This window comes from Ranitomeya variabilis, chromosome 4 (genome assembly GCF_051348905.1).
Source record: "Ranitomeya variabilis isolate aRanVar5 chromosome 4, aRanVar5.hap1, whole genome shotgun sequence".
Classification (NCBI taxonomy): Eukaryota; Metazoa; Chordata; class Amphibia; order Anura; family Dendrobatidae; genus Ranitomeya; species Ranitomeya variabilis.
This window is the reverse complement of record NC_135235.1, coordinates 655,679,955-655,752,043: the sequence shown is the minus strand read 5'-3', so window position 1 is coordinate 655,752,043 and position 72,089 is coordinate 655,679,955. Positions and strand designations below refer to the sequence as shown.

At 42.6% G+C, this 72,089-nt stretch overlaps 1 protein-coding gene across 1 annotated transcript; it reads right to left on the bottom strand.

The window, feature by feature from the left end:
• Positions 1-24,197: 24,197 nt before the first annotated feature.
• LOC143767449 (uncharacterized) lies at positions 24,198-54,966 on the bottom strand. Its single transcript, XM_077255789.1, has 11 exons — positions 54,913-54,966; positions 37,760-37,909; positions 37,451-37,630; positions 37,244-37,367; positions 37,066-37,163; positions 33,403-33,552; positions 33,094-33,273; positions 32,887-33,010; positions 32,709-32,806; positions 32,420-32,510; positions 24,198-26,712 (listed from the first exon to the last, which is right to left on the bottom strand). The coding sequence occupies exons 1-11, from the start codon at positions 54,937-54,939 to the stop codon at positions 24,830-24,832; spliced, it is 3,105 nt and encodes a 1,034-aa protein (XP_077111904.1). The 5' UTR covers positions 54,940-54,966; the 3' UTR covers positions 24,198-24,829.
• Between the last annotated feature and the right edge of the window lie 17,123 nt (positions 54,967-72,089).

The window sequence follows — 72,089 nt, the reverse complement described above, 5'->3', positions numbered from 1 at the left end:
ATCTAGGAACTTTCCAGTATTTATGGACACAACTGTTTATCACTTATCACTCTCCCGTAATGACCGTTCTGTGCTGTGTTGTGTATAAATGTGATTCTTCAGAATTTGCTTTACTTTGCCTGATGAAGAGACCTGAGTAGTCTCGAAAGCTTGCAATTTGTTACCATGCTCTCAATTAGCCATTAAAAGGTATCAACCACTGAGGACTCTCAATTCTAAATATTTTCCTGTATTGTAAAAATTTTGTCTTTTACGTATTGCACACAATTTTTGAAGGTTCTTTTTGGAAGAAAGTTATTACAATTGTATAATCATGATCAGTAGGTTTGGTCGGAGACACCAAGGTTTCTTTTATTAGGGTATGTAGAAGAACTGACACTGGACACACATGGTAAAACTGCGGTAGGATGTTTATTGTTTCATAAATTGATAACATTTAGATGGATTAAGACGAACCCTCCTCCAAAACGTGATTAACAAAGTAATTACTACAGGACTGAATGATAAAGTGATTTATTTTAAAAGAAATGCCAGCCAAGAATGAGAGAATCTGCATTCCACAGCTGGATACTCCGGGCTTGGCCGCCAACGTGTAAGAACGAGGTGGGGTCTTTGCCCCTGGAGCTTCTCTACTCGGCATAAGACTCACTGATCTTCACGGGAGAATAGGAACTGCCTAAATACGAGGACCATGTCTGATCTATATGTCATTGTACAGAGAACTATGGAGATAGCGCTATTCTTCTGTATAAAATATGCGATGTTGCTGTAACCGTAATATTTCCGGTACATGAGGCCTTTGTAGAGTTAATCATACCCCAAGGGAAAAGAGGTAACGGGAGATGGATGCATTTTATTGCACTTTAAATAAAAAACTAATAAAAAAAATCTTATTGAATAGAGTCTTCTTGCCACCATGCGCTCTGAAATATCCCCCCAAAAAAATATTTGAGAAAACTTGTTCAGACCTTGATCGGAGAGATAAAGAGCCAAGGCTGAAAATGCTTCATTTCCAAAAGTCTACAAAATAGGGAGGATTGTCAACTGGGAATTTTCATAGCTTCATAACTGGGAGCTTGGAAAATTAGGTATCAGCAGGTTTGGAAGAAATGGACGACTTCTATAGTTTTATGAATTGTCACTTAGAATAGGTTTGAACTTTTCGAAGCAGAAAGACTTGGGATACATCCCATTACATAGTGAAAAATTCCAGTAATAAGAGAATTGTGTCCAGACTATATAATGCTGTAAAGAGGAACAGGATGGGCCGACCTCTGCTCCAGTAAAAAGTAGATTGGGGGAAGAATTATCACCAATAAATTATGAAAAATGGTCTAGAGTTTCTCAAAATCCTGAGTATAGAATTTGGTAATTGTTCATAAGTATTGTCAAAGATGGATAATAAAAGGGATGCCAAAGTGTCAGACTACATTGGAGGAAAGCTGTGATATGGTTATATTTTAGAAGGTCAGGTTTGTGGTTCTCCTAACTCTCTGACCATTCCTTCACTTTATCACTTGCAGGCTCGTTTTCTTCTCCTCTTCGCCTTACTGTTGGGGTTCCTCAGGGGATAACTAGTTCCCCTCCTCATTTTTCTACACCCAACCCTTACTTAGTACCATCATTATCCTGATGACACCCAATTATACACATCTTCTCCTGACAACACCACCACAGAACAACAAAATATTCTCCCTCTATCTAAAACTCAATATCAAAAACTGAGCTCCTTGGCCTCAAATCATCAAAGTGATTACTCCAGAATTCTGGCATAAATTGCTTTGAATCCTTTGCGCAACAAACTGCACAAAAAGTTTGTGACTTTTAGCTTTTTCACGCATTTCATCCAGCTTAGCCAAATAGGAAGGAGATGTGATACCATTGAATTTGTGAAGATTTGTGGCTAGGTGCATGCATTTTAACGAATCAGAAGGGTCTGACTGCAGCACTACCCTTATCAAAGGTGGCATGATAAATGCTGGCTTGCTTGAGTCACCTGCATCTCAAAAATATTTCTAGAATTCACTTATTTTTATCTTGAAGACTATGTTTCCAAAATGACTTTTTAATTAGGCCGGAGTCAGACAAAACGTATAAAAATATGGTCCATTTTTTAAGGCCGTATGGCATCCGTATGGCGAGATTTTCTCGCCAGATTGCAAAATGGACATATAATGGATCCATGGGCTCAAATATTTGTGAAAACATATATACAGTGTGTGTATAAATATATATATATATTTATGTATTTATTTATTTAACCCCTTCATGACCCAGCCTATTTTGGCCTTAATGACCTTGCCGTTTTTTGCAATTCTGACCAGTGTCCCTTTATGAGGTAATAACTCAGGAACGCTTCAATGGATCCTTGCGGTTCTGAGATTGTTTTTTCGTGACATATTGGGCTTCATGTTAGTGGTAAATTTAGGTCGATAATTTCTGAGTTTATTTGTGAAAAAAACGGAAATTTGGCGAAAATTTTGAAAATTTTGCAATTTTCACATTTTGAATTTTTATTCTGTTAAACCAGAGAGTTATGTGACACAAAATAGTTAATAAATAACATTTCCCACATGTCTACTTTACATCAGCACAATTTTGGAAAGAAATTTTTTTTTTGCTAGGAAGTTATAAGGGTTAAAATTTGACCAGTGATTTCTCATTTTTACAACAAAATTTACAAAACCATTTTTTTTAGGGACCACCTCACATTTGAAGTCAGTTTGAGGGTTCTATATGGCTGAAAATACCCAAAAGTGACACCATTCTAAAAACTGCACCCCTCAAGGTGCTCAAAACCACATTCAAGAAGTGTATTAACCCTTCAGGTGTTTCACAGCAGCAGAAGCAACAAGGAGGGGAAAAATTAACATTTAACTTTTTAGTCACAAAAATGATCTTTTCGCAACAATTTTTTTATTTTCCCAAGGGTAAAAGGAGAAACTGGACCACGAATGTTGTTGTCCAATTTGTCCTGAGTACGCTGATGCCTCATATGTGGGGGTAAACCACTGTTTGGGCGCACGGCAGGGCTCGGAAGGGAAGGAGCGCCATTTGACTTTTTGAATGAAAAATTGGCTCCAATCTTTAGCGGACACCATGTCGCGTTTGGAGAGCCCCCGTGTGCCTAAACATTGGAGCTCCCCCACAAGTGACCCCATTTTGGAAACTAGACCCCCCAAGGAACTTATCTAGAAGCATAGTGAGCACTTTAAACCCTCAGGTGCTTCACAAATTAATCCGTAAAAATTAAAAAGTACTTTTTTTTCACACAAATTTTCTTTTAGCCTCAATTTTTTCATTTTCACATGGGCAACAGAATAAAATGGATCCTAAAATTTGTTGGGCAATTTCTCCTGAGTACGACAATACCTCATATGTGGGGGTAAACTACTGTTTGGGCACATGGTAAGGCTCGGAAGGGAAGGAGCGCCATTTGACTTTTTGAATGAAAAATTATCTCCATCGTTAGCGGACACCATGTCAGGTTTGGAGAGCCCCTGTGTGCCTAAACATTGGAGCTCCCCCACAAGTGACCCCATTTTGGAAACTAGACCCCCCAAGGAACTTATCTAGATGCATAGTGAGCACTTTAAACCCTCAGGTGCTTCACAAATTGATCCGTAAAAATGAAAAAGTACTTTTTTTTCACACAAAATTTGTTTTTGCCTCAATTTTTTCATTTTCACATGGGCAACAGGATAAAATGGATCCTAAAATGTGTTGGGCAATTTCTCCTGAGTACGCCGATACCTCATATGTGGGGGTAAACCACTGTTTGGGTGCACGGCAAGGCTTGGAAGGGAAGGCGCGCCATTTGACTTTTTCAATGGAAAATTAGCTCCAAACGTTAGTGGACACCATGTTGCGTTCGGAGAGCCCCTGTGTGCCTAAACATTGGAGCTCCCCTACAAGTGACCCCATTTTGGAAACTAGACCCCCCAAGGAACTTATCTAGATGCATAGTGAGCACTTATAACCCCCAGGTGCTTCACAGAAGTTTATAACGCAGAGCCATGAAAATAAAAAAATATTTTTCTTTCCTCAAAAATGATTTTTAGCCCGGAGTTTTTTATTTTCCCAAGGATAATAGGAAAAATTGGACCCCAAATATTGTTTTCCAGTTTGTCCTGAGTACGATGATACCTCATATGTGGGGGTAAACCACTGTTTGGGCGCACGGCAGGGCTCGGAAGGGAAGGCACGCCATTTGGCTTTTTGAATGGAAAATTAGCTTCAATCATTAGCGGACACCATGTCGCGTTTGGAGAGCCCCTGTGTGCCTAAACATTGGAGCTCCCGCACAAGTGACCCCATTTTGGAAACTAGACCTCCCAAGGAACTAATCTAGATGTGTGGTGAGCACTTTGAACCCTCAAGTGCTTCACAGAAGTTTATAACGCCGAGCCATGAAAATAAAAAATTATTTTTCTTTCCTCAAAAATGATTTTTTAACCCACAATTTTTTATTTTCCCAAGGGTAACAGGAGAAATTGGACCCCAAAAGTTGTTGTGCAGTTTCTCCTGAGTACGCTGATACCCCATATGTGGGGGTAAACCACTGTTTTGGCACACGTCGGGGAGCGGAAGGGAAGTAGTGACGTTTTGAAATGCAGACTTTAATGGAATGCTCTGCGGGTGTCACGTTGTGTTTGCAGAGCCCCTGATGTGCCTAAACAGTAGGAACTCCCCACAATTGACCCCACTTTGAAAACTAGACCCCCAAGGGAACTTATCTAGATGTGTGGTGAGCACTTTGAACCCCCAAGTGCTTCACAGAAGTTTATAACGCAGAGCCGTGAAAATAAAAAATGTGTTTTCTTTCCTCAAAAATATTTTTTTAGCCCAGAATTTTTTAATTTTCCCAAGGGTAACAGGAAAAATTTGACCCCTAAAGTTGTTGTCCAGTTTCTCCTGAGTACGCTGATACCCCATATGTGGGGGTAAACCACTGTTTGGGCACATGGCGGGGCTCGGAAGGGAAGTAGTGACGATTTGGAATGCAGACTTTGATGGAATGGTCTGCGGGAATCATGTTACGTTTGCAGAGCCCCTGATGTGCCTAAACAGTAGAAACCCCCCACAAGTGACCCCATTTTGGAAACTAGACCCCCCAAGGAACTTATCTAGATGTGTGGTGAGCACGTTCAACCCCCAAGTGCTTCACAGAAGTTTACAACGCAGAGCCGTGAAAATAAAAAATAATTTTTCTTTCCTCAAAAAAGATGTTTTAGCAAGCAATTGTTTATTTTCACAAGGGTAACAGGAGAAATTGGACCCCAATATCCATCAACTTCCTTGACCTTAATATAAGTAAGGATCAGAGGGGTAGGCTTACCACCAAGACCTTTAGGAAACCCACGTCCACCAATGGTCTCCTTAGGTGGAATAGTTTCCATCCTGGCCCCCTGCGTAAAGGGATCCCCAAAGGTCAATTTCTGCGCATCAGGAGAAACTGCTCCAATAACCATGATTTTTCTGAGCAGGCCTATGATCTCAGGTGTAGATTTGGCCAGAGGGGTTACCCTGGGGGGGTTTTGGATGGGGCTTTGAGACATGCAGCTGACTGTCCTCGGCAAGATTTGCTTCATCCACCACGTAAAGAGGACTTACCTGAGGTACCGAGAATTATTGGTATGTTTGATAACAGATCAAATGCGGTACAAAACATCTTGAAAAAACATTGGGGGATTCTTAGGGCGGATCCTGATCTTAAGGATTTTGTCCCCTCTACCCCAAGAATTACATACAAGAAGGGTAGGTCAATCAAGGACCGTTTAGTCCATAGCTTCTATGAACGCCCCATAGCATCTGGTACTTGGTTGGATCGTAAACCATGTGGTACGTTTAGATGTGGTAGCTGTAAATTCTGTCCATGGGTAAGAAAGGAGAAAACATTCAAGAGCACCACATCAAATAAGATCTACTACATGAGGGATTTTGCCAATTGTAAATCTGAGGGAGTGGTATACATGGCTACCTGTCCATGTCCACTCAGTTATATTGGGAAAACTAAGAGAGAGTTACGGAGACGTATCGGTGAACATTTGGGGGACATAAAACATCAGCGGGATACACCAATAGCCAAACATGTTAGGTGTGTTCATTTGAATGATAATAGAGCTATCTCCTTCTGTGTGCTTGAAGTTGTGCGACGCAATTCCAGGGGTGGTAATCTTAATAAATTGCTCCTTCAAAAGGAGTGTCAATGGATTTTTAGGCTACGCACTCTTGCACCACATGGCTTGAATGAGCAGCAAAATTATTGCTGCTTCCTATGATGGGTCCGTATATTAATACTAGCTAGTCTGTGTCTGGGTTATTTTTCCCGGTTTATAACATTTATCTGTATTTATCTATTCTAACACATCGTTTTTTGCAGCGTCACCATGTGGTTTCCCATTGTACAGTGGTCTGTTAAACATATTAATTCATTTGTTTCACCGTTTATGTATTTATTTTATTTATTGGTAGTAAAGTTATTTATTTATTTAGGATGTAGCACATTTATCTCATTGTTCTATCATTTATATTAGTTTTGTATATGTAGCTCAGTTTTTCCTTTCCCCCGCGGGGGGTGGGGATACATTACCATACTCTTAATGTTTGGTCTGTATGCGCATATATTAATGTGCTCAGTATATTATGCCTCTCCTGTCCCCAGGCCGGTGTATCTATTATAATAAGTATCTTTGTATTGGTATCACCTTAATGGGCGCTTTATATGCATATACCCTGTGTTTGGGGTACCCCCTGTACCCTAGCATGATGGTGGTTTATTCGCACTTACTTGTGCGTTCCGGCGTATGCGCTATTTCTATCATTTATACAGCGCATCTCTGGACTCCAGCATCATGGCGTATTGAGGGGTTTTGCTCTATCTTTGTATTGAGCTCGGCGCATGCGCTGAATTTAGCGCTGATACCGGACACTATCGGCGTGATGAGGTTGATAGAGGCAGTCCTCACTTTATACTTCCGTGTGGGGCCGCTATGTACTCCACTAAGATGGCGGTTTGTGTTGGTTTACCCACACTTGCTATGCTTATACTCTGTACTTAGAGACGGCCACAGGTTTTTATCAGGGAACAGGAAACACACTGATTTCCTTGTTGGGAGACCATCTATTTAAACAATAAGCCTCTGGTATGTCGCTGCAGCCCTATCTTTGTTTGTATCTACATATATCGTTTACTGCCATGTTGATATCCTAACTCTCCTGATGAACCCATGGTTATGGGGGAAACGCGTCGAGAGGTTTTTTATGGAGCTGGTTTGCCCTGATTCACTATATGAGCCACTATTGCTGGATGGACGCTCGGCTGGGTTGTTTTTTGCAGCAGATGAGTATACTACAATCTTTATTTATATGTATTTCCATCACTTACTGCGTTTTCTACTGAGCTGATTGCATTAATTTGTCCATATCCAGCCTTATGTGGTGGGGGCTCGTTGTGATTATTGCTTTTTATGGCATTAATATACTTCATGGTATTAGTCCTTTATAATGCTGAATATATCGTATATGTTCATTGTTTATTAGATATCATTTTTCTGTTAATGAGTGATATTTAACTTCTACCTCTATCCCTATCTTACAGCACATTGCAGAATGCGGGCCTAATATACTGTGTTAATGGTATCACATATTTTGACAAGTTAATACAGCCCACTGGCCTTCTGTTTCTCACTCTATCCCTTATAGGGAATTGTTAGGAGACCAGGGATAGCCGCCGTACGAGCGGGGGCGCCATTCTCGTATTTTCTTAGGGTGCCAACCCCCGCACCTAGGTAGGGAGATACCATAGGGTTGCATATTAATTATTGCCTTATTGTTAGGAGTAGTGCACATATATCCTGACACCCTTTAGGTATATATTGTACCACCTATGTTATATCACTTGAATAGGACATTTTTATGATGTTTATCTCTGGTATATTTTCAGTATAGGGCGTGTGTTTATATATTGGGGTTTATTGCCCCATTGCACTGATTTATTAGATAAGGGCTATATGTATTTTTTAGTGTAATATTCAATAAAGTATTCCATTTTATGGGGGATATTCTTCTCTTTGTAAGCTATTTTTTGGTTTTCCCTCAATTAATAACTTTTTTGTTAGTAAGTCGTTTATTGTTGTTTTTTTCATGGCTAGCTTTTTATCTGGACCCATTAATACTGGGCAATGGATAGAGGATGCTAATTTAGCTTTCTCTACTGACAGTAGCCGGGTAGGAGCCAGTAGCTCTATTTCCATTAAAAATCTATTTAATGAACTATTTGTGGGGTACAAAAATAACATCAAATCATTTTGGGAAATAAAGGCCCTTGAAAACTATCTTAAAAATAGTATTGTTCCCAGTGGTTTGAGGATTCAACTGCTTCCGTCTCCTAGGTTGATTAATCCTCAATTGTTAGAGGCCTGGCAACGGGAGTCAGTTGAATCCTCTTGTAGGTTTATGAGAATTCTGATTGAGGAGGAGAAGATTAACTTTGAACGCACTAGAAAGATATTAGGAGAACTTATAGAAAAAGCGCTAGTGTTCAGATCCGACCCCGAATTTACGAGGAGGGAATCCTTGTTACAGACCTCTGTGGAAAAATTTCAGGCGAACATTAAGGATAGGAAGCATTTCCAATTCACAAGGGATTATACGGAATTCAAAGAAAATAGGGCATATAACTTTGTGAACCCCCGCCGTGATAACCGGACTCATATTTCGTCATCAGAAACGGATAACTCTGGGAGTGAGAGATCGAATTCGGGCAATAGATGGAGGCAAAGGGGCAGGACACGAGGCAGAGGACAAAGACAAAGACAGAGATGGCAAGGTTATGGCACACACGTACATACCCCTACGGGTCCCACCAACATGGGTATACAGACACAAGGAGGTATACAAACAAACAGCTCCACTATTGGTTTGGGCGAGCCATCCCTCCCCATGCAAGCATCTGGATCTACACTCTCCTTGCCTTCCTCCTCTCCTTTTTTGGAGCAGAGGGCCCCACTTGGCTATCCACTGAGAAACAGAATGGCTTAGCACATGTGGGGTCTAGTCAAATCATTAACCTGAGTAATTATAAGTTATCATTTGATGAATGCAATGTCCTTTACAAGGGTCTTAATTTTGTCCCCACAACTAAGTTTGATGTTTTTGGTTGGGTTAAAGACATTAATTTGTTCGCGCGTAAACTTAAATGGCACAAGTTCCATCTTGATAAGGATAGAGAAAGGTGTGCAAATTTGGGTATTTCGGTCGATGACCTTGAAGCTGTTGACATCTTGACTGACCTATTGAGGGATAATGAACGCAATGATGGTTTGGGTCCCTTTACATCACTTAAACGCAAAAGCACTAGGGTACCCCCGGCTGGGGGTTTGGACTCCATTGACATCTTTCTCAAAGTGGTAGAGGATGATTTATTGAGGATTGATCCCAAGGAGAGGAGGGATACTCTATCGTCTAACCTGACTAGATCGGAAATGTTGGCTCTAACTGAATTAGAGAAAAACAAAGATATAATAATCAAGCCCTCCGACAAGGGGGGCAACATGGTCATAATGAACCATGACCAATATATGTCCATGTGTAAGTTGATACTCGATGATAGAGAGACATATGAAATTCTCAATAAGGATCCAACTCCCCAATATACGGATATGTTAATGTGTCTTCTTACTAGGGGCCTTGATCTTAGGTTGATCACCAAAGATGAATTTGAGTTTCTCTCCCCCTCCTTCCCTCTGGTACCTGCCTTCTACTGTCTCCCTAAGGTTCATAAGGGACTCTCGCCCCTCAAAGGTCGTCCTATAGTGTCGGGGGTTAATTCTGTGGGCCAGAATGTGGGGGTCTACATCGATAAGATCCTCCGCCCTTTTGTTGTGTCTCTGCCCTCATACCTTAGGGATACCCTGGACTTACTTACCAAACTCGAGGATCTGGACGTTGATACCAACATTTTTTTGGCGTCCATAGATGTGGAAGCGTTGTATAGCAACATTCCGCATGAGGCAGGTATCAGGGGGATGGAGTTTTTCCTCAATACACGTGCCACCCAATGTATTCCGCATAACAAATTTATGGTTGAATTAATGACATTCATACTGAACCATAATTGTTTTCTTTTCTCTGGTAAGACCTACCACCAGCTCAGGGGGACGGCGATGGGGAGTTCCTGTGCCCCATCGTACGCCAACCTCTTCCTGGGCTGGTGGGAGGAGACCGTTATCTTTGTGGAAGAAGCTTGGTGGTTCCCCAAGATTTTATTTTGGTCGAGATTTATCGACGATGTGTTCGTACTATGGTCAGGCACTGTTACTGAATTCAACCAGTTTATTTTGTGTATTAATAAGAATAACATCAATATGAGGTTCACATCCGAGATTCAGGAAGAATCCATCAACTTCCTTGACCTTAATATAAGTAAGGATCAGAGGGGTAGGCTTACCACCAAGACCTTTAGGAAACCCACGTCCACCAATGGTCTCCTTAGGTGGGATAGTTTCCATCCTGGCCCCCTGCGTAAAGGGATCCCCAAAGGTCAATTTCTGCGCATCAGGAGAAACTGCTCCAATAACCATGATTTTTCTGAGCAGGCCTATGATCTCAGGTGTAGATTTGGCCAGAGGGGTTACCCTGGGGGGGTTTTGGATGGGGCTTTGAGACATGCAGCTGACTGTCCTCGGCAAGATTTGCTTCATCCACCACGTAAAGAGGACTTACCTGAGGTACCGAGAATTATTGGTATGTTTGATAACAGATCAAATGCGGTACAAAACATCTTGAAAAAACATTGGGGGATTCTTAGGGCGGATCCTGATCTTAAGGATTTTGTCCCCTCTACCCCAAGAATTACATACAAGAAGGGTAGGTCAATCAAGGACCGTTTAGTCCATAGCTTCTATGAACGCCCCATAGCATCTGGTACTTGGTTGGATCGTAAACCATGTGGTACGTTTAGATGTGGTAGCTGTAAATTCTGTCCATGGGTAAGAAAGGAGAAAACATTCAAGAGCACCACATCAAATAAGATCTACTACATGAGGGATTTTGCCAATTGTAAATCTGAGGGAGTGGTATACATGGCTACCTGTCCATGTCCACTCAGTTATATTGGGAAAACTAAGAGAGAGTTACGGAGACGTATCGGTGAACATTTGGGGGACATAAAACATCAGCGGGATACACCAATAGCCAAACATGTTAGGTGTGTTCATTTGAATGATAATAGAGCTATCTCCTTCTGTGTGCTTGAAGTTGTGCGACGCAATTCCAGGGGTGGTAATCTTAATAAATTGCTCCTTCAAAAGGAGTGTCAATGGATTTTTAGGCTACGCACTCTTGCACCACATGGCTTGAATGAGCAGCAAAATTATTGCTGCTTCCTATGATGGGTCCGTATATTAATACTAGCTAGTCTGTGTCTGGGTTATTTTTCCCGGTTTATAACATTTATCTGTATTTATCTATTCTAACACATCGTTTTTTGCAGCGTCACCATGTGGTTTCCCATTGTACAGTGGTCTGTTAAACATATTAATTCATTTGTTTCACCGTTTATGTATTTATTTTATTTATTGGTAGTAAAGTTATTTATTTATTTAGGATGTAGCACATTTATCTCATTGTTCTATCATTTATATTAGTTTTGTATATGTAGCTCAGTTTTTCCTTTCCCCCGCGGGGGGTGGGGATACATTACCATACTCTTAATGTTTGGTCTGTATGCGCATATATTAATGTGCTCAGTATATTATGCCTCTCCTGTCCCCAGGCCGGTGTATCTATTATAATAAGTATCTTTGTATTGGTATCACCTTAATGGGCGCTTTATATGCATATACCCTGTGTTTGGGGTACCCCCTGTACCCTAGCATGATGGTGGTTTATTCGCACTTACTTGTGCGTTCCGGCGTATGCGCTATTTCTATCATTTATACAGCGCATCTCTGGACTCCAGCATCATGGCGTATTGAGGGGTTTTGCTCTATCTTTGTATTGAGCTCGGCGCATGCGCTGAATTTAGCGCTGATACCGGACACTATCGGCGTGATGAGGTTGATAGAGGCAGTCCTCACTTTATACTTCCGTGTGGGGCCGCTATGTACTCCACTAAGATGGCGGTTTGTGTTGGTTTACCCACACTTGCTATGCTTATACTCTGTACTTAGAGACGGCCACAGGTTTTTATCAGGGAACAGGAAACACACTGATTTCCTTGTTGGGAGACCATCTATTTAAACAATAAGCCTCTGGTATGTCGCTGCAGCCCTATCTTTGTTTGTATCTACATATATCGTTTACTGCCATGTTGATATCCTAACTCTCCTGATGAACCCATGGTTATGGGGGAAACGCGTCGAGAGGTTTTTTATGGAGCTGGTTTGCCCTGATTCACTATATGAGCCACTATTGCTGGATGGACGCTCGGCTGGGTTGTTTTTTGCAGCAGATGAGTATACTACAATCTTTATTTATATGTATTTCCATCACTTACTGCGTTTTCTACTGAGCTGATTGCATTAATTTGTCCATATCCAGCCTTATGTGGTGGGGGCTCGTTGTGATTATTGCTTTTTATGGCATTAATATACTTCATGGTATTAGTCCTTTATAATGCTGAATATATCGTATATGTTCATTGTTTATTAGATATCATTTTTCTGTTAATGAGTGATATTTAACTTCTACCTCTATCCCTATCTTACAGCACATTGCAGAATGCGGGCCTAATATACTGTGTTAATGGTATCACATATTTTGACAAGTTAATACAGCCCACTGGCCTTCTGTTTCTCACTCTATCCCTTATAGGGAATTGTTAGGAGACCAGGGATAGCCGCCGTACGAGCGGGGGCGCCATTCTCGTATTTTCTTAGGGTGCCAACCCCCGCACCTAGGTAGGGAGATACCATAGGGTTGCATATTAATTATTGCCTTATTGTTAGGAGTAGTGCACATATATCCTGACACCCTTTAGGTATATATTGTACCACCTATGTTATATCACTTGAATAGGACATTTTTATGATGTTTATCTCTGGTATATTTTCAGTATAGGGCGTGTGTTTATATATTGGGGTTTATTGCCCCATTGCACTGATTTATTAGATAAGGGCTATATGTATTTTTTAGTGTAATATTCAATAAAGTATTCCATTTTATGGGGGATATTCTTCTCTTTGTAACCCAATATTTGTTGCCCAGTTTGTTGTGAGTACGCTGATACCTCATATGTGGGGGTAAACCACTGTTTGGGCGCACGTCAGGGCTCGGAAGGGAAGTAGTGACATTTGAAATGCAGACTTTGATGGAATGGTCTGCGGGCGTCACGTTGCATTTGCAGAGCCCCTGATGTGCCTAAACAGTAGAAAAAACCCACAAGTGACCCCATTTTGGAAACTAGACCCCAAAAGGATCTTATCTAGATGTGTGGTGAGCACTTTCAACCCCCAAGTGTTTCACATAAGTTTATAACGTAGAGCCGTGAAAATAAAAAATAATTGTTCTTTCCTCAAAATTATGTTTTAGCAAGTAATTTTTTATTTTTGCAAGGGTAACAGGAGAAATTGGACCCCAATAGTTGTTGCCCAGTTTGTCCTGAGTACGCTGGTATCCCATATGTGGGGGTAAACCACTGTTTGGGCGCACGTCGGGGCTTGGAAGGGAGGGCACACCATTTGACTTTTTGAACGCAAGATTGGCTGGAATCAATGGTGGCGCCATGTTGCGTTTGGAGACCCCTGATGTGCCTAAACAGTGGAAACCCCTCAATTCTAACTTCAACACTAACCTCAACACACCCCTAACCCTAATCCCAACTGTAGCCATAACCCTAATCACAACCCTAACCCCAACACACCCCTAACCACAACCCTAACCCCAACACACCCGTAACCCTAAATCCAACCCTAATCCTAACCCTAATTCCAACCCTACCCACAACTGTAACCCCAACACAACCCTAACCCTATCCTTAACCCTAACCACAAGCCTAATCTTAACCCTATTTCCAACCCTAGCCCTAATTCCAACCCTAAGGGTACCGTCTCACATAACGATTTACCAACGATCACGACCAGCGATACGACCTGGCTGTGATCGTTGGAAAGTCATTGTGTGGTCGCTGGGGAGCTGTCACACAGACCGCTCTCCAGCGACCAACGATGCCAAGGTCCCGGGTAACCAGGGTAAACATCGGGTTACTAAGCGCAGGGCCGCGCTTAGTAACCCGATGTTTACCGTGGTTACCAGCGTAAAAGTAAAAAAAAAAAAACGTACATACTCACATTTCGGTGTCCTTCAGGTCCCTTGCCGTCTGCTTCCCGCTCTGACTGAGTGCCGCCGTACAGTGAGAGCAGAACGCAGCGGTGACGTCACTGCTGTGCTGTGCTCTCACTTTCCGGCCGGCAGACAGTCAGAGCGGGAAGCAGACGGCAAGGGACCTGAAGGACACCGAAATGTGAGTATGTACGTTTTTTTTTTTTTTTTTTACTTTTACGCTGGTAACCACGGTAAACATCGGGTTACTAAGCGCGGCCCTGCGCTTAGTAACCCGATGTTTACCCTGGTTACAAGTGAACACATCGCTGGATCGCTGTCACACACAACGATCCAGCGATGACAGCGGGAGATCCAGCGACGAAAGAAAGTTCCAAACGATCTGCTACGACGTACGATTCTCAGCAGGGTCCCTGATCGCTGCTGCGTGTCAGACACAGCGATATCATATGGATATCGCTGGAACGTCACGGATCGTACCGTCGTAGCGACAAAAGTGCCACTGTGAGACGGTACCCTAACTCTAATTCCAACCCTAACCCTAAGGCTATGTGCCCACTTTGCGGATTCGTGTGAGATTTTTCCGCACCATTTTTGAAAAATCCGCAGGTAAAAGGCACTGCGTTTTACCTACGGATTTACAGCGGATTTCCAGTGTTTTTTTGTGCGGATTTCACCTGCGGATTCCTATTGAGGAACAGGTGTAAAACGCTGCGGAATCCGCACAAAATTGACATGCTGCGGAAAATACAACACAGCGTTTCCGCACGGTATTTTCCGCACCATGGGCACAGCGGATTTGGTTTTCCATAGGTGTACATGGTACTGTAAACCTGATGGAAAACTGCTACGAATTCGCAGCGGCCAATCCGCTGCGGATCCGCGGCCGATCCGCTGCGGATCCGCGGCCGATCCGCTGCGGATCCGCGGCCGATCCGCTGCGGATCCGCGGCCGATCCGCTGCGGATCCGCGGCAATCCGCTGCGGATTCGCAGCCAAATCTGCACTGTGTGCATATGCCCTAACCCTACCCCTAACCCTACCCCTACCCCTAATTCTAACCCTAATTCTAACCCTAGTTCTAACCCTAACCCTAGCAGAAAAAAAAAAAAATATATTTTATTTATTTTTATTATTCTCCCTATGGGGGTGATAAAGGGGGGGGGGGGTCATTTACTTTTTTTTATTTTGATCACTGCGATAGGCTATATCGCAGTGATCAAAATAGATCTGGAACGAATCTGCCAGCAGGCAGACTCTGCGGGCGCAGTGCGCGTGCGCCCGCCATCTTGGACAATGGCGGCGCCCATGGAGAAGCCGGACGGACACCGGGAGGCCAGGTAAGTATGTAGGGGGGGGTGATCGGATCACGGGGGGGGGACCGGAGCACAGGGAGGGGGCACCGGAGCACGGGGGGAGCGGGCAGGAGGACGGAGGAGCCGGCAGGCGGACGGAGGGGACCGGACCCCGTAACGGAGCACCGGGGGGGCGATCGGTGGGGTGGGGTGGGGGCAGGTTAGGTTTTCCAGCCATGGCCGATGATATTGCAGCATCGGCCATGGCTGGATTGTAATATTTCACCGTTTTTTTGGGTGAAATATTACAAATCGCTCTGATTGGCAGTTTCACTTTCAACAGCCAATCAGAGCGATCGTAGCCACGAGGGGGTGAAGCCACCCCCCCTGGGCTGAAGCACCACTCCCCCTGTCTCTGCAGATCGGGTGAAATTGGAGTTAACCCTTTCACCCGATCTGCAGGAGCGCGATCCCTCCATGACGCATACGCTGCGTCATAGGTCGTTTTGGCACCGACTTTCATGACGCAGCGTATGCGTCAAAGGTCGCTAAGGGGTTAATACAGAGCTAGATAGCATAACAGCCAGTAATTCAATTGCCAGCTTTTGCTATCTCCTTACCAAACCCGACAGGATATGAGACTTTGTTATATAGAGTAAACAATTTCATATCCATTATATTTTTACATATTCCTCACTAATGTTAGTAGTTTGTGTGTGCAAAAGTTTGGAGCTCTAGGTGTTACAATAAAGGGTTAAATCACAGAAAAAACTGGCGTGGGCTCCCGAGCAATTTTCTCCGCCAGAGTGGGAAAGCCAGTGACTGAGGGCAGATATTAATAGCCTAGAGAGGGACCATAGGTATTGGCCCCACCCCGGCTAAAAACATCTGTCCCCAGCCACCCCAGAAAAGGCACATTTGTAAGATGCGCCTATTCTAGCACTTAGCCACTCCCTTCCCACTCCCTGTAGTGGTGGGATATGGGGTAAAAAGGGGTTAATATCACCTTGGTATTGTAAGGTGATATTAAGCCTGGTTAATAATGGAGAGATGTCAATAAGACAACTTTCCATTATTAAGACAATAGTAATAAAGGGTTAAAAAAAACACACATTAGGAAAATGTATTTTAATGAAATAAATGAACACATGGGGTTTTATCTTTATTGTATGCTCAATCCAAATGAAGACCCTCGTTCTCCTGTAAAAAAAAAAGGAAAATAAAAAAGCAACAATATCCCATACCTGTACGCTGTACAGTCATGTCCCACACTATAAATCCATCTGAAGGGGTTAAATACAGTTACAACCAGGAGCCTGCTAATGCAGCCTCTCCCGCCTGTAAAAGACTGGGGAATGAATGAAATGAAGATAACGTAGTTTTGATGACTTGCGGTGCCGTCACCGAAGCTGATCACCCTGGTGGCATAAACTCATATGAACTGTAGCGTGGGAAAATATTCAGAAAAATTCCCACGTTACAGTTCAAATGAGTTTATGCCACCAGGGGGTGGAGCTTCGGTGATAGCACCGCAAGTCATCGAAGCTACGTTACTTTCATTCATTCCCGTCTTTTACAACCGGGAGCAGCTGCATTAGCAGGCTCCTGATTGTAACTATTTAACCCCTTCAGATGGATTTACAGCATGGAACATGACTGTACGGCGGACAGGTATGGGATAGTTGTTTTGTTATTTTCCTTTTTTAACAGGAGAACGAGGGTCTTCAGTTGGATTAAGCGTACAATAAAGATGATAAAACCCCATGTGTTTATTTAATTAAAATACTTTATTCTTAATGCATGTAATTTTAACGCTTTACTAATATTGGGTTAATAATGAATAGGTGTCTTATTGACACCTTTCCATTATTTTATTAACCAGGCTTAATCACCCTACAATAGCAAGGTGACAATAACTCCTTATTACCCCATATCCCACTGCTACAGGGGAGAGGGAAGAGAGTGGCAAAGTGTCAGAATAGGCACATCTTACAGATGCGCCTTTTCTGGGGTGGCTGGGGGCAGATGTTTTTAGCCGGGGGGGGGGGCAATAACCATGGTCCCTCTCTAGGCTATTAATATCTGCCCTCAGTCACTGTCTTTCCTACTCTGGTGGAGAAAATTGCGTGGGAGCCCACGCCAGTTTTTTCCGTGATTTATCCCTTTATTTTAACACCTAGAGCTTCAAACTTTTGCACACACAAACTACTAACATTAGTGAGGAATATGTAAAAAATATAACGGATATGAAATGGTTTACTGCATGTAAACCATGTCTCGTATTCTGTTGGGTTTGATAAGGAGATAGCAAAAGCTGGCAATTGAATTACCGGCTTTTATACTATCTAGCTCTGTATTAAATATATATAAATAAATTAAAAAATATATATATAACCTATTCTATGTGTAGACATTTATTTTATCTATTCTAACCTGTCAGTGTGATTTTACTGTACACCGCACTGAATTACCGGCTTTTCTATAGGACACCGGTGCGTATTTCTCGCAAGGCAGATGTGTTGTCTGTGTAATCCATATTTTTCTCGCCCCATAGACTGGCGGATTTTTGGAGTAATACACTGACAATTGCAGCATGCTGCTATTTTCTCAGCCCATTAAATACGGCAGAGAAATATACGGCAGATAGGAGCTGCCCCATGGAGAATCATTGTTATGAGTGCAAAGCATTGTTGTTGCTCCTCTTCCTAGTCCGTATTTCTCTCTAGTGTGACCCCGGCCTTACAAGAATTTTTGCACCATTTCTGCATCTAATGCAAGTCTATAGGGAAAATCTGCACAGAAGACAGAAAATCCGGCATGCCAGCAAGAGACATTGTCATGTTGCAGATTTGAAAACCAAACTGGTCAGTTTAGGCTGAGTAAAAAATAAACACAGTAGGCATGAGAGTTCTATAAATCCCTTTCACTCTGCTGGAACTTTAAGACGCTGCATTTTTGACCCAGTGAAAATATGCAACATCTAAAACTCTCCAAAACCTCATGGTGCAAATGTAGCCTCACTCTACAAAAACTCTTACTGTTGCTCCGATTCATTCTTATCTGGACTACTGAAAATTTCTACTAAACAGTGTCTCTCTCACTACATCATGGGAAATATGCAAATGCATGTAGAAAAGCCGCGGAGAGACCATCACCATCTCAACGCAAGGATGAATGACCTAGGCAATGCTCCTAATAGCCAGTTTCCTACTTCACACTGATGAGTGGCAAATACCCCAAAACAGCTGTCTGTGGATGGATACCATGTTTTGGCATAGGTAGTTTTCCTTTATTGGATGCTGCCCTTCCCGTGGTTGTTCCTTCCCGGTGAAAGACCTGGCTATTCATTGCTTGCGTTGAGAAACACGTGATGGTGTCTCCGCGGCTTTTCTACATGCATTTGCATATTTCCCATAAGGGATGGGGGCAGTGTTCTGGATCACTGCGTTGAGAAACACGTGATGGTGTCTCCGCGGTGTTGGATCTTTTGATCTCCCCGAGGTCATTCACCCTTATGTTTATAGTCTTTTCACTAGGCACTGCTCCTAATAGCCAAGTTTCCTACTCCACACTTATGAGGGCAAATACCCCGAAACAGCTGTCTGTGGATGGATACCATGTTTTGGCATAGGTGGTTTTCCTTTATTGGATGCTGCCCTTCCCGTGGTTATTCCTTCACGGTGAAAGACCTGGCTATTCATTGCTTGCATTGAGAAACACGTGATGGTGTCTCCGCGGCTTTTCTACATGAACTTATACAAATACTGACTGGTTCACGCAGCGTCCTCACTCCTCTTGGTATGTATTGTATGTTACTCTGTAATTACTTATTTTGCTTGTACAAGTCCCCACTGAATTGTAATGTGCTGTGGAATATGTTAGCGCTATAGAAATAAAAATGATTATTCAGACAATTGAGTAATTGTCTAAAAAAAAAACCTGTCATCGTATTTTTAAATTTCAAACTATTGCCATCTTTGTAAAGGCATTGTAATTCTTATTACATCCTTACTTGTATTTTTAGAAATCTTGGTTTACATTTTATAGAAATGTATTGTTGGATTGTTATGCAAATGAGCTGAAATTGCCATGGGCGGGAACTGCACTTACAGCTCTACTGCCTCTATTCCCCACCCACCTTATCACTTTATCAGCGATATGACAGGACACTCTTTTCAGTCACCTAACTTCAATGCTCCCACCCCACGCCGGTCTAGTGCAAGTGATGTCATTTCCAGAGTAGTGCATGCACACTACGGTCCTGATGACGAACACTGTCAGAGTCTGGCGCGATCTACATAGTTTGCTGATTGTCAGTGTCTTGTGCAGTCTTCTTCACTCCTGCTGCTCATTCCTGTGCTGGTCGTCATAGTGAAGAGCAGCACTGTGGTATCAGGGTCCATTGTGCTGGAATCTGTATAAAAAGGACCGACTACTGAACTATATAATAAATTGAGTACAGTAGTACAAGGCAGGATGTGCAGTAAATTTTTCATAAGGATTTGGGAAAGATATGAAATGTCCTATAAATCTCTGTTCAATTCCTGATCTAAGGATCACGGCTCTTAGAGGAGATGAATCTGTGCTGCACTTTAGGGACATACTCAGTAGTGAAGCTCCTCCTCTACAGATCACAAAAAAAAAATTCTGGAAAGGAATGCCTGGACTCATCTTAGAACTGCTGGAGCGAACGGGAAAATAAAATTAAAACAAGTAAATAGCTTGATTATATAGAATTAGAATTGTTAAGAAATTCCTGATGTTAGTATTTTACTACAGTAAATTTATCACTTAACCATTACTTGCCAAATTAGCAATTTTCATATTTTTTTTAAATGACAGATTTTTAATGATTTGGGTCCCAATGAATCAGAAACATAATTTGCCAAATTTTTACAAGTACGGATTTTTCAGAAAAGGGCTTCTCAATAATTTTGGGACATTGGCAGAAAGTGGTAGCAAAAACTCAGAAAAGATAGAACTTATTCAACTTTATTTTTTTGCATTTTTTGCTTACAAACCATTATGCAAACAATATGTTTATGCACTTTTTTTCAAAATATTATATTACAAAATTCTCCAAATAACTCAGGGGAATGGAATACAGCAAAACACTTAGCATGAAGGGGAACATCACACCGTTTGCAAATTCTGGTTGTTTTTTTCTTACATAAAGCACACCTTCTTTGTGTAGCAATTGGCTCTATCAAATGATTACCAGGATCAAATCTGACGTCATCACTAACTCGGCCACCTAATAGTTTACTCCGTTGAGCTCCACATAGCTTTGGGGTTGATTGTGTTCTTTTGCTTAGATAGGCCAATGCAATCCTCCTCCTTACACTTAGCAGTGGCACACTTTCTTCTGGATTTGCCTTTTGATATGCCCTCCAGGTGTTGACAACGGCAATGTCTATCATTTGAGTGAAAAGGGGCCACCACCACTTTTTGGAACGGATTCTGACACGGTACAGGGAGATTTGTTTGTCCAATAAATCAACTCCTCCCATGTGGGAGTTATATTCCTGAACCATCAGCGGCATTGAGATTTGGACTTTTTTCTGTTTTTCAGAGTACGTACGAGCTGTTGACAAAGGCTCTATTGTGCTGAAGTTCGTGCCAAACGTGACAACCTTATTATCCTTCCATTTTTCCACAAGAATGTTATTTGCTTTATCAAACCGGTAATCACAAAATCCTCTTTCCTTTTGTTTTTCAATCTCCTTGCTTGGCATAAGAGGACACGGTTTTGTGCGATTTTCTCTCATAGTGCCAGTAGCTTGGATGTTTTTGTTTTTCAGCATCACCAGAGCATCAATACTTGTAAAGAAATGGTCAAAAAATAACATAACTAGTGTTGAGCGATACCGTCCGATACTTGAAAGTATCGGTATCGGAAAGTATCGGCCGATACCGGCAAAGTATCGGATCCAATCCGATACCGATACCCGATACCAATACAAGTCAATGGGACTCAAGTATCGGACGGTATTCCTGATGGTTCCCAGGGTCTGAAGGAGAGGAAACTCTCCTTCAGGCCCTGGGATCCATATAAATGTGTAAAAGAAAGAATTAAAATAAAAAATATCGCTATACTCACCTGTCCGACGCAGCCTGGACCTCAGCGAGGGAACCGGCAGCGTTGTTTGTTTAAAATTCGCGCTTTTACTTGATTACGTGAAGTCCCGGCTTGTGATTGGTCAGGGCGGCCATGTTGCCGGGACGCGGACCAATCACAGCAAGCCGTGACGAAATTACGTCACGGCTTGCTGTGATTGGTCCGCGTCCCGGCAACATGGCCGCCATTAACCAATCACAAGCCGTGACGTCACGGGAGGTTGGACACGCGCGCTTTTTAAAATGGGCGCGTGTCCAGCCTCCCGGCTTGTGATTGGTTGACCGCGGCGCAACCAATCACAAGCCGTGACGTCACGGGAGGCTGGACACGCGCCCATTTTAAAATGCGCGCGTGTCCAGCCTCCCGTGACGTCACGGCTTGTGATTGGTTGCGTCTCCCATGTGACTGCGACGCAACCAATCACAAAGCCGGGACGTAATTTTAAAATCCTTAAGGACCTGAAATTACGTCACGGCTTGCTGTGATTGGTTGCGTCTCCCATGTGACTGCGACGCAACCAATCACAACGCCGGAACGTAATTTTAAAATCCTGAAGGACCTGAAATTACGTCACGGCTTGCTGTGATTGGTTGCGTCCCGGTCACATGGGCGGCACGCAACCAATCACAAGCCGGGACTCACGTAAAGGAAAGAAAAGCGCGAATTTTAAACAAAGAACGCTGCCGCTTCCCTCGGTAAGGTGCAGGCTGCGTCGGAGAGGTGAGTATAGCAATATTTTTTATTTTAATTCTCTCTTTTACACATTTTTACATTAATGTTGTTTCGATACCGATACCCGATATCACAAAAATATCGGATCTCGGTATCGGAATTCCGATACAGCAAGTATCGGCCGATACCCGATACTTGCAGTATCGGAATGCTCAACACTAAACATAACTGAATGACTGGGAAAAAGGAATTACATTTGTAAGATGTGAAATTACTCTCAAGCCTAACGGTCCTTCATCTTTGTCAGACTTACCACAGTATGACACAAATTTGTAAAGGTAGCCGTTGGAACTGCACAGACACCAAATTTTGTAGCCGAATTTTATTGGCTTACCTCGCATGTACATTTTTGTTGGGTGTTTGCCATAGTAGCAGACCATCATTTCATCTAAGGAAAGTTCCTGGTGGAATACACCAAATTTCAGGAATTCTTTCCCCAGTACTTCAAAGAATAAACTAACTTTGTACATCTTGTCAGACTTGTCAATTTTAGAATTGTCATTTAGGTGTATATATTTTTTAATTTCCCTAAAACGGTTCTTTGACATTGCTTTGTACACCAATGGAACTCCCACATCTTGAGCTTGTTCCCAGTACATGTCCTCTTAGGGGAGAGAATGATATCCAGACAGTAATAATATGCCTAAGAAAACTTGTAATTCTTCCTCGCTGATGGAAAAGGAGGGTTTATTTTTTTGGTTTGCATATAGCATGCTTTGGGTCAAAATAATATCCATAACATCATGGGAAAAAAACTCTTCAAAAACTTCAACTTCATTTTTATTTTCTAAAAAGTCACAAATAAATGTTGCTTATTTCGGACGTATCCTGGTCCGCACTGCTTTCATATGTTGGTTGACATTTTTTCCATTTTGGAGTTGCTGCACATTGTAATATTTCTGTTGCATTTTTTTTTTCTTGCTCACAACTGGTTTTGAAGTTTGATTCCTTGGTTGTTTTCTGCTACTGGTACTTGAAGTTCTTGCCGAGGTGGATGGTAAATTCTCAGTTGATGCCACCTCAGGAGCCTCTTCAATTTCTGTTGAAGTGTGCAATACCTCCAAAGTTTCTGCTACATTCAATTCAAGAGCAAGAAGCTCATTTTCCTGAAAATCTTCCTCATCAGTTGCCTCATCAGGCTCAGGGGGCACAATCACTACTTCAACATCTAAAACTTCCTCTTCTTGGTCATCTAATTCCTCAAGATAACCTAGTATATATAAATATATTTCACATTTCACTATCCATTCATAAAACAAGCTAAATAAACAATTGTGATGAATAAAAACATAAAATACCAACCTTATATACTGTGATGTGATCGTAAACAATGTCTGACAAGCCAGCAAGTTACAGGGTCTGTTCTCCTGAGTGTCTCCAGTACAGCTGAGATATCAGGTTTCACAAAGCATATATAGTCAGAAAGGTACTGGGGAAGGGGGGTGGAGGGGTGAGGGATTTCCAGACTATCTGATAAGAAGGAAGAAATTAAACTAAAAGACCTCTGCCTGCCATATCAGTTGTAAATGATTTAGGGTTATGTATAAAAACTAGTGAATCAAACAAAAATTTCTATGTAAAAAAACCATTGAAAATAGATTTTGTCCCAAAAATGGGACAGCAATTTCACTTGAATCATCAGTATTAAAACAATAAAAGACCTGACAAATTTCAGTTGGTGGATAATGAATCTATAATATATGAAAGTTTAATTGTAATCATTACATTATGGTAAATAATGAAATTTAACACTATATGCTAATTTTTTGAGAAGGACCTGTAGATGGCGCTAGTTTGGGTTACAAAAACTTGATGGCAGTTTCTTTTTAAAATCAAAGTCTCCTCAGATCCAATAATATGTGTATCGAGGTAAAAAGAAGGGAAGCAGTTCTCAATGATGGTGAAAAAACGACTATACTTAGTTACTCTACTATACTTACAAGGATAACATCAGATGTTACTACAAAGAAGGAATGGATCTTAGATGTAAAAAGTAACTTTTAACTTTTTAAGTAATAAGAACAAGAGACGTTAAAGACATTTATTCAGACATGGAGATTGTATGCTGAAAGTAACTAATGAATGGCAGATCACTAAGATTGGAAGATAAGAAGAATCGCGAGGAGGAAATATTGGATATTTTTTGGGGTGTGATAGGGGCAATGGTTGCAGTACACATGTTTATATTCACTATATAGACAAGAATTCATATGGAATATTGCTTTTTACTTTTTAGATAATGGATGTCTATTATTATTTTAATTCTAATGTAAGATCTAAATTGCTTTCTTCTTTTACTAATTTGTCCTTACTTGACTGTCTCTATTATGTGTTTCTCTGTGTAGACCTGTTTTTTTTTTCATCATATCAGTTTTTCTTAACTATCAACAAAATATGATTGTCAAGTAAAACATTTCCTGCTTTCAGAATATGAAAAGGTCTTCTTCCTTATGTGAATTCTCTGGTGTTTAATGAAAGATGATTTATCTGCAAAACCCTTCCCACATTCTGAACATAAATATGGCTTCTCCCCTGTGTGAATTCTCTGGTGTCTAAAGAGAGATGATTTATCTGCAAAACATTTCCCACATTCTAAACATGAATATGGCTTATCCCCTGTGTGATTTCTCTGGTGTGAAACAAAATGTGATTTATCTGCAAAACATTTCCCACATTCTGAACAGGAGAAAGGTTTCTGCCCTGTGTGAATTCTATGGTGTTTAACAAGATTTGATTTCTTTGCAAACCATTTCCCACATTCTGAACATGAATATTGAGTCTTCCCTGTGTGAATTTTTTGGTGTCTAATAAGATATAATTTATCTGCAAAACCCTCCCCACATTCTAAACATGAATAAGGCTTCTCCTCAGTGTGAATTCTCTGGTGGTTAAGAAGAGATGATTTATCTGTAAAACAATTTCCACATTCTGAACATGAATATGGCTTCTCACCTGTGTGAATTCTCTGGTGTCTAGCAAGAGATGATTTATCTACAAAACAATTTCCACATTCTGAACATGAATATGGCTTTTCCCCTGTGTGAATTCTCTGGTGTTTAATGAAAGATGATTTATCTACAAAACAATTCCCACATTCTGTACATGAATATAGCTTCTCCCCTGTATGTAGTCTCTGGTGTCTAACGAGAGATGATTTATCTACAAAACATTTCCCACAATCTGCACACGAATATGGCTTCTCTCCTGTATGGGTTCTCTGGTGTGTGACTAAATGTGATTTATCTGCAAAACATTTCCCACATTCTGAACAGGAAAAAGGTTTCTCCCCTGTATGAATTCTATGGTGTTTAACAAGATTCGATTTCTTTACAAAACATTTCCCACATTCTGAACATGAAAAGTGTTTCTCCCCTGTATGAGTTCTCTGATGTACAACAAGCTGATATTTATCTGCATAGCATTTCCCACATTCTGAACATGAATATGGCTTCTCCCCTGTGTGAGTTCTTTGATGTGTAACAAGCTGTGGTTTATCTGCATAACATTTCCCACATTCTGAACAAGAGTATGGCATTTCCCCAGTGTGAGTTCTGTGATGTCTAAAAAAATGTGATTTATTTGAAAAACATTTACCACATTCTGAACATGAAAATGGCTTCTCCCCTGTGTGAATTCTCTGATGTATAGCAAGACATGATTTAGCTGTATAATATTTCCCACATTCTAAACATGAAAAAGGTTTCTCCCCTGTGTGAGTTCTCTGATGTGTAACAAGGCATGATTTAGCTGTATAATATTTCCCGCATTCTGAACATGAAAATGGCCTCTCCCCTGTGTGAGTTCTCTGATGTATCACAAGATGTGTTCTATCTGAAAAATACTTCCCACATTCTGAACATGAATATGGCTTCTCCTCTACATGAGCTCTCTCATGTCTAACAAGCCCCGATTTCTGGTTAAAATACTTGTCACACTCTGAAGATGAACCTCTTTTTTCCTCTATGTGAATGTTTTGATGAGTAAGAAAAGACATATTGAGGGAAAAACTTTTTCCATATTCTGTTCTTGAAAACGTCTTGTTTGCTGTCAGAGCAGTTTCATTATTAATGTCTCTTTCGTGACTTTTATTTTTCTTAAAAGTCTGAGACGAATCAGATGATAGGACCTGTTTAAAAGGATCAAATGATAGATCTCTGCTGTGAAGGAATGATGTGATTTCTGGAGTAATGACACACACTTCACTTGTATCTTGTGTGATATCAAGGTAATCTGATTTAAAAATTGAAGGTGTCAGTTGTCCCTCTGGTCTCCAAGTACAATCATCTGCCAAGAAAAAAGATTATTTTTTAAAAAAATATTCTTACAAATTATATTTTTATAACATTTCTAAAATATCCACAGAAATTGCAAGTTATATATATCAAAATTCAATTATTTATGGAGACAAACATAGTTCACAATGAAACATCAGACCTTACAACAGGAACCACTAGAGCAGAGGTCACCAACCTTTCTGACCTTGAGAGTCACAATCAGCTCTGAGACAGAGTTGCGAGCCATATTCATCTACAGTGCCAAAAAGTAGTATTCAACCCCCTGCAGATTTAGCAGGTTTAATAAGATGCAAATAAGTTAGAGCCTTCAAACTTCAAACAAGAGCAGGATTTATTAACAGATGCATAAATCTTACAAACCAAAAAGTTTTGTTGCTCAGTTAAATTTTTATAAATTTTAAACATAAAAGTGTGGGTCAATTATTATTCAACCCCTAGGTTTAATATTTTGTGGAATAACCTTTGTTTGCAATTACAGCTAATAATCGTCTTTTATAAGACCTGATCAGGCCGGCACAGGTCTCTGGAGTTATCTTGGCCCACTCCTCCATGCAGATCTTCTCCAAGTTATCTAGGTTCTTTGGGTGTCTCATGTGGACTTTAATCTTGACCTCCTTCCACAAGTTTTCAATTGCGTTAAGGTCAGGAGACTTGACTAGGCCACTGCAACACCTTGATTTTTTGCCTCTTGAACCAGGCCTTGGTTTTCCTGGCTGTGTGCTTTGGGTCGTTGTCTTGTTGGAAGATGAAATGACGACCCATCTTAAGATCCTTGATGGAGGAGCGGAGGTTCTTGGCCAAAATCTCCAGGTAGGCCGTGCTAGCCATCTTCCCATGGATGCGGACCAGATGGCCAGGCCCCTTGGCTGAGAAACAGCCCCACAGCATGATGCTGCAACCACCATGCTTGACTGTAGGGATGGTATTCTTGGGGTCGTATGCAGTGCCATCCAGTCTCCAAACGTCACGTGTGTGGTTGGCACCAAAGATCTAGATCTTGGTCTCATCAGACCAGAGAACCTTGAACCAGTCAGTCTCAGAGTCCTCCAAGTGATCATGAGCAAACTGTAGACGAGCCTTGACATGACGCTTTGAAAGTAAAGGTACCTTACGGGCTCGTCTGGAACGGAGACCATTGCGGTGGAGTACGTTACTTATGGTATTGACTGAAACCAATGTCCCCACTGCCATGAGATCTTCCCGGAGCTCCTTCCTTGTTGTCCTTGGGTTAGCCTTGACTCTTCGGACAAGCCTGGCCTCGGCACGGGAGGAAACTTTCAAAGGCTGTCCAGGCCGTGGAAGGCTAACAGTAGTTCCATAAGCCTTCCACTTCCGGATGATGCTCCCAACAGTGGAGACAGGTAGGCCCAACTCCTTGGAAAGGGTTTTGTACCCCTTGCCAGCCTTGTGACCCTCCACGATCTTGTCTCTGATGGCCTTGGAATGCTCCTTTGTCTTTCCCATGTTGACCATGTTTGAGTGCTGTTCACAAGTTTGGGGAGGGTCTTAAATAGTCAGAAAAGGCTGGAAAAACAGATAATTAATCCAAACATGTGAAGCTCATTGTTCTTTGTGCCTGAACTACTTCTTAATACTTTAGGGGAACCAAACAGAATTCTGGGGGGTTGAGGGGTTGAATAATAAATGACCCTCTGAAAAAACTTTTCACAATTTAAAAAAAAAAAATAAAGAAATAACATTCTTTTTTGCTGCAGTGCATTTCACACTTCCAGGCTGATCTACAGTCCAAATTTCACAATGCCAAGTTAATTCCAAATGTGTAAACCTGCTAAATCTGCAGGGGGTTGAATACTACTTGTAGGCACTGTATAAGAGAAGGTCGTGAGTCACATCCAGCTCCTGCCCACCTCACAGTAGTTCCAGTCACAGCCCACATTATAGGTAAAATGATAGCCTAAGCTTTTCCACAGAAATCACCCAGAAGCAGTATACCAAGATCCAAGGGTTCCCACAATACACCCATTCAGTATTCTTCCAACACACTGACACACTGTAGCATCCAGCTTCACGCACCTCCTCTAACAGGTAGAACCATCCTGTCTCCAGCATACCACGCTTAAATTATCTCTAAACCCCTATGACCAGTATATGTGCATCCAGATTTGCTCTCCTGCACAGGGCTACTCACAAAATTCACCATTTTGAGATGTGCCCTTCGTACCTGTTTGCTAGACCTGGATTCAATGCACCAAGGTGGCAGACAGCAATGAGCCACAATTCATGGGTCCGGGAGGCACATGTGGCTCCCAGGCTACAGGTTGGGGACCCCAGCACCATAGCATTATGTTCGACCCTATTAGCTTGTTCTACCTCTCAAATATTGGAATAATAAGCCACTAAACAAGTTATGTAGGACAAAATGATACAAATAAAAACTTATACTGCATCCCCAAACAACAAGACTCCACTTGCGTCCGTCATTTGTCAATATAGGGTTTCCACATTACTAGTAGCTAAAAGACTCTTGAAAAGCAACATGGCTTCATAAACCAATCTAGCAAAATCCTTGCTCCCAAACCTTAATATCCCCAGCAGATTCTTCAAACACGGTTAGCATCCACATGTTTAGCATTGCTGCAGTGGAAAAAAATCCACTTAAAAATTTACGGTGTGCGTGTCTCCAGAAGCACAAGTTGGTCACTATGTGTTGGGTTCTAAAATGTCATATTTGCAGTTTTCACTCTACAACATCCACTGTGTGCCAATTTCCAGAAAGTGTCTGTGGAGTCAAAATAGTCACTACTCCTATAGATCAATTCACTGAAGGAAATTGAGTCAATTTGTCGTGTTTTCTACTGTCTAGCTTTTCTGCCATTCTAGCACCTTAGGTGGTCTGCAAATGGTGCAGGCAAAGTATTTTAGCCAATTCGGTAGTCTAATAGCCAAATGCATTCCTCCCCTTCCCTTCTGAGCCCTGCCATCTGTCCTATCAGAACGATATTATCAGATTCAGGATAGGTGGCAAAAAAAATCTGGGGTATATTTTTCTCAAGCACCTGGACCACCGACACATCGCCAAAGGTGCACACTTCTTGCCCATCATGCAGCATCTCTGCTATAATTGGAAAAGAATTTTCACATCGTCTGCACCTTGTATTTATTGACTTTGTTACACTGTGCTCAGAGTTGTAACAGTCCTTGTTATTTAGTCCAGTAAATTGTGGATGCACATTTATGCTTAATGATATTAAATAAAAGAAGTATTGCTTCTATTTATTAAGTATAGCAGTGCTGGGAAGAAGCTGCATAGCGATATCCGAAACACAATAGGTGTGAAGTTCAATTATTAAAGTCTAATATGTTTTCTTGGTAATTATTGTATGTTAGGGCTTGGCGGAACGCACCAAATATATATATTTATAGCGTAATCGGTGCGTTCGCAACCCGGGGTCCACCGTGCAGAAGTAAAACCCGCTACTAGTAACTGACGGCACTATACGGCGGTAAAAGTGAACTCTGTTACTTCACAGAGTCACTAAAGACAAGAGAACGCTGTGCCCTGTTAACCTCACTGAGGAACACAGCTACCAAATAGAGCGAACAGTGGTCATGCAGTCAGAATAGCACACGCAAAACTCCTCACCAGAGGTGACGGTATTCTAGGGGCTTATTTCAGCTGGGCCCTGAATCCACTCACACAAAACTCCTCACCGGAGGTGCCAGTATTCTAGGGGCTTATTTCAGCCGAACCCTGAAACCACATACACATGACCACTCTGGCATAGAACACATAAGTTAGTTGATACTAGGGCATGGCCATGCAAACCTTTTATAGCTGCAACTTCCTAGAGGACGAATGGGAGCAGCTGCAGTACCTGAGCAACTTCAGGACCTTACTAGAGGACCAATGGGAGCTGCTGCAGTACCTGAGCATGCGACCCCCGATCTCCAATGTGAGGTCTTACCCTGGGCATGCTCAGAAGGGGAAAAGCAGGACTTCATCCCAGAGACGTCTGTCTCTGACCAGTACTGGTTACAATGGCTGAACCTGGAAAGGCAGCAGTAATTATCCGCACCGTATCAGGCTGAGACAGACGCTGGGACCGATGTCTCCGCTGAGCAGGCTCCACTGCGGCTGGAGATGAATGGGAGACCGCAGCGGAGATGGCTCGAGATTCCCCCTGTGCAGAGGCGGGAACTCGACCCTAACAATTGTGATACACAATATTCGGGGTTAATGCAGTCTTTGATAATATGAGGAGTGCAATTTTCTAAAATAAAGGCCTTTCCAAGTCCCTTCTAAAGTTAATTTGCCTCCAAAAAAATTAGGTTTTGAAAATTTCCTTGAACATATGATTACCGGTAGATAAATTTTACACCTTCTATCATCCTAAAAAGAAAATAAAAGGATGTTTGACAAATGAGGCCAATGTGAAACATGATGAATGTTAATTATTAACTTTTGCGTGTGGTATCACTTTCTGTTTTAAGGGCATACAGATTCTGTGTTTGAAATTCTAATTCTATCACGTTTGGAAAATTTCAGATTTTTTCATAAATAAACACAAATCAACCTCATTTTATCAGTAACATAAAGTACAAACTGTCATAAAAAAATAAACGTCAACTGTCTCAGAAACACTGGGGTCAGGTTAACATTCCAAACCAGAGTTACACTCATTTATGGTAGACCATTGGCGCTCCTATGAGTTCTGACCAGAAAAGTATAGAAAATATTAGTTCTCCATATTTCAAGATAGAGATTGTGCAGTTATCTGAATTCCTTAGGATCAGAAACATGAAATTCATGACATACAGCGATGACATGTCAACACATATTCCGCAAATATCAATGAATTATATTAGAGTCATCAACCACGCACAGGTAAGAGGTATATCATGGCACAAGTGTAATGTTTTTGGTGTGGTTTATCATAATTCTGTTTTCAGTTAGTGAGCTCTTTTACCAAAGAAACTGAAAAGGCAGGATAAAGGATGGGAGACCCCTGATGAAATTCACACTTGGCCAAGGTTAAAAACTATTATCTTCATTTACTCTTATAATAAAAGGTTTTTTTTATTTTCTGGCCTCTCAGATTCACCAAAGGATGGCCTACGGCACAAGTTTTTCTTTAATGGACATTTGTAGAAATCTAAAGTAAAAATATCAGACTATTATGTATTAATTACTATCCTCCGTTTTTTCACCTGCAAAGGTGAACTATTGTTGAGCACTGGATAACTTCTAGAAATATCCTTTTCTGAGGGAGTGGTGGTCAGGGAAGGGTTTAAATAAAATAAAATAAAAAAAAGAGATTGAAAAGAATAGAAAATGAATTCACATTTGGTTTTCACTGCACATGGAATGGCCCATGATACAAATTATATTTTTCTTCACATGATTTTCTATGTTTTCAGCACATTCTATGTATGCTGTCATTTGTCTTTGCAGTTTAGACATCTGGGAAGATAAGGGTCAAAATCTTCTAATTCCATCCGGTAGGATGGATCCTTGAGACTGTAAGCTGTGGTCAGAACAGGTCTGGCTCTGAAAGAGGGATTTTCAGAGTCCAAAGTAATGGGGACAGTTTTGGGTGGGGAAGCATGTAGTGCCTTAGCAGCTGAATGGTGACCACATAATTGTGATATAGCCATATTACACTACTGATAAAGCAGCCACAGGCAGTGATTGAGAGGAATCTGCGACTTTTCTGCATTTAGTGATTACTACTCACCTGGGTAGTCATCTGTAGGAATCTCCACTTTACACCACTCATCACCCCTCACATATGTCTGTGTAGTATTAATATCGGTCAGATCTTCACCCTGAAACAAATATTGTAAAAGTCACAGACAGATGGAGAAGTCACATCTATGATCAGCTCTAATCCTGCCATCTCCACCGTTCTCATTACACAAGTATATAACAAATAATACCGGTGGATAAAACAAGACTGAGCACAAGATCTTTACAGCCATCTACACATCATAGGGGAGATCTCATGACACCTTCTCTCCATCTACCTGATGATTCTGAGGAACATCGGGATATTCTTGTTTACAGTTCTGTGGAAGGAAAGGACGGGGACATCTCTCTGGTGTTGTCCTCTTACTGGATAGAACTGGAGGAAACGCATACAGGGTCTGAATTCATTCTTTACAAGCAGATAATTATAGGTGTGTATTTAGTCCTGTCTGTTACCAGGTGATGTGAGGAGCTGGTGAACCTCCATCATGACGTCCTTGTACAGATCCTTGTGTCCTTCTATATACTCCCACTCCTCCATGGAGAAATAGACTGAGACATCCTGACACCTTATAGGAACCTGACACATACAATGATACCGTCATCCCCACGATCCCTTCATAGAGTTACTGTATTATGTCCCAGAATTCCCAACAGGGTCACCTCTCCAGTCAGCAGCTCAACCATCTTGTAGGCGAATTCTAGGACCATCTGGTCATTGATGTCCTCAAGTATTAGGGAGCGAGGTGGAGCCTCCGTGATTGGGCTCAGGGGTCTTCCCCATCCCTCAGACAGAAGGTCCTGACAGCGCTCAGTAGAGGTCTTCTTCACTACTGTGTAACCCTGGTTATGGAGAGACACATTAATAAATCTCACTACAGACATTCCCAGAGTCCTCACCTCTCCAGTTCAGTCCATCTGTTATTCCAATAGATAAGAATGATGTAATATGACGTCATCATAATCTCTCACCTCTCCAGTAAGCCGGAAGAGGATCTCTAGAGTGAGGTGTAATATCCCCTCAGCCATCTTGTCCCTGTCCCTATCCATTCTTGATGGGTCAATCAGGAAAATTCTCTTATGTAGAAGATCTCCACTGAGAGAATCCAATATTGTATGGACCTGAGTGGGAAGAAGATGAACAGGTATGAACTGGCGCTCAGGCAGTTTGTACACCTTGATGCATTGTTACATGACATTGATTGAAGGAATTCAGAAGCTGGATTTTTTAAGTCCTTTAATACATGACGATAATGAAGATAAATGTGCCACAAAAAAAAATAAATAAATCAGGAATTAGCATGTCTAAAAGTAAATGTGGGAAAATGGATGGAAACCTAAAATGTATATTAACAAATATAATAAAAATGGAAGAGTATAAAGTCTTGGTCCTAGAGGAACACACTGATGTAGTTGCTGTTGCTGAGACATGGTTGGACTCTTCTAATGATTGGGTTGTAAATCTTGGTTTCAAATAGGGAAGGAGAAATTGTATGTCTGTATGTTAGTAGTTTGAAAGTGAGTGCGACAGAGACAATTGGGGAGGAAGATTGTGAGGAAATGGAAACCTTGTTGGTTAAATTAAAAAGGGAATTAGATACTGACAAGGTTGTTTTTGGAGTAATCTATAGATTCCCCAACATTACTGAGGTGTTGAAAGGTCAGCACACAATCAGATGGCGGGGGCTGCACTGGCTGTTAGAGTAGTAATTATGGGAGATTTTAATTACCTGGGTATTGACGGGGGTCATAGTTCTGCTTCAAATGCATGTGGGAGAAAATTCCTCATCTTGTCGCAGAATAATTGTAGGTCAGTTTATAGAATATCAAGAGTTGATGATCTACTCAATTTGGTCATTTCAAGCAGTGCACAGCTAGATGCAAATTTTAATGACAAAAACCTTGGTACCAGTGGCGACAATAGAAATTATTTTTGGTATGAAGGCTATGCTTCAGATCATTGACTGGGAGCAGCTACTGTCAGATAGTGATAGAGATATTATTGCTAAATTTGAGATTTAAGTCTATATTGGTTAATCAGACTGTAAAATACATTCCTATAGACAACAAAGTTTACACCCTACATGGCTTACTCCTATGGTTAGGATAGCCTTAAATGACAAAAAGGGCATTCAAGAATATATCAATTGGTGGGTTCGGCTCTAGCATTTAAAAACTTTAAAGAACTTAATATAATTTCTAAAAAAAAAGTAATGAAATCAGTTAACCCCTTTGCCCCAAAGGTGGTTTGCACGTTAATGACCAAGCCAATTTTTACAATTCTGACCACTTTGACTTTATGAGGTAATAACTCTGGAATGCTTCAACGAATCCTGGTGATTCTGAGACTGTTTTTTCGTGACATATTGTACTTCATGATAGTAGTAAAACGTCTTCTGTATGACTTGTATTTCTTTGCGAAAACAACGGAAATTTGGCAAAAATTCGCAATTTTCCAAATTTTAATTTTCATGCCCTTAAATCACAGAGATACAGTACAGACCAAAAGTTTGGACACACTTTCTCATTTAAAGATTTTTCTGTATTTAAGTCACTATGAAAATTGTAAATTCACACTGAAGGCATCAAAACTATGAATTAACACATGTGGAATTATATACTTAACAAAAAAGTGAGAAACAACTGAAAATATGTCTTATATTCTAGGCTCTTCAAAGTAGCCACCTTTTGCTTTGATGACTGCTATGCACACTCTTCGCATTCTCTTGATGAGCTTCAAGAGTTAGTCACCGGAAATGGTCTTCCAACAATCTTGAAGGAGTTCCCAGAGATGCTTAGCACTTGTTGGCCCTTTTGCCTTCACTCTGCGGTCCAGCTCACCCCAAACCATCTCGGATGGTGACTGTGGAGGCCAGGTCATCTAGCGTAGCACTCCATCACTCTGCTTCTTGGTCAAATAGCCCTTACACAGCCTGGAGGTGTGTTTGGAGTCATTGTCCTGTTGAAAAATAAATGATGGTCCAACTAAACGCAAACAGGATGGAATAGCATGCCGTTGCAAGATGCTGTGGTAGCCATGCTGGTTCAGTATGCCTTCAATTTTGAATAAATCCCCAACAGTGACACCAGCAAAGCACCCCCACACAATCACACCTCCTCCTCCATGCTTCACGGTGGGAACCAGCCATGTAGAGTCCATCCGTTCACCTTTTCTGCATCGCACAAAGACACGGTGGTTGGAACCAAAGATCTCAAATTTGGACTCATCAGACCAAAGCACAGATTTCCACTGGTCTAATGTCCATTCCTTGTGTTCTTTAGCCCAAACAGCAGCTATTTTACCACGAAGGCCTGCTGCACAAAGTCTCCTCTTAACAGTTGTTGCAGAGATGTGTCTGCTGCTAGAACTCTGTGTAGCATTGACCTGGTCTCTAATCTGAGCTGCTTTTAACCTGCGATTTCGGAGGCTGGTGACTCTGATAAACTTATCCTCAGAAGCAGAGGTGACTCTTGGTCTTCCTTTCCTGGGGCGGTCCTCATGTGAGCCAGTTTCTTTGTAGCGCTTGATGGTTTTTGCAACTGCAATTGGGGACACTTTCAAAGTTTTCCCAATTTTTCGGACTGACCATTTCTTAAAGTAATGATGGCCACTCGTTTTTCTTTACTTAGAATTTGCATTATGGCAAGAAAAAAGCAGCTAACAGTCTATTCAGTAGGACTATCAGCTATGTATCCACCAGACTTCTGCTCAACACAACTGATGGTCCCAACCCCATTTATAAGGCAAGAAATCCCACTTATTAAACCTGACAGGGCACACCTGTGAAGTGAAAACCATTTCCAGTGACTACCTCTTGAAGCTCATCAAGAAAATGCCAAGAGCGACTTATAAAGGATCACATACAAGAGTACGTGTTCTATTGTTTTTTTCTAAGTTATGATTAGTGTGGTGTTGCTAAAGACAGAAGTTGTCAAACCATCCTGATTAACTGTTATGAAGAGGTGAGTAGAAACATGGATAGAGGGGGGAGGTGTGGATATGGTGTTTTTTGGACTTTTGCAAAGGCATTTGACACTGTCCCACATAGATTTCTAATGGATAAATTAGGTTTTACAGGATTAGAAAGTAGTGCTGGGTCCGCTATTATTCAACTTATTTATGATATAGAAGAAGGGATTTATTGTGTTGTTTCTGAATTTGCAGATGACACCAAGTTATGTAGTATAGTGCATACTGTTTAAGATGTTCTTAAGTTACAGGCTGACCTGGACATACTGTGTTTGCAGATGAGGTTCAATGTATAGAAATAGATCGTACACCACTAATAGAAAAATAGAATAGTTTAGTAGACTGCACTACTGCATACAACAGTATTTTGTAAAAGACACATACAGATATTTACTTTTCTTTACAATGGATGACATAAGCCACCAAATGACATCTAAAGGAGAAAACTATTTTCATATGCATCCACATGTATACACATATACATGTACACTCCTCGTAGACAGATGGAGACATCACATCTACAATCAGCTCTAATCCTGCCATCTCCAACATTCTAAAACAAATATAAAATATATAATACTGGGGGATTAAACAAGACTGAGCACAAGACTTTCACATTTGTCAACACATCAAAGATTTGATCTCATGACATTTTCTCCATCTACCTGATGATCCTGATCAACATTGGGATTTTCTTGTTTACAGTTCCGTGGAAGAATAGGATGGGGACATCTCTCTGGAGTTGTCCTCGTACTGGATAGATCTGGATGAAAACATATACAGGGACTGAATTAATTCTTTACATACAGACTATTATAGGCCGTGTGTATTTAGTCCTATTACCTGGTGATGTGAAGGGCTGGGGAACCTCCATCATGACGTCCTTGTACAGATCTTTATGTCCTTCTAAAAACTCCCACTCCTCCATGGTGAAATATAGGGTGACGTCCTGACACCTTATAGGAACCTAAAACATACAATGTTACCGTTATCCCCCCAATCCCTTGATAGCGTTACTGCATAATGTCCCAGCATTCACAGCAGTGTTACCTCTCCAGTCAGCAGCTCAATCATCTTGTAGGCGAGTTCTAGGATCTTCTGGTCATTGATGTCCTCATGTATCAGGGAGTGAGGTTGAGGCCCAGTGATTGGTCTTAGGGGTCCTCGCCATCCCTCAGAAACATGGGCCTGACAAAGCTTACTAGAGGACTTCTTCACTACTGTGTAATCCTGGTTATGGAGAGACACATTAATAAATCTCACTACAGACATTTCCAGAGTCCTCACCTCTCCTGTTCTGTCCATCTGTTATTCCCGTAGATAAGAATGATGTAATGTGAAGTCATCAGCATCGCTCACCTCTCCTGTAAGCCAGAAGAGGATATCTAGGGTGAGGTGTAATATCTTCTCTGACAAGTTGTCCATGTTCTTAATCATTCTTGATGGGTAAATCAGGGAAATTCTCTTACATAGAAGATCTCCACTGAAAGGATCTGATATTGTAGGGACCTGTATGGGAAGAACGTGAGCCAATGTAAAACCATAAAAAATCCCATGTAATATAACAATCACTGGAGATAATAGAGGAAACATATGAGGAGATATAATGTGTAGATGTTGTATTCTCAGCTTATATACACAAGTATGAAAGTAACCCCACACTTGCTGCACTCCTCACTCAGATGGAACTGCAAAGGGGGACTACACTTTTGACACTCACTCATCCACTCATCTATCACAATATGTTGATAATAAATTGTGGAACAAGAAAATTGGTGCCTGATATTTAACCTGCTTTTAGGTCAGTTTTTGTCACTAATTCTAAACCTGCCCTTGTTTTTCTTCCATAAGCGCTAGTTAATGAGATGTGATAAACTCTATGTATAAGACCGATCAAACACTAGGACTGGTTTCTACTGGACATTATTATTTTTGCCTACTTGGTTATTAAAACAAATCCATATATGTAGATTTGTTTTATTTTTTTAAGAATCGACATCACAGAATAAGTACTAAACATGCATAAAAATGTGTCATTCATACACTGTTCATTTACTGAAGTGAAGCTTTATAGATTTCTTGTGGTGAGTTGCGCCAGGGCAATCACTTTGAATAGACCTGCAGTAATCTGCAATTACATGGGTATCCCAGCGTCCTCTGTATCTTTCTTCTATAGTTCTTAATTCTTGGTGAAATCGTTCACCCTGCTCTTCAGTTAGATCACCAAGGTTTTCTGGGAAACGATCCAAGTGGCTGTGGAGATACTCATTGTACCGCCAAGGTGATGTAAAGAATATAGCGTTCTTTCTACTAGTTCAGTGTAGTTATCTGCTTTACAGTTGAAGAGAATTCTGTACAACCATACCGAAAGAAGAACATGCATCTGCCTCAGCATTGTTCAATGAATCTTTGAAGTGTGGATCTTTCACGAGTACTCTGATTTGAGGACCTTCAAAAATACCAACCTTTGGCTTTTCCATGGGCAGTGATGTAAATTTTCTGCAGATGTAGTTGAAGCATTTTCCCTCTTTGTTTAGAGCCTTTACAAACTGCTTCATGAAACTTAATTTCCTAATTTGATTCACAAGGGTAGTAAAATAATCTTATGCCTGTCAACCAAATGGTTCTGCAATTCCATTATTTTCTCCTACTACAATTTGTTCTCTCAGAGACCGGTTTTCTCACCCAGTGCTCATTTTCTGATCAGATAAATCAGGAATACTTAGTCTATCCACCCTGCTGTCCCAGGAAAATATTCACCATCTTTAGATCCACACAGATTGGCCACTGGTGATTGTGGCGTATTTTCTGTAGGACTAGAGCAATTGTCATCTTGTTGAGTGACCTACTGGGATTAATCCATATTTGTTTCCATTGTGTAAAAGCACACATTTTAGGTTCCGTTTAGAACTGTGTATGAAAAGCCACCATTTGCATTGGTCGATATTGAAATATGTCCATTTTCATGAACATTGTTTTAATAAACAAAATCACTTTGCTCTGAGAAGAATGGCAGTAAATCCTTTTCTCTGTTGCGATAGTATGTGATTTTGATTTCCATATGTACTACATCCCTCTCCACTAGTCTAGACGCCAACAATTTTGCTTATGTCTGAGGGAGATTTAGCTCTCTAATGAAAACACTGAGCTCCAGCTGATTAAAAACTTGTGGCACTGATGAGGTCCCTTCAAAATCACTACCATCTTGACTACTGTTTATAGGTGAAGAACAAGATTCATCTTCAGTGAGCTCTTCTAGCTTATAGAACCATGGGACTGGCACTTCATCTAAGTGTAAAACAGGTCGTTTTGTTGTGTCTAGGCCAGGATAGATCCATTTACTCTTATGTCCATTAATACCCTTTATGTTAACCACACAGAAGTAACGATCATCACTGTGATTCCCCAGTACTGTCCAGACGATAGGAATTCCAGACATTTCCTCAAACTATTTGTCTACTGCTGTAGGTGCTCAATATATGCTTTACAGACATTGCTGTTAAGGGCACATGTCAGTTAATAAAATCAGCTGACATGTGCCGGAAAAGGAGCCCGCAGCAAAGAGGGGGAGGCAACCTTAGACGTAAGGGTACCGTCACACAGTGCAATTTTGATCGCTACGACGGCACGATTCGTGACGTTGCAGCGTCGTATAATTATCGCTCCAGCGTCGTATACTGCGGTCACACGTTGCAATACACTGCGCTGGAGCGATAATTTCATGACGTATTTGCGATGTAGAAGCCGTTGGTTACTGTACGCACATCGTATACAACCTGTGTCACACGATGCAATCATGCCGCCACAGCGGGACACTAGACGACGAAAGAAAGTTTCAAACGATCTGCTACGACGTACGATTCTCAGCGGGGATCCAGATCGCAGTAGCGTGTCAGACACAACGATATCGTAACGATATCGCTAGAACGTCACGAATCGTGCCGTTGTAGCGATCAAAATTGCACTGTGTGACGGTACCCTAACTATACATTTAAGGTTGGAAAGGGGTTAATCATAGCATAATGTGCTATGATAAAGAGCGTCTGGGACGTCAAACATGTCAGATTTTTATCTTTGTATATCGGGTTTTACAGTTTAAAGAAATAAAATAGTGCTTCTATTTCACCTGTGGAAGTTCTGCTCTTTCATTTTTCCCACTGTTGCTGATCCACACCAGCTGGAGCTATGGCACCCACTGGTTTTCCTCCTATGGACTTTCAAACTATAAAGCGATGTAAACTCTGATACTTTTTTCCTACTACACTTCACGTTGCCTCTTTCGGATCTGACAATGAATTGATTTTGAGAGATAGTATAAAGGGTCTCATCTACCCACCTTAGCCCTCCTCCTGGTCAGATGAGAGGAGGATGGCTAATTGTAGGCATAGAAAGAAGGTGCAAGGACATGATTCCAATCAATGTCATATTTTCCCACTGGAATCTCATAGTGGAATAATATAACTGCTATATTTCTGAGCGTACTTTCACCACACTAGACACACCAAACAACTATGATATACCCATAATTCGAGATAATGTTGCTTTTCTGTGGTTTCTCAAAGCCAAAAATCCTGGCGCTTGAACCCACTGGTCACAGATATATCCATGGATGGTGTCAATATCTTATTATTAAAAGTATGGCATGGAAATATTGCATTTACATGGTGCCTAGTGATGGTAAAAACATCCTGTCAGCCTAAAGGTCAATTATCTACACCCTTGATGTAACATCTATTTGCTAACTCGTAAGTACAGAGTAAATGTACAATAAAAGTTAGGTCTTCCAGAAAATGTCAACTATTTGATAATTTATTTACACAGAGACGTTTTTGTGATTTTGAATTTTGATTTATCTGATCTGTAATTCAATCCTTAAAATGGAACATAAGTTGAATTGCTGTTTAACCCCTTAACAACCGCCGATACGCCTTTTAACGGCGGCCGCTAAGGGTACTTAAACCACAGCGCCGTTAATTAACGGCGCTGTGGAAAAAGTGAATAGCGCCCCCCAGAGTCGGATTTTCTCTGGGGTCTCGGTTGCCGTGGGTAGCCGAGACCCCAGAGAACATGATTCGGGTTTTTTTTACCAACCCCCGAGTTGCGATCGCCGGTAATTAACCGTTTACCGGCGGTCGCAACAAAAAAAAACAAACCGCGATTTGCCATTTAATTTCTCTGTCCTCCGATGTGATCGCACATCGGAGGACAGAGAAATAGGGTCCCCGATCGCCCCCAATAGCCCCCCAATACTCACCTATCTCCCCCGGTGCTCCTCGTGGCTCCCGATGGGCGCCGCCATCTTTTTTCCGGGGAAAAAATGGCGGGCGCATGCGCATTGCGCCCGCCGCCCGGCACCCGGAAGATCTTTGGGGTCTCGGCTGCCGGGGGTAGCCGAGACCCCAAAGAACATGATCGGGGTCGGTTTTTACCGACCCCTGTTTTGCGATCGCCGGTAATTAACTGTTTACCGGCGACCGCAAAAAAAAAAAAAAAGCGATCTGTAATTCTCTGTCCTCTGATGTGATCGCACATCAGAGGACAGAGAAATAGGGGGATTCGGGGACCCTATCATACTTACCCGGTGTCCGTGGGTCCTCCTGCGTCTCCTCCTGCCGGCCGGCTTCCCCCTCGGGAAAGAAAATGGCGGGCGCATGCGCAGTGCGCCCGCCATCTGCCGGCCGGAAGGAGAGACGAGTTGGGGCTAAAATTAGGGTTAGGGCTAGGGTTGGGACTAAATTTAGGGTTAGGGCTAGGGTTAGGCTACTTTCACACTAGCGTTTTTTGGCTTCCGTCGCAATGCGTCGTTGGAGAAAAAAACGCATCCTGCAAAAGTGGTTGCAGGATGCGTTTTTTCTCCATTGACTTGCATTAGCGACGCATTGCGACGGATTGCCACACGTAGCATCCGTCGTGCGATGGATGCGTCGTGCTTTGGCGGACCGTCGGCACAAAAAAACGCTACATGTAACTTTTTTTGTGCGACGTGTCCGCCATTTCCGACCGCGCATGCGCGGCCGGAACTCCGCCCCCTCCTCCTCGCACCTCACAATGGGGCAGCGGACGCGTTGAAAAAACAGCATCCACTGCACCCGTTGTGCGGCGCTTACAATGCTAGCGTCGGTACGTCGGCCCGACACACTGCGATGGGCCGAGTACGACGCTAGTGTGAAAGTAGCCTTAGGCTTCTTTCACACTTGCGTCGGTACGGGGCGGTCGCAATGCGTCGGCCCGACGTACCGACGCACGGTGTGAAAATTGTGCACAACGTGGGCAGCGGATGCAGTTTTTCAACGTATCCGCTGCCCAGTCTATGTCCTGAGGAGGAGGGGGCAGAGTTACGGCCACGCATGCGTGGAAATGGCAGACGCGACGTACAAAAAAAAGGTTACATTGAACTTTTTTTGTGACGACGGTCCGCCAAAACACAACTGATCCAGTGCACGATGGACGCGACGTGTGGCCATCCGTCGGTAATACAAGTCTATGGGCAAAAAAGGCATCCTGTGGGCACATTTGCAGGATCCGTTTTTTGTCCAAAACAACGGATTGCGACGGATGCCACACGACGCAAGTGTGAAAGTAGCCTTAGGGCTAGGGTTAGGGTTGGGGCTAAAGTTAGGGCTAGGATTAGGGTTAAATTTAGGGTTAGGGTTGGGGCTAAATTTAGGGTTAGGGCTAAAGTTAGGGTTAGGGCTAGGGTTGGGGCTAAAATTAGGGTTAGGGTTGGGGCTAAAGTTAGGGTTGGGGCTAAAGTTAGGGTTAGAGTTGGGATTAGGGTTAGGATTAGGGTTGGGATTAGGGTTAAGGTTAGGGTTGGGATTAGGGATAGGGGTGTATTGGGATTAGGGTTAGGTTTGACGTTAGGGTTGAGATTAGGATTAGGGGTGTGTTCAATTTAGGGTTTTGATTAGGGTTATGGTTAGGGTTGAGATTAGGGCTGTTTTGGGGTTAGGGTTGTGATTATCGTTAGGGTTGTGATTAGGATTATGGATCGGGTTGAGATTAGGGTTAGGGGTGTGTTGGAGTTAGGGTTGGAGTTAGAATTGGGGGGTTTCCACTGTTTAGGTACATCAGGGGGTCTCCAAACACGACAGCCAATTTTGCGCTAAAAAAGTCAAATGGTACTCCCTCCCTTCTGAGCTCTGCCGTGCGCCCAAACAGTGGTTTACCCCCACATATGGGGCATCAGCGTACTCGGGATAAATTGGACAACAACTTTTGGGGTCCAATTTCTCCTGTTACCCTTGTGAAAATAAAAACTTGGGGGCTAAAAATCTTTTTTGTGGGAAAAAAAAATATTTTTTAATTTTCACTACTCTGCATTATAAACTTTTGTGAAGCACTTGAGCATTCAAAGTTCTCACCACATATCTAGATAAGTTCCTTAGGGGGTCTAGTTTCCAAAATTTGGTCACTTGTGGGGGGTTTCTACTGTTTAGGTACATCAGGGCTCTGCAAACGCAACATAACACCCACAGACAATTCTATCCATGTCTGAATTCCAAAATGGCGCTCCTTCTCTTCCGAGCTCTGCCGTGTGCCCAAACAGTGGTTTACCCCCACATATGGGGTACCAGCATACTCAGGACAAATTGGAGAAAAAATATTGGAGTCCAATTTCTCGTTACCCTTGTGAAAATAAAAACTTGGGGGCTAAAAAATCTTTTTTGTGGAAAAAAATATATTTTCTATTTTCACTACTCTGCATTATAAACTTCTGTGATGCACTTGGGCACTCAAAGTTCTCACTACACATCTAGATAAGTTCCATGGGGGGTCTAGTTTCCAAAATGGGATCACTTTTGGGGGGTTTCTACTGTTTAGGCACATCAGGGGCTCTACAAACGCGACATGGCGTCCGATCTCAATTCCAGTCAATTTTGCATTGAAAAGTCAAATGGCGCTCCTTTGCTTCCGAGCTCAGCCATGCGCCCAAACAGTGGTTTACCCCCATATATGGGGTGTCGGTGTACTCAGGACAAATTGTACAACAACTTCTGGGGTCCATTTTCTCCTGTTACCCTTGGTAAAATAAAAATTTGGAGGCAAAAAGATCATTTTTGTAGAAAAAATGTGATTTTTTTATTTTCACGGCTCTACGTTATAAACTTCTGTGAAGCACTTGGGGTTCAAAGTGCTCACCACACATCTAGATAAGTTCCTTAAGGGGTCTAGTTTCCAAAATGGTGTCACTTGTGGGGGGTTTCCACTGTTTAGGCACATTAGGGGCTCTCCAAACGCGACATGGCGTCCGATCTCAATTCCAGCCAATTCTGCATTGAAACAGTCAAACGGTGCTCCTTCACTTCCAAGCTCTGCGGTGCGCCCAAACAGTGGTTTACCTCCACATATGGGGTATCGGCGTACTCAGGAGAAATTGCACAACAAAATTTGTGGTTAAATTTCTGTTTTTACACTTGTGAAAATTAAAAAAAATGGTTCTGAAGTAAAATGTTTGCAAAAAAAAGTTAAATGTTCATTTTTTTCTTCCACATTGTTTCAGTTCCTGTGAAGCACGTAAAGGGTTAATAAACTTCTTGAGTGTGGTTTTGAGCAGATTGAGGGGTGCAGTTTTTAGAATGGTGTCACACTTGGTTATTTTCTATCATATAGACCCTTCAAAATGACTTCAAAGGTGATGTGGTCCCTAAAAAAAACATGGTGTTGTAAAAATGAGAAATTGCTGGTCAACTTTTAACCCATATAACTCCCTAACAAAAAAAAATTTAGTTTCCAAAATTGTGCTGATGTAAAGTAGACATGTGGGAAATGTTATTTATTAGCTATTTTTTCGTGACATACCTCTCTGATTTAAGGGCATAAAAATACAAAGTTTGAAAATTGCAAAATTTTAAAAATTTTCGCCATATTTCCGTTTTTTTCATAAATAATCGCAAGTAATATCGAAGAAATGTTACCACTAACTTGAAGTACAATATGTCACGAAAAAACAATCTCAGAATCAGCGGGATCCGATAAAGCGTTCCAGAGTTATAACCTCATAAAGTGACAGTGGTCAGAATTGTAAAAATTGGCTCGGTCATTAAGTACCAAATTGGCTCTGTCACTAAGGGGTTAAAAGGTATCCTCCATGCCACTGATTGTATATGGGGGTCATATGTTTGTTGGAACTTGCTAAGAAATTGACAGACTGTCGAGGACTCAAGCAGTGGTGGTACAGGAGTAATGGGGGGGATTGTTAATTTGAGTTTGTTTTTATTATTTTGCACTTCAGTTTTCTTCTTTACATCTACTAATAAATCCTATATATTTTAGGTCACACACTACAAGCAGTTTCTTCTTTGGAGTCGGCAGCTGAATATGTTCCTCATAGACTCATCTTCCATAACGCTAATTCTCGCCCCATTTACCGACCCTGGAATCGGCATTAGCAATACTGCAGGAGATATTCATTACACGTGATATGAGAAATAACTACTTCATGATGAGGACGACATCTTCATCTTCTACTACGGCTCTAGAAACATATCTGGACAGATCCCGTCACCGACTACATCACCCCCGGCCGCCTGTATGAAGGTTTCACGTCTACCCCGAGCCGTAATCTTCTATCGTGTCAGATCTCATGTCTGATTCACACACACTGAAGCTTGAGGCATTTTTCCAGGGTTTTGTTGTGTGCACAAAAACCGCAGACAGGATTTATTGATACCACAATCTACACGTAGTGTTTTGTTATGTTTTTTTCTGCATATTCACTATATTACATGAAAAACACCAGAAAATAAAAGCAAGTATTAAAATAATACAAAATAAAAAATGGCACCAACAGCTCTTGCATATAACCGTAAAGAGAACATTAGATTCTACTTTTTAACAAATGTTAACCCCTTCTCGACCTCCGCCGTACTATTACTGCGGAGGTCAGATCCCCTGCTTTGATGTGGGCTCCGGCGGTGAGCCCGCATCAAAGCTGGGACATGTCAGCTGTTTTGAACAGCTGACATGTGCCCGCAATAGCGGTGGGTGAAATCGCGATTCACCCGCGGCTATTAACTAGTTAAATGCCGCTGTCAAATGCTGACAGCGGCATTTAACCGGCGCTTCCAGCCGGAACTGCAGCATCGCCGACCCCGTCACATGATCGGGGGTCAGCGATGCGTCGGCATAGTAACCAGAGGTCTCCTTGAGACCTCTATGGTTACTGATGCCGCCTTGCTGTGAACGCCACCCTGTGGTCGGCGCTCATAGCAAGCCTGCAATTCAGCTACATAGGAGCGATCTGATGATCGCTGCTATGTAGCAGAGCCGATCAGGCTATGCCAGCTTCTAGCCTCCCATGGAGGCTATTGAAGCATGGCAAAAGTAAAAAAAAAAAATTAAAAAAAAATATGAAAAAAAAAAAAATGTAAAAGTTTAAATCACCCCCCTTTCGCCCCATTCAAAATAAAACAATAAAAAAAAAAAATCAAACCTGCATATGTTTGGTATCGCCGAGTTCAGAATCGCCCAATGTATCAATAAAAAAAAAAGCATTAACCTGATCGCTAAACAGCGTAACGAGAAAAAAATTTGAAACGCCAGAATTACGTTTTTTTGGTCTCCGTGACATTGCATTAAAATGCAATAACGGGCGACCAAAAGAACGTATCTGCACCAAAATGGTATCATTAAAAATGTCATCTCAGTGAGCAAAAAAAATAAGCCCTCACCCAACCCGAGATCACGAAATATGAAGACGCTACGGTTATTGAAAAATTGCGCAATTATTATTTTTTTTTTAGCAAAGTTTGGAATTTTTTTTTACCACTTAGATAAAACGTAACCTAGATATGTTTGGTGTCTATGAACTTGTAATGACCTGGAGAATCATAATATCTGGGCAGTTTTAGCATTTAGCAAACCTAGCAAAAAAGCCAAACAAAAAACAAGTGTGGGATTGCACTTTTTTGCAATTTCACTGCACTTGGTATTTTTTACCGGTTTTCTAATACACGACATGGTAAAACCAATGATGTCGCTCAACAGTGCAACTTATCCCGCAAAAAACAAGCCCTCACATGGCCATATTGACAGAAAAATAAAAAAGTTATGGCTCTGGGAAAGAGGGGAGCGAAAAACGAGAACGCAAAAACGGAAAAGGGCAAGGTCTTGAAGGGGTTAAACATTTGTGTATATATACACACAACTTACGGTATATATTAACTTTTGCCCACTACAACTTACATGTATGTCACAAGGAAGGCTTGGGAATGGCTGCAGCATTACTACTGACAGTTCAATTACTTGCATCAAAGGCATTCGTAATATCTAAAAAGGTTGACAGGACTCCATCATACAGCTCTAACCCCCACCCAACTACTCGATGGTGAGGTGCTGTTGGATTACTATGATACCCGGATGCCTAATCATGGTCTCTGGGTCTGCAATGTATAAAGAAAATCTATTAGGCCTTATACAGATTAGCTTAAAGTCAGATGAAACTACTGATTTTGGGGGGATTGTTTGACTTCAACCCCTTTCTGACATCGGACGTACTATCCCATCGAGGTGGGGTGGGCCCGTATGACTACCGACAGGACAGTACGTCCAGCGCGATTGGCCGCGCTCACGGTGGGAGTGCGGCCGGGTGTCAGCTGACTATCGCAGCTGACATCCGGCACTATGTGCCAGGAGTGGTCACGGACCGCCCCCGGCACATTAACCCCCGGCACACTGCGATCAAACATGATCGCAGTGTTCTGGCGGTATAGAGAAGCATCGCGCAGGGAGGGGGCTCCCTGCGTGCTTCCCTGAGCCCCCCGGAGCAACGCGATGTGATCGCATTGCTCCGAGGGTCTCTTACCTCCTCCTCCCTGCAGCAGGCCCGAATCCAAGATGGCCGCGGCATCCGGGTCCTGCAGGGAGGTGGCTTCACTGCACCTGCTCAGAGCACTGCAAAGTGTCAGATCGGCGATCTTACACTATAACATGATGCCCCCCCTGGCATATTCCAAAAAATATATATATATATATATAGTTCCTATAAATACATTTCTTTATCTAAATAAAAAACCAAAACAATAAAAGTACACATATTTAGTATCGCCGGATATAAATAACCATGGTACCGCTGAAAACGTCATGTTGTCCAGCAAAAAACGAGCCGCCATACAGCACCATCAAAGAAAACATAAAAAAGTTATAGTCCTCAGAATAAAAGCGATGGAAAATAATTATTTTTTCTATAAAATAGTTTTTATCGTATAAAAGTGCCAAAACATAAAAAAATGACATAAATGAGGTATCGCTGTAATCGTACTGACCCGAAGAATAAAACTGCTTTATCCATTTTACCAAATGCGGAACGGTATAAACGCCTCCCCCAAAAGAAATTCATGAATAGCTGGTTTTTGGTCATTCTGCCTCACAAAAATCGGAATAAAAAGCGATCAAAAAATGTCACGTGCCCGAAAATGTTACCAATAAAAACGTCAACTCGTCCCGCAAAAAACAAGACCTCACATGACTCTGTGGACCAAAATATGGAAAAATTATCTCTCTCAGAATGTGGTAACGCAAAAAATATTTTTTGCAATAAAAAGCGTCTTTCAGTGTGTGACGGCTGCCAATCATAAAAATCCGCTAAAAAACCCACTATAAAAGTAAATCAAACCCCCCTTCATCACCCCCTTAGTTAGTGAAAAATTAAAAAAATGTATTTATTTCTATTTTCCCATTAGGGTTAGGGCTAGGGTTAGGGCGAGGGTTAGGGTTAGGGTTGGGGCTAGGGTTAAGGCTACAGTTAGGGTTGGGGCTAAAGTTAGGGTTGAGGCTAAAGTTAGGGTTAGGATTACATTTACGGTTGGGAATAGGGTTGGGATTAGGGTTAGGGGTGTGTCAGGGTTAGGGGTGTGGTTAGGGTTACCGTTGGGATTAGGGTTAGGGATGTGTTTGGATTAGGGATTCAGTTATAATTGGGGGGTTTCCACTGTTTAGGCACATCAGGGGATCTCCAAACGCGACATGACGTCCGATCTCAATTCCAGCCAATTCTGCGTTTAAAAAGTAAAACAGTGTTCCTTCCATTCCGAGCTCTCCCGTGCGCCCAAACAGGGGTTTACCCCAACATATGGGGTATCAACATACTCAGGACACATTGGACAACAACTTTTGGGGTCCAATTTCTTCTGTTACCCTTGGGAAAATACAAAACTGGGGGCTAAAAAATAATTTTTGTGGAGAAAAAAAAGATTTTTTATTTTCACGGCTCTGTGTTATAAACTGTAGTGAAACACTTGGGGGTTCAAAGTTCTCACAACACATCTAGAGAAGTTCCTTGGGGGGTCTAGTTTCCAATATGGGGTCACTTGTGGGGGGTTTCTACTGTTTAGGTACATTAGGGGCTCTGCAAACGCAATGTGACGCCTGCAGACCAATCCATCTAAGTCTGCATTCCAAATGACGCTCCTTCCCTTCCGAGCTCTGCCAAGCGCTCAAACGGTGGTTCCCCCCCACATATGGGGTATCAGCGTACTCAGGACAAATTGGACAACAACTTTTGGGGTCCAATTTCTTCTCTTACCCTTGGGAAAATATAAAATTGGGGGCAAAAAGATCATTTTTGTGAAAAAATATTATTTTTTTATTTTTGCGGCTCTGCATTATAAACTTCTGTGAATCACTTAATGGGTCAAAGTGCTCACCACACATCTAGATAAGTTCCTTAGGGGGTCTACTTTCCAAAATGGTGTCACTTGTGGGGGGGTTCAATGTTTAGGCACATCAGTGGCTCTCCAAACGCAACATGGCGTCCCATCTCAATTCTTGTCAATTTTGCATTGAAAATCAAACGGCGCTCCTTCCCTTCCGAGCTCTCCCATGGGCCCAAACAGTGGTTTACCCCCACATATGGGGTATCAGCGTACTCAGGACAAATTGTACAACAAGTTTTGGGGTCTATTTTCTCCTGTTACCCTTGGTAAAATAAAACAAATTGGAGCTGACGTAAATTTTTTGTGAAAAAAAGTTAAATGTTCATTTTTATTTAAACATTCCAAAAATTCCTGTGAAACACCTGAAGGGTTAATAAACTTCTTGAATGTGGTTTTGAGAACCTTGAGGGGTGCAGTTTTTAGAATGGTGTCACACTTGGTTATTTTCTATCATATAGACCCCTCAAAATGACTTCAAATGAGAGGTGGTCCCTAAAAAAAAATGGTGTTGGAAAAATGAGAAATTGCTAGTCAACTTTTAAGCCTTATAACTCCCTAAGGCTAGGTTCAGATTGCGTTAGTGCAATCCGTTTAGCGCGAGCGCTAGCAGATTGCGCTAACGCAATGTCTTTTTTGGGGCCGCGTTCAGGGGTCGCGTTAACGTCCCCGCTCTCGCAGATCCCCGATCTGCGAGAGCGGGGAACGGACCTCTGGCGCGCCGCGGACGCTGCAAGCAGCTTCCGAGGCGCGCTACAAAAGACCGGCACATCGCTAGCGCGTGCCGAAAATGACACGCGCTAGCAATGCGCTCTAACATTGCCGGCAATGAGAGCGCTAACGGACGCGGTGCACGGCGTTAATTTCGCCGTGCAACGCTGTCCGTTAGCGCTATCCCATTAACGCAATGGGAACCTAGCCTAACAAAAAAAAATTTTGGTTCCAAAATTGAGCTGATGTAAAGTAGACATGTCGGAAATGTTACTTATTAAGTATTTAAGACGGATTTAAGATGAAACAGCGCGCAGGGGGCTGGGGACCACATCCCCAGAAGAGAAGAGTGACGGCCGTTGGGAGATTCACTGAGGAAGCTTCGGACCGCCTCCAGGTCTAAGGACAGGTTATTTTGTACAAATTTTAAAACGCTTTATTGAGGGAATAACTGAATCAAAAACTAAAAGAGCCACCTTGTTAGACTGCAGCATTACTGCTGCACAAGGTGGCTCTTTTAGTTTATAACGGCTGGAGGGGGGTGACAGTGGCCCTTTAACGTGCAAACCACCCTTGGGGGTAAAGGGGTTAAAATGTACTAGTAGAAATACCAAGCTTTGCATTAGTCTATTTGGTGGTGAATAACTTTTTTTGCTACTGCAATGAAGACAACAAATTGATCCTATAAATATGAAACACAGTTTAAGTGTCTAATATTCCTAAGTGGTAAATCTGGGACAGATTGATCCATTTCTTGGGCTGTAAATAAATATTTGCCTTGGCATTAGGATTTTGGGCGGTAGGTTTGAGAAGCTGAAATCCAGACTAAGGGTACGTGTTCACGTTCAGGATGGCTGGCGCTTTGGACGGAACGGAAGACCCGCTCCACCCAAAGCTCCACCCCCTTCTGTAGACGCGATGATGCCGGATGTGTTCATTGCACACATCCGGAATCATCGCACCCCACACATAGGGCCCTGTGTTTTACCTTGCGGCGGCGCAGCAAGGTAAACGGGTATGCTGCGTTCTAAAAAGACGCACCGCATGTCTGGAATCGCAGGGCCGCCGGATGCGTGTTACCACGCATAGTGGAAACCGGATTTCATAAAATCCCCTCCACTATGCTGTAACATCTGGACGCTGCGTGTTTGACGCTGCGGCTCTACGCAGCGTCAAACAAGCAGGCGTTTCCTGAACGTGGAAACATACCCTAAAACCTTTGTAAGCGTCTGATATACCTAGAAGACAAATTTGGTGCAGACTCGTCCCATAATGCACCATTGTTTTAGAAAAACACATGGTCCGAGCATCCAAAAGTTATATATTGATCTATTGCAGCTAAGTCAAAATTGACAAAACTGAGCAACATATCTGTCATGATTCTCAATGGCGAGAGAACATAGCCCAGCATATATGAGAACTAGCTCTTGGAAGATGGAAACTATACTGACCATGAACTAAACCTGCCGCACAACTAGAAGTGGCCGGGTAGCATGCCTACGTTTTTTAACCCTAGATGCCCAGCGCCAGCCGGAGAACTACCTAATCCTAGCAGAGGAAAAGACAGTCCTGGCTCACCTCTAGAGAAATTTTCCCAAAAGGCAGACAGAGGCCCCCACATATATTGGCGGTGATTTTAGATGAAATGACAAACGTAGTATGAAAATAGGTTTAGCAAAATCGAGGTCCGCTTTCTAGATAGCAGGAAGACAGAAAGGACACTTTCATGGTCAGCAGAAAACCCTATCAAAACACCATCCAGAAATTCCTTTAAGACTCTAGCATTAACTCATAACACCAGAGTGGCAATTTCCGATCACAAGAGCTTTCCAGACACAGTAACGAAACAGCAGCTGTGAACAGGAACAAAATGCAAAAACACACAAGGACAAAAGTCCAACTTAGCTGGGAGTTGTCTAGTAGCAGGAACAAGCACAGAAGGCTTCTGATTACATTGTTGACCGGCAAGAAACTGACAGAGGAGCAAGGTTATATAGCGACTCCCACATCCTGATAGGAGCAGGTGAACAGAGGGGATGATGCACACAAGTTCAATTCCACAAGTGGCCACCGGGGGAGCCCAGAATCCAATTTCACAACACATATCGATCAGACTTTATGAAGCCCACTGCCTCATCATGACAAAAGTCTTAGTGTATCCCTGATGGTGAAGGTGCTTCGCCATATGCCAACCACCGAATAGTTTGCAGTGGTGCCCTGCCACTGAGATGCTGTAACCTGGAATTGTGGGGGCTTTGCCTGGCAGTATGGGGTCACTCTCCTAGCTGAGGTGGGATCACTTGGATGTTGCCGTTGCTTGGCAGTGGGCTTCACATTGTCTGATCAGAATGTTAATCAAGAACCACTTGTAAATTTGTGTTTAGCTGCAATACATTAATGAGTCATTTTTTTAATTTGCGGTCAATGATTGCTTTCTACAGTTGTTGCATTTTGGTCACTGTCTCCTCTCCTTTGTTCTTTTACTTGGTACCAAAACTCCTACCGTACCCCATTCCTCTTCAGAAGATTTTTAAATTAACAAGAGAGTTGTACCGCCTATTTTTCCCTAAGCTTTAGGTCTGAGCTCATGCAGAAGGATTGTTTTTATCCCCTTTCTATTGGAGTCAGTGCTGTGTTGCCACCTTTGTTGCGTTTGTTCCATAGCTTTGGGTTGGCCTGACCCAGAACCATGGGGGCTTTGCTTGGCTGCATGGGTGTTTTGGAGCATCTAGATCAGTGTTCCTCAACGCCGGTCCTCAAGAGCCACCAACAGGTCATGTTTTCAGGATTTCCTTAGTATTGAAGAGGTGATAATTGCATCACCTGTGCAATACTAAGGAAATCCTGAAAACATGACCTGTTGGTGGCTCTTGAAGACCGGAGTTGGGGAACACTGATCTAGATCATTCCCACTGGTCATGAGGAATCACTTCGGTGCTGGTCGCTGCACCATTTTTTAATCAGGAAAAAGATGAGGAATCCAGCTCATCATTTTCCTGATTCCTCCATGCCTTGACACAGCGGTTCCGTCCTCCGAGTCCTCAAGGATGTCAACTATGGTGAGCTGGACTTTGTTCTATTTTGACCAAAGATTCACCGAGCTGAAGGCTCCTGTGTATGGAAGAGGTGGCCATCAACTGAATGATCGTTTGAGACGCGCCAAAAGAATGACATAAAATGGAGGCTCTGAGACACAAAGAGAGAGAAGGTTCTATTCCCTACCGACACATTCCGAGATGTCTCCACGACACACAGGGTCTAATAATCCTAGAACAAAGTCATTAAACTGTTAAAGTGAAATAAAAACAAAGCTAAAATACAGCCTATTCTAATAAGATACACAGTTCTACTGCTGGGATAATCCGTCCCCAGAATGTCTCCATTAGGCTACTTTCACACTAGGGTCGTACTCGGCCCGTCGCTGTGCGTCGGGCCGACGTACTGACGCTAGCGTTGTATACGCCGCACAACGGGGGCAGCGGATGCATTTTTCCAGCGCATCCGCCGCCCCATTGTGAGGTGCGGGGAGGTGGGGGCGGAGTTCTGGCCGCGCATGCGCGGTCGGAAATGGCGGTCCGTCGGCAGCAAAAAACGTTACATGGTTGCGACGTGTGGCAATGTGTCGCAATGCGTCGCTAATGTTAGTCAATGGTGAAAAAACGCATCCTGCAAGCACTTTTGCAGGATGCGTTTTTCGCCAAAACGACGCATTGCGACGTATTGCAAAAAACGCTAGTGTGAAAGTAGCCTTACATGTACAGCTCACAGCGCAGATAACAGCCCCTCATACAGCTATAGCACCGGCCCCATCTCCAGCCCTGGGAAACTGATCCAGGAGGTCGGTGCTGTGTCCCGGGGTCATCTGTACCTGCACCAGGAGTGGGGGAGGGAGGAGTTATGTATTAGGAGGTGGGTGGTGCCATATTGTACTATCATAATGTGTGTGTGGGGGGGGATGGGTGCATTGTATTGCATGGGGGGGACAATAGTATGTAAGCAATACATATTCCATGCTTCCTGTCTTTCATTGTTGGGTCGCATGTATCTATCAGAGGAAAGGGAACAATAACATGTAACACAAATACAACACAATATTCTCAGCGCTGAAGGGGTTACTGCCCCCAGTAATGGGGAATCTCCAGCACCTACCTCCACCTGCAGAGCCGCACACCACATATATGGCTGTTCTGTGCGCACAGGACCTGGGATGAGGTCACAGGAGGGGAGGAGTCAGGGGTCACATGATCAGGGGCCTCAGTGTATGCAGGACTCTGCTGTGCTGGTTGTCATGGTGCTGGATGAGGGGAAGTTTCTGTGTGGGGTCAGGAGGGGTTTATAGTGTGGATGTAGCGGAGCCGTGTGTGTACGAGGTGTACGGAGCAGAGCCGTAAGAGGTGTACGGAGCGGAGCCGTGTGTGTACGAGGTGTACGGAGCAGAGCCGTAAGAGGTGTACGGAGCAGAGCCGTGTGTGTACGAGGTGTATGGAGCAGAGCCATGAGGACTTGTGTAGATGGAGCGGAGCAGCGCGTGTATGAGGTGTACGGAGCGGAGCCGTGTGTGTACGGAGCGGAGCCGTGTGTGTACGGAGCAGAGCCGTGAGTAGGACGTGTGTAGATGGAGCGGAGCAGTGTTTATACAACGTGTACGGAGCGGAGCAGAGCTCTATGTGTGCATGATGTGCATAAAGTGGCCCTATATACAGCGGCTTGCTGAAGTATTCACTCCTTTGGCTTTTTACCTATTTTGTTACATTACAACCTGTATGTAAATATTTTTGTAATCCGATTTGTGTGTGATGCATCAGCACTAAATAGTCTCAGTTGGTGAAGTGAGAAAAATATAGGCATTAATTCAATATATGGGACCAAATAACTAAAAATTGGAATGACCATATGTATTCACCCCTTTTGTGATGAAGCCACTAAAAGTTTATGATGCAATTACCTTCACAAGTCCCATGCTTAGTGACAGGACGTCCACCTGTGAGCAATCTAAGTGTCACATTGTCAGTATATACACTTTATCTTTTCTGAAAGGCCACAGAGGCTGCAACACCATTAAGCAAGAGGCACCACTAACCAAACACAATGAAGACGAAGGAGATCTCCAAACAAGTCAGGGACAATAGCAGCAATACAACTGAAACCGCGCTCGAGGGAATAATGGTCAAACAAACGTGCATGCAAAAGGAAATATTATTAAAAAGGATCAGAAGGAATTAACCTGCTGTGATCTGTCAAGCAGATCCCTGTGTTATGCACTGCTGCAAGGAGATGGGTAGTAGAATAATGCACTCATGATGAACAGTTAATGATGGACGTGCCTAAAAGGTCTTGCAAACAGTGTAAATAGTTACTCTTGAAGTACGCCCAAGCACCTATAGAATATGGGATAAACCATGCTAAACATATATGGAAATAAGAGCTGATGCACCAGGTAGGACTCACCAAGGTCCGGATGTAGCGATGTGCGAAACAGCAGTGTCCGTCCGCTCCTGCGGTGGGGCGCCCGGTCATATGTTTGGTGGATGAGGAAGCAGGCAGGCAGGCTGAAAACGACCGCAGAAAGCTGCGCAGAGCCAGGGAATGCCCCGGCCGGTGGCGTCCCTGGATACGAGCGAGAAAGATGGCCGGCAGAGGTGCCAACCGTGTGACGTCACGAACTACGGAGCGGCACTGAGACCAAAAAGAATACCGACGCGTTTCAAAGGAGCTGCGTCCTTCTTCATCAGGGTTACCAGTCTCTTGGTGCTCCCAGCTATATACATTAGTGGCCTATCAATCAAACATCAAACGGCCTGCCCGCCTACCTCTTTACTCAAATCACGTGTATGTACTGATCATGGGCTCTGTAAAGGCCCTAGACAAGTGCACCCAAACCAATGAAAGGGCAATGGATGGAAATGTTGAGCATGCCACACAAAATGTAAAATCGGGAAAAGATGTGTTAAATGCAAGGACATGGCAAATGACACCGGATTTGAGAGGGAACATGATGTGACGTTCTGTATATATACTGCTTGTTGAGATATGAATGCTAGACAAGATTGGTAAACATTCGTTTTAAAACGACTTTTAATAATAAATTAATTTAAAGGTATCCAACATAAATATGCGAATACAGAATATATAATGGCTAAAAAATTTAAAAACAAGAAAATAAAGAACTAAAACACTATGTTGGTAAAACCTACATCATTAAGATTAAACATGCATGCATGCAGGGATAATTGAATGGCAGAGCCTACGTGGAAGGTCTGTGTATACCACAGAAAGGGGGGAAAAAAAACTTGCAGGGTAAAATTGGATACAACCAAATGGCAGAAGTGGTAGTAGAATTATAGATGAATCATGCTAAAAATAGAAAGAAAAATAGAAGCAGGCCATCACCAATAGCCATAAGTGGTACAAGGAAGGGTGAAAGTGGACTCAAAGAACAAAGAGGAACGAGAACGAAGGGTAAAGAGATGGTCACGGGTACTGGAAGTAGCATATAGCTGTATGCCTAACTAGAAGGCATATAGTTCTAACCCGTGATTCATATGTTGTTTTCGACATATGCTGAATCTAATTCTACTCAAAACACACCGGTATCCATCCGGAATAAGATCATCTCCAGGCCATCAGACACTCTTAGGGTACTGTCACACAGTGGCACTTTGATCGCTCCGACGGCACGATCCGTGACGTTGCAGCGTCGCTTAATTATCGCTCCAGCGTCGTAGACTGCGGCCACACTTTGCAATGCACTGCGCTGGAGCGATAATTTCATGACGTAGTTGCTATGTAGAAGTCATACGGGACATTGGGAATATCGTGCACACCTTTGTTACACGCTGCGATCATGCCGCCACAGCGGGACACTTGATGACGAAATAAAGTTTCAAACGATCTGCTACGACGTACGATTCTCAGCGGGGTCCCTGATCGCAGTAGCGTGTCAGACACAGCGATATCGTAACTATATCGCTGGAACATCACGGATCGTGCCGTCGTAGCGACCAAAGTGCCACTGTGTGACAGTACCCTTAATCACAACCATGATAACACCTTGGAGATCTCAATATATCCTAGCACGCCCCTTCATGTGGACCAAAGTGTGCACGGGGACAATAACTCATGCCCTAGTGCCCCGTCCAAACCTCTAACAGATTCTCCCAGTTATCCTCATTTGGAGAGGTTGTAGAATCCATCAATGTACAAGTGGATTCAGACCAGCATACCACTCAACAGAACACATCCACACAAAAAAGGTCCATGAATAAAAACTTAGGGGTAACACAAGGATCACAAAGTGGTAAGACTACCAACACTCTATCTTTTGGATCCAGTAAAAACATCTTACTCAGAAACAGATATAAAACCAACGTACCAAACAAAAGTAAGGGGGCAAGTGCTACATCTAAGAATATAATAGGATCCAAATCCCGTTTACCAGCTAATCAGGATTTTTTTCGGGTAAGATCCACAAAACAAAGAGAGGCGGGAGGGGGAGGAAACTCTCCAAAACGAAAATGAACTCATTACCTAGTAACCCACAAAAAATATTCAATTTAAGCTCACATGAATTCACTAGTAATGAAATCTCACTCCTCCAAAAAGGGCTCAAATATGCACCCACCTCTATGGGTAGACCATTTGACCTTTATATAAGTATGAAGAAATACCCGAGGAATCTAGCTCTAAAGAAGTATTTCCTCAAAAAGGATAAACTTGCCACAGGAGCCACCAATCATGACTGACAAATACATTCACACCTCGTTGGCTAATCCCTCTACTTTTAACCCCATCCAGGAGCAGTCAGAGGCATTCATTACCTTTGATAGGCTGGTCACTAATGAGATTAGAAGAAGGGGCGTGGCCTGGATCTGCCTCATGTAGGACACAGATCCTGTGAGCTCCTGGGGAATTTCCTCTAATCCAACTCAAATCTTTGCCATCTCATCTAATTTGCACTGGATTTTGCATAAATCCTGTAGGGCACCTCATTGGGCACCTATTGAGCTCATCATTTTGTTGTTTTTTTTTCCAATTTTGGAACTTTATGCCCACAAAAGAACTCCGATTCCATTGAGGCCTTCCATGTGGCTTCCACGGGCCTATACAGGAACTGTGGCCTTGGCTGGACATCTACATCAGCCCTAAGAGGAATTAATACACCGAATCTGCGATTGGGACTCGTGTGTAGGATACAGCTATACAAGGTGGGCAGTAAAACCCCTGTTTTTGGATGCCCTGCGGTTCCCCCGATGCTCCGGTGGAACTAATAGAGACTGCCATCATATGGGCCCAGGGACTATTTAACCCACATTGGCGCTGTTTATTATGGAGCCTTAACCCTGCCTGCGGACTTCCCTGAAGAAGAATCAAGCTCCCCTCATCAACCGGATCCAAAGGACACCAGCCGTTGCCCACCGGACCTTCCAAGGTATACTACACCACCTGAAGCCCACCGGAACAAGCTCCTCATATACAGGCGGTAAGCGCGATACATCCGCCGAAGATCCTCGCTACCCCCCGCTACCCCCGGCACTTAAAAAGCTAAACTCTGCTCTTACCGGGCCTGGGTGGGAGTCAGGAGGCCCTCACCATCACATCCACAGCGGTACCGCTCACCGGGAGTATACCGGGGGTAAGCGCAATACATCCGCCGAAGATCCCAGCTACTCCCCGCTACCCCCGGCAATTAAAAAACTAAACTCTGCTCTTACCGGGCCCCGGTGAGAGTCAGGAGGTTCTCACCATCACATCCACAGCGGCACCGCTCACCGGGAGTCACCCTGTGCAGCGAACTCACCGGAGATACTGAGCGGCAGCTACTGCTTACAAGCGGCGCGGAAGATCACTACGCGCTGGATCTCCTTCGCACACAGCTGTGGCTGCAGCTTGACAAACAGTTCTCTCTCCCTCAGCAGGAGCTTACAAGAGTTCACAGGTTCGCGCCTAGGACGCCCATCAGAGTGATGGGACACAAATGTTATATTAAAAAAGAATACTGAGTACTGCACATTTTGTTACCTACTATTGGAGGCAGAATTAATAATAAATATCTGCACATAGGATGGTTGTGGGGGAATTTTGAGCTGCATTCCCACATATTTTCCCTGACCCACCAATTATACTAAGTGGGATATTTCAACTCTGAAAAATTACTGGATTGATAAGCAGAATCCCGGGGTATACAAAATACTTAGCAGTATATTTTGATTCATTCTACAGGGCACCTTATTGAGCACACATCGAGCCCATCACCTTGCATTTTTATGGTTTTTTTATCTCCCATTATAGAGTATTCAGCTTGCCTCTACAGGCAAGTTCCATACAAAATGCTTGTTTAGTAACCCATCCCTGCAAGTTGGAGGAGGAAACAGCAGCTTATTTTACTCTTATTAACATATCACACAATGGTGAGATCCAACACTAAAACATCTAAGCAGATCAAAGCAAGCGGTTTAAACACCCAATCTGACCTAGACAAATACTTGAAGAAGCGCCTCATTACCCCAGGTGCTGCCAAAACAAACTATACACCCAGCCCAGCACAGGAGGGAGAAACAGACACAGAAATGGAGAGTGACTCGGACATTGGATCTGTTGGTAAAGACCAAGCGGTGACATGCTCCTTTATCAAACGCATTCTTTCTGAAGCCCTGGGTCCCATAAGTAAAGAACTATCAGACATTAAACAAGAAATAACCCAGCAAGGACATAGATTAGAGACCCTGGAAAATACGCAGACCAACTATACCGAACACTCCAACGCTATTCTAGCTTGCATCAAAGCTCAAGAAGACCAAATGCATATCATACACTCCACCCTTGAGGACCATGAAAACAGGGAACGCAGGAACAACATTAGAATAAAAGGACTACCCGAATCAGTTGCCTTTGAAGCTTTAAATAAGGCTGCTACTGAAATGTTCCGCTCCCTCCTCCTAGACCAAGACCCTCAAGACATCGAAATTGTTAGAATACATAGGACATTACGCCCTAAACCCAAACAAGGTGACCCGCCTCGCGACGTTTTGTGTTGATTCCTCAATTTCCGCACTAAGGACTTGATATTAAAACGCGCAAGAGAGGCGCAAGAGATTACCTTCGAAGGCTCGCACCTGAAATTATTTCAAGATTTATCACCTATCACTCTGAGGAAACGTCAACTCCTTAAACCACTCACTGAGGCTCTCCTTCAGAAAAAACTTCAATACCGATGGCTCTTTCCATTCGGTATACAAGTCATCACCGAGGGGAAAAGACTCCAGGCTAGGACCTCAGCTGAGATACGATCATTATGCAAAGACCTAAACATATCCCTGAGCCAGTTCCCAGATATTGAGTCTTTTCACGCAGCCTCTACTGTACAACCTCTCCCTCCCCCCCCCCTGTGGCAACAAGTTGCCACTCCAAGGTCTCAAAAGACAAAACGTAGAAGTTCAAAATTGACCCCTTCTAAAGATCCAGACTCATAAAGAAGTCTCTGGCTACTCAATGTGCTATTCTACATGGATCTATCTGATCATACTCCCTCCGATAGACGTGAATAATACTTACAGAGAGCCTATGTTTATACTAGAAACGTCTCTAATAACTATATTGTTGGATGATCACTTGTGTGCTCAATGTTTAAGTGTTTAAATGTTTAAATATTTTTCTTTTTTTTTCTCTTTTTTGACAAGAGTAATGTAATAACTAATGAGAATTAACCTGCCTCCTCCACTGCAGGTAATGCCTGACCTTTTCCAGGTATTCGATTCAATACAAATGTATTCAGTTAAAAGAATGCTATGGTTTTTTATCTACTTGTTAATCCATCTTCCTAACATTTCTATACCCCCTCCTTCTACCCTTGCCGCCCTTGCTTCCTCTCCCTTCTTTCTCCCCCTCCAGGCACCTTGGTGGGACTGTCGCAAATGGACCAAACCTCCAGATGACTAATACACAAAAGGTATTTAAATTACTCACTTACAACACAAATGGGTTTAATTCCCCGATCCCCAGAGGCCAAACCCTTTCAAGATTTAAAAAAAATAAATATGATCTATTACTCCTTCAGGAAACCCACTTCACTAAAGATAAACTACCCTCCTTCGACAAAGCTCATTATAACAGATGGTACCACGCTACGTCACCCCAAGTTAAATCAAGGGGAGTGTCTATAGCAATAGCTGTAGACATCCCTTTCCTTCTACACGACCAATTGATAGACGAGAATGGTCGTTATATCCTAATTAAGGGTGTTCTGGCAGGAGAAGTAGTTACCATTTGTAACATTTATGCGCCAAATAAAAAACATCTAAAGTGGCTCCGATCTATATTTAAAAAAATAAGAGATTTCAGAGAGGGTATACTTATAATGGGAGGGGATTTTAATCTGGCTCTTGAACCTTCAATAGACACGACCAAAGGGACAAGTGCAATCTCCAAGAGAGATTTGATAAGAATAAAATCCGCCCTACACTCTCTCAACCTCATAGATCTTTGGCGCTATTTTAACCCGTCCAAACGTGATTACACTTTCTTCTCACACCCACACAACTCATATCACCGAATTGATTACTTTCTCGCCCCTAGATCACTATTATCAAATGTGCAACAAGTAGACATAATTCCCTCAATATTCTCGGACCACTCGTATGTATCAATTGAATTAACCCTCTCTAAACAGTTTGCACCATGCAGATCGTGGCAACTAAATGATACACTTTTGGACAACCCTGCCTCAAAAACTCGCATTAACAAGGCCATCCAAACATATTTCGACATCAACAATAACTCGGAAACCTCACCTTTAATATTATGGGAAGCCCATAAATCAGTGTTAAGAGGTGAACTCATCTCATTAGCCTCCTACCTTAATAAAACAAAAAATAAAGAAATTGAACTCCTTCATGAGAAAATAATTAACCTAGAAAAACTACATAAATTAACATTACTCCCACAAACACTTATAGATCTCACGGCTGAAAGACAGAAATTAAAAGACTTACTCAGAGAGCAATCAACCAAATTATACATGTCTTGGAGGAATCGTGTATTTGTCCATGGCGACAAAGCCTCAAAATTAACGATGTCATTATTAAAGAAAAGACAGGCCCGTACTTTTATACATACTATTAAGACTAGGGAAGGTACTAGAACCCAAAACTACTCTCAGATAGAAAAAGAATTTTTGCATTACTATAAATCTTTATATCAATTGCGCCCGACAGAGAAGGAAAGTGAGGTAGACAAAAGGAGACAAGATATTCAAATCTTCTTGAGAGACTTAAATCTCCCATCCCTAAATGATACCCAACAGCGCCTACTATCCAAACCGTTCACACTCTCGGAGCTCCGGTCCGCCCTGTCGAGTTGCCCCAAAGGTAAAGCACCAGGTCCAGATGGTTTTTCAACGTACTACTATAAGTCTAACTCTGAAGTATTGCTTCCCCATCTCCTTAACATGTGCAATTCTCTTCAGAAAGGTGGAGATGTCCCCCGCCAATTTCTAGAAGCCAGAATTTCTTTGATTCATAAAGAGGGAAAGGACCCAGAACAATGTGGGAGTTACCGCCCCATATCTCTGTTAAACACGGATCTTAAATTGTATGCAAGAATGCTGGCTGATAGAGTGGCTGGGGTACTACCATCCTTAATCTCACCAAACCAAACTGGTTTTGTAAAAGGACGAGAGGGGAAGGATAATACTTATAAAATACTACATCTCATGCAATACGCGAAAATGAGAGGTATACCACTGGCACTAATGAGTATGGATGCAGAGAAGGCATTCGACAGGGTGGACTGGCTCTTTCTACGAGAAACTTTGGTAAAATTTGGCTTCCCTCCCCTAGCAATTACTGCAATATTGAGCATGTATACCTCCCCCACAGCTCGAATTAGACTAAACGGCTCGCTCACAGAATCATTCCAAATACTTAATGGAACGAGGCAGGGCTGTCCCCTCTCCCCATTACTTTTCGTCATGACTATTGAACCTTTAATACAGGCCATACAACAAAACCCAGAAATTACGGGCATACAAATTCGAGATACCCATTACAAGACTGCTGCATTTGCAGATGACCTTTTGTTAGTGATCTCTAAACCCTTAAGAAGTATCCCTGCAATAATGGAAACCCTAGAGAGATACAGTAAATTAACTAACTTCAAAATAAACGAAACTAAATCAGAAATGTTAAATCTAGGCATACCAAACGATATAATGAGGAAACTCAAATCCACATTCCCCTTTCCGTGGCAACCCAAAAGCTTAACATACCTAGGAATCCAAATAAGTGCGTCTCACAGTGATTTATTTGAGCTCAATTTTAATAAACTATACCAAACTACAGCCACCAATCTCAGATCCTGGAGAGACCCCTTTCTTTCATGGATTGGAAGAAAAAATATACTAAAAAGCCTTATTCTCCCCAAATTTATATACGTTTTCAATATGCTCCCAATACATATACCCATCTCCTTTCTAACTAAAGTTCACTCATTATTCTTTAAATACATATGGCAAAAATGTAAACCCCGCATTAATTTCCAAACCCTTACCCTACCAAAAGACAAAGGGGGCATGGGTGCCCCGGACATTGTCAAATATTATCAAGCTGCTCACCTAGCTAGAACGGTCCACTGGATCAGAAATGAAGGAAAACAACAATGGCTTCAAGTAGAGGAAGCAATGTCCCCCGTGCCACTGCGCTCTATCTTATTGAACCACAATAACATACCAAATCTTAAGGACCATAAAAACAATTTTACGATAGCTACCTTAAAAATCTGGAAGAAATGGAGCGAAACCCTGGCTCCATCCTTTTCCCCATTGACCAGAGTCTCTGATTTGATAGATACTCTCCCCCCATCCGCTGCTCGTATATCAATCGAGCAATTGCTTGAAGATGGGTCACTTCTCCCACTACATAACCTACGTAAAATCCCAGGCTTATCTGGCCTCACCTTTCTTCAACATAGGAAATTGGCCCATCTTTTCTCTACACCAAACCGGCCAATGGACTTGAACAGAGTACTAACTCCCTTCGAGGTCCTCTGTGCCAGATTGAAACCTCCTCGGAAAATTCTCTCAACGATCTATCAAACCTTACTAACCATAGATACACCTTTGAAACGAGCTTACTTAGCCCATTGGGAAAAAGACATAGGGATCCCTCTAACTGAGCAACACATCAAATATATCTATAAAAACTCTCATGGTCCCTCAAATTGCGTCCGTATACAAGAGAACTCTTATAAAATTATTACTAGGTGGTATGTCACACCCAAACAAATACATAAATGGCACAGAGCCTCATCTGATAATTGCTGGAGATGTGGGACTAATGAAGGAAGCTATATTCATATCTGGTGGTCATGCCCACAGATTTGTCCTTTCTGGAAGGAAGTATCCCAAGTCATATATACACTTTTAGGTAAACGTGTAACACTGAAGCCAGAGAATCTTTTTTTGAATCTTCCGATTTGGCCTCAAGACAGCAAAGCTTCTAAACTAGCTCAATATGTTCTAGCAGCCGGGAAAACTCTAATCCCATCTAAATGGAACTCAACCGTTACGCCCACCACCCAACAACTCTATCTTAAAATAGATCAGCTATACTATGTGGAAGTATTAGTGGCAAGAGTCAATAATACGTATCCTAGGTTACTCGACGTTTGGACTCCATGGACTCGATTCAGATCTCAGTTAACCTTCTTAAATCGACTATTTGAGCCTCAACCTTGGTGCTCTCCCTCCTATCCCCTTCCTTACACTACTCCCAGATCTTCAACCCACTCCTCCCCCCCACCTAAGTTCCCCCGTTCTTAACCTCCTTTCTCTTCCCGAACCCTTAATCTATATCATCTTCCTATCACTTACTAGTTAAAGTTCTTCTTTTACTGTTTGACGTTCTTAAGTGGTTCGTGAATGGATGTAACAATAGCCCTTAGTATGTCATTATTTCTTTATGTCCGCTCAAAAGTTTCTTTGTAATATTGCAAAACATTTAATAAAAAGATCATTGAAATGACTAATGAGATTAGAAGATCACAAAGGAGAAAATCAAGGTTTATACCTTCCAATTTAAACCACCAAGAAAAGAAAGCCATCAAAGATATACAGGAAAACAGCAATATCATCATTCGCCCCGCAGATAAAGGAGGAGGCATTGTTGTTCTAGACCGCACCATGTATCATAAGGAGTCTATTCGACTCCTTAATGATGAAGTTACGTATAAGAAATTAAAAAGCGACCCAACTTCACATTACATAAAAAAAATTGAAAATTCCGTGTCTCAAGGGTCAATCTCTTGGTGTTCTAAGCAAAAAGGAATTCCAATTTGTATTCAATAAGGATCCTAGTCTAGCCATCTTTTATCATATCCCCCAAATCCATAAGAGCACGACATGCCCTCCAGGGAGGCCTATCATTTCAGGAATAAATTGTCTCACAGCTAGTCTGTCACGTTACGTGGACGTGCATCTGCAAAAATGCATGCAACTTATACCGGCCTATTTAAAAGATACAGGCCATATCCTACAAGTTCTTGAGAAGTTCAAATGGGAGCCCAATTACATCTTAGGCACCCTGGATATAAAATCATTATATACGGTAATTGACCAAAAAATGGGTTGCCTCATTGCAGGCCAGTTCCTTCAAACCTTGGGGATATATCCAGATACTCAGGTGCTATTCATTAAAGAGTGCATCGATTTCATCCTACAACACAATTATTTTTTGTATGAAGATTTTTTTGCAAATCTGGGGCACTGCCATGGGCACGTGCTTTGCCCCCAGTTACGCCAATTTGTTTGTTGCTAAGTGGGAGGAGTTTTACATTTATAATTCCGTGAATCTACGCACAGGGCTAGTCCTATGGCATCGATTTATTGATGACGTGTTGTTCATCTGGGATGGTCCAAGAAATGATTTGGATTTATTCATTTCCAGCTTAAATACAAACAATTTCGAATTAGAATTTACACCAACAATCAGCACCACAAGTACAAATTTTTTGGACCGCAACATATATATAGAAGCTTGCAGGCTGCTCACTAAATGTTATCGAAAAGAAGTGGATTCCAATAGCTTCATTAATATAACCAGCTGCCACTTACCTGTATGGCTCACCAATATCCCAAAAGGCCAGTACACAAGAATTAGACGCAACTGTACAACTTTGGACAACTATAACAGGGAATCTGAAGTTTTGACCCAACAATTCCTTGATAAAGATTATTCCATTTCATTGCTGGAACAAGCAAAACAGGAAGTGAGGGCGGTACCCAGGAACTCCTTAATACAGACAGAGTGAAACCCAGTAATCCAACCACCACGAGTATTCATGATCAAATCCACCAGTTGCCATTTATCACACAATTTCATGCAGGGTATACCAAGTTTAGATCCATCATCTATAAACATTTGTCTACTCTGCAAAGGGACAAAATCATAGGGGAATATTTGCCGGCTGCCCCTAGATTTGTATTCAGGAAAGCCAAATCTTTGGGTAGCCTAATAGCCCCAACCATTAAATCGGCTTCCAATCAGAAGCACCAAGTCGGTACCTCCAGAGACACTAGGTCAGGGTTCATACCTTGTGGCAACTGTTTTGGTTGCTGAAACATATCTTTTAAAAAAACATGTCAGTTTGTATTCACTGACTCTGATGCCATGAACGAATTCAGTATTAAGGATAACATCATACGTTCCACTTCAAAAGTCATTTATTTAATTGAATGTCCATGTAAAAAATTGTATGTAGGCCGTACTAAGAGGCCCCTCATGGTACGAATTAAGGAATACTTCATGAATATCCAGAAAGGCTTTGCTGGTCATCCCCTCTCACAACACTTTAGTGAGAAACACAATAAATCAACTAAGGATGCACGCTTTCTCGGCATCCAAAGAATTAAACAAAACTTAAGAGATGGCAATTTAACACAGGTCATGTCCAGGGCTGAATCCAAATGGATATTTTCCCTTGACAGCCTTGCACCCAAAGGCCTGAATCATGGGTTAGAACTATATGCCTTCTAGTTAGGCATACAGCTATATGCTACTTCCAGTACCCGTGACCATCTCTTTACCCTTCGTTCTCGTTCCTCTTTGTTCTTTGAGTCCACTTTCACCCTCACCCTCCCTTGTACCACTTATGGCTATTGTTGATGGCCTGCTTCTATTTTTTTTTCTATTTTTAGCATGATTCATCTCTAATTCTACTACCACTTCTGCCATTTGGTTGTATCCAATTTTACCCTGCAAGTTTTTCCCCCCCTTTCTGTGGTATACACAGACCTTCCACGTAGGCCCTGCCATTCAATTATCCCTGCATGCATGCATATTTAATCTTAATGATGTAGGTTTTACCAACATAGTCTTTTAGTTCTTTATTTTCTTGTTTTTACATTTTTTAGCCATTATATATTCTCTATTTGCATATTTATGTCGGATACCTGTCATGATTCTCAATGGCGAGAGAACATAGCCCAGCATATATGAGAACTAGCTCTTGGAAGATGGAAACTATACTGACCATGAACTAAACCTGCCGCACAACTAGAAGTGGCCGGGTAGCATGCCTACGTTTTTTAACCCTAGATGCCCAGCGCCAGCCGGAGAACTACCTAATCCTAGCAGAGGAAAAGACGGTCCTGGCTCACCTCTAGAGAAATGTTCCCAAAAGGCAGACAGAGGCCCCCACATATATTGGCGGTGATTTTAGATGAAATGACAAACGTAGTATGAAAATAGGTTTAGCAAAATCGAGGTCCGCTTTCTAGATAGCAGGAAGACAGAAAGGACACTTTCATGGTCAGCAGAAAACCCTATCAAAACACCATCCAGAAATTCCTTTAAGACTCTAGCATTAACTCATAACACCAGAGTGGCAATTTCCGATCACAAGAGCTTTCCAGACACAGTAACGAAACAGCAGCTGTGAACAGGAACAAAATGCAAAAACACACAAGGACAAAAGTCCAACTTAGCTGGGAGTTGTCTAGTAGCAGGAACAAGCACAGAAGGCTTCTGATTACATTGTTGACCGGCAAGAAACTGACAGAGGAGCAAGGTTATATAGCGACTCCCACATCCTGATAGGAGCAGGTGAACAGAGGGGATGATGCACACAAGTTCAATTCCACAAGTGGCCACCGGGGGAGCCCAGAATCCAATTTCACAACAGTACCCCCCCCTCAAGGAGGGGGCACCGAACCCTCACCAGAACCACCAGGGCGATCAGGATGAGCCCTATGAAAGGCACGGACAAGATCGGAGGCATGAACATCAGAGGCAGTGACCCAAGAATTATCCTCCTGACCGTATCCCTTCCATTTGACCAGATACTGGAGTCTCCGTCTGGAAACACGAGAGTCTAAGATCTTTTCCACAACGTACTCCAACTCACCCTCAACCAACACCGGAGCAGGAGGCTCAACGGAAGGCAAAACCGGTACCTCATACCTGCGCAACAATGACCGATGAAAAACATTATGAATCGAAAAGGATGCAGGGAGGTCCAAACGGAAGGACACAGGGTTAAGAATCTCCAATATCTTGTACGGGCCGATGAACCGAGGCTTAAACTTAGGAGAAGAAACCCTCATAGGGACAAAACGAGAAGACAACCACACCAAGTCCCCAACACAAAGCCGAGGACCAACACGACGACGGCAGTTGGCAAAAAGCTGAGTCTTCTCCTGGGACAACTTCAAATTGTCCACCACCTGCCCCCAAATCTGATGCAACCTCTCCACCACAGCATCCACTCCAGGACAATCCGAAGATTCCACTTGACCGGAGGAAAATCGAGGATGAAACCCCAAATTACAGAAAAACGGGGACACCAAGGTGGCAGAGCTGGCCCGATTATTGAGGGCGAACTCCGCCAAAGGCAAAAAAGCAACCCAATCATCCTGATCCGCAGACACAAAACACCTCAAATATGTCTCCAAGGTCTGATTAGTCCGCTCGGTCTGGCCATTAGTCTGAGGATGGAAAGCAGACGAAAAAGACAAATCTATGCCCATCCTAGCACAGAATGCCCGCCAAAATCTAGACACGAATTGGGTCCCTCTGTCAGAAACGATATTCTCAGGAATACCATGCAAACGAACAACATTTTGAAAAAACAGAGGAACCAACTCGGAAGAAGAAGGCAACTTAGGCAAGGGAACCAAATGGACCATCTTAGAGAAACGGTCACACACCACCCAGATGACAGACATCTTCTGAGAAACAGGCAGATCCGAAATAAAATCCATCGAGATGTGCGTCCAAGGCCTCTTCGGGATAGGCAAGGGCAACAACAATCCACTAGCCCGAGAACAACAAGGCTTGGCCCGAGCACAAACGTCACAAGACTGCACAAAGCCTCGCACATCTCGTGACAGGGAAGGCCACCAGAAGGACCTTGCCACCAAATCCCTGGTACCAAAGATTCCAGGATGACCTGCCAACGCAGAAGAATGAACCTCAGAGATGACTCTACTGGTCCAATCATCAGGAACAAACAGTCTACCAGGTGGGCAACGATCAGGTCTATCCGCCTGAAACTCCTGCAAGGCCCGCCGCAGGTCTGGAGAAACGGCAGACAATATCACTCCATCTTTAAGGATACCTGTGGGCTCAGAATTACCAGGGGAGTCAGGCTCAAAACTCCTAGAAAGGGCATCCGCCTTAACATTCTTAGAACCCGGTAGGTACGACACCACAAAATTAAACCGAGAGAAAAACAACGACCAGCGCGCCTGTCTAGGATTCAGGCGCCTGGCAGACTCAAGGTAAATTAAATTTTTGTGGTCAGTCAATACCACCACCTGATGTCTGGCCCCCTCAAGCCAGTGACGCCACTCCTCAAAAGCCCACTTCATGGCCAAAAGCTCCCGATTCCCAATATCATAATTCCGCTCGGCGGGCGAAAATTTACGGGAAAAAAAGCACAAGGTCTCATCACGGAGCAGTCGGAACTTCTCTGCGACAACACCGCCCCAGCTCCGATTTCAGAAGCGTCGACCTCAACCTGAAAAGGAAGAGCAACATCAGGCTGACGCAACACTGGGGCGGAAGAAAAGCGGCGCTTGAGCTCCCGAAAGGCCTCCACAGCATCAGGGGACCAATCAGCAACATCAGCACCCTTCTTAGTCAAATCAGTCAATGGTTTTACAACATCAGAAAAACCAGCAATAAATCGACGATAAAAGTTAGCAAAGCCCAAAAATTTCTGAAGACTCTTAAGAGAAGAGGGTTGCGTCCAATCACCAATAGCCTGAACCTTGACAGGATCCATCTCGATGGAAGAGGGGGAAAAAATGTATCCCAAGAAAGAAATCTTTTGAACCCCAAAAACACACTTAGAACCCTTCACATACAAGGAATTAGACCGCAAAACCTGAAAAACCCTCCTGACCTGCTGGACATGAGAGTCCCAGTCATCCGAAAAAATCAGAATATCATCCAGATACACAATCATAAATTTATCCAAATAATCGCGGAAAATGTCATGCATAAAGGACTGGAAGACTGAAGGGGCATTTGAAAGACCAAAAGGCATCACCAAATACTCAAAATGGCCCTCGGGCGTATTAAATGCGGTTTTCCACTCATCCCCCTGCTTGATTCGCACCAAATTATACGCCCCACGGAGATCAATCTTAGAGAACCACTTGGCCCCCTTTATACGAGCAAACAAATCAGTAAGCAGTGGTAACGGATATTGATATTTAACCGTGATTTTATTCAAAAGTCGATAATCAATACACGGCCTCAAAGAGCCGTCTTTCTTAGACACAAAGAAAAAACCGGCTCCTAAGGGAGATGACGAAGGACGAATATGTCCCTTTTCCAAGGACTCCTTTATATATTCTCGCATAGCAGCGTGTTCAGGCACAGACAGATTAAATAAACGACCCTTAGGGTATTTACTACCCGGAATCAAGTCTATGGCACAATCGCACTCCTGGTGCGGAGGTAGTGAACCAACCTTGGGTTCTTCAAAAACGTCACGAAAGTCAGACAAGAATTCAGGAATCTCAGAGGGAATAGATGATGAAATGGAAACCAAAGGTACGTCCCCATGAGTTCCTTTACATCCCCAGCTTAACACAGACATAGCTCTCCAGTCGAGGACTGGGTTATGAGATTGCAGCCATGGCAATCCCAGCACCAAAACATCATGTAGATTATACAGCACCAGAAAGCGAATAACCTCCTGGTGATCCGGATTAACACGCATAGTCACTTGTGTCCAGTATTGTGGTTTATTACTAGCCAATGGGGTGGAGTCAATCCCTTTCAGAGGTATCGGAGCCTCCAGTGGCTCCAAATCATACCCACAGCGTT

What these genes read in the sequence shown, in the direction of transcription:
- LOC143767449 (XM_077255789.1), bottom strand. Translation starts at nt 54,939, where the DNA reads ATGTGGTGTGCGGCTCTGCAGGTGGAG. An exon ending in TCTTCCGGCTTACTGGAGAG is followed by an intron (nt 33,274 to 33,402) that starts GTGAGAGATTAT and finishes CTCCATAACCAG; the next exon opens with GGTTACACAGTAGTGAAGAA. An exon ending in CCAGCTCCTCACATCACCTG is followed by an intron (nt 32,807 to 32,886) that starts GTAACAGACAGG and finishes CGTTTCCTCCAG; the next exon opens with TTCTATCCAGTAAGAGGACA.